General features: G+C 38.8%; 5 protein-coding genes across 10 annotated transcripts; 4 read left to right on the top strand and 1 right to left on the bottom strand.

Annotated features, from left to right (window-relative positions):
• Window positions 1-7,142: 7,142 nt before the first annotated feature.
• On the top strand, window positions 7,143-17,269 carry GEX2 (gamete expressed 2). 6 transcript variants are annotated; one of them, XR_015195596.1, is made up of 16 exons: window positions 7,145-7,434; window positions 7,513-7,851; window positions 7,949-8,275; window positions 8,646-8,852; window positions 8,930-9,015; window positions 9,103-9,238; window positions 9,658-9,957; window positions 10,209-10,333; window positions 10,916-11,133; window positions 11,264-11,491; window positions 12,186-12,418; window positions 12,985-13,223; window positions 14,194-14,283; window positions 15,206-15,366; window positions 16,089-16,186; window positions 16,925-17,269. XR_015195596.1 is itself a non-coding variant. In XM_086560685.1 (16 exons), exons 2-16 carry the CDS (start codon window positions 7,518-7,520, stop codon window positions 16,523-16,525), a joined length of 3,006 nt encoding a protein of 1,001 aa, XP_086416811.1. In that variant the 5' UTR covers window positions 7,161-7,434; window positions 7,513-7,517; the 3' UTR covers window positions 16,526-16,870. The 6 variants fall into 6 exon arrangements, 3 of the variants coding, with proteins under 3 accessions (XP_086416813.1, XP_086416811.1, XP_086416812.1); XR_015195595.1 differs by having other exon boundaries at window positions 7,151-7,434; window positions 14,127-14,290; XM_086560685.1 differs by lacking the exon at window positions 16,925-17,269 and adding an exon at window positions 16,369-16,870 and having other exon boundaries at window positions 7,161-7,434; window positions 14,127-14,283.
• Window positions 17,270-19,509: 2,240 nt separating this feature from the next.
• Window positions 19,510-25,849, top strand: LOC147498787 (Fumarylacetoacetate (FAA) hydrolase family). Its single transcript, XM_086560699.1, has 7 exons — window positions 19,510-19,721; window positions 19,808-19,973; window positions 21,410-21,462; window positions 21,943-22,005; window positions 22,966-23,016; window positions 23,176-23,293; window positions 25,392-25,849. Exons 1-7 carry the CDS (start codon window positions 19,620-19,622, stop codon window positions 25,505-25,507), a joined length of 669 nt encoding a protein of 222 aa, XP_086416825.1. The 5' UTR covers window positions 19,510-19,619; the 3' UTR covers window positions 25,508-25,849.
• Window positions 25,850-25,915: 66 nt separating this feature from the next.
• LOC147498785 (epoxide hydrolase 1-like) lies at window positions 25,916-42,178 on the bottom strand. The gene is made up of 4 exons (XM_086560689.1): window positions 41,566-42,178; window positions 41,277-41,459; window positions 26,548-26,783; window positions 25,916-26,376 (listed from the first exon to the last, which is right to left on the bottom strand). Exons 1-4 carry the CDS (start codon window positions 41,935-41,937, stop codon window positions 26,130-26,132), a joined length of 1,038 nt encoding a protein of 345 aa, XP_086416815.1. The 5' UTR covers window positions 41,938-42,178; the 3' UTR covers window positions 25,916-26,129.
• LOC147498786 (uncharacterized) lies at window positions 31,812-33,089 on the top strand. The gene is made up of 2 exons (XM_086560827.1): window positions 31,812-31,982; window positions 32,053-33,089. The coding sequence occupies exons 1-2, from the start codon at window positions 31,812-31,814 to the stop codon at window positions 32,482-32,484; spliced, it is 603 nt and encodes a 200-aa protein (XP_086416953.1). The 3' UTR covers window positions 32,485-33,089.
• A 4,925-nt stretch (window positions 42,179-47,103) lies between the features above and the next one.
• LOC147498784 (F-box/FBD/LRR-repeat protein At1g13570-like) lies at window positions 47,104-50,445 on the top strand. Its single transcript, XM_086560684.1, has 5 exons — window positions 47,104-47,180; window positions 47,307-48,211; window positions 48,294-48,455; window positions 48,557-48,939; window positions 50,053-50,445. Exons 2-4 carry the CDS (start codon window positions 47,318-47,320, stop codon window positions 48,866-48,868), a joined length of 1,368 nt encoding a protein of 455 aa, XP_086416810.1. The 5' UTR covers window positions 47,104-47,180; window positions 47,307-47,317; the 3' UTR covers window positions 48,869-48,939; window positions 50,053-50,445.
• Window positions 50,446-61,005: the final 10,560 nt, after the last annotated feature.

Below are 61,005 nucleotides of genomic sequence, written 5' to 3'. Positions count from 1 at the left end.
ATCAGGAACTACCACCCAGGGCATCCTCTGGTCTTTGGAGATCTTGTTGATGAAATCCACAGTAACAACATCAGTTGCAGTAAGTTGGTTCCAGGGGGAAGAGTCATCTAAGGAATAATAACAAAAGAACTCAGTTGAAAACGCTTATGAATGATTTGTAAAATTCATGAGAAAATATACTTACTAGTCGGGGCATGAGTATGTTTTATGGGAACCGGAATCCCCACTGGCTTGCCATCATCATCTTGAGGACAAACATCCCACTCATCACCCAACACTCGAATGTGGTGATCAACCCAACCATCATCACTTTGTTTCCCCTCGAAGAAGACGATAAAAGCATTCTTGTCTGTGGTCATGAGGTAGTAGTAAGATTGGTCCCGAATGTGACGAACCTCATAAAAATACCCAAACACCCATCGATTCAAGACGAATCCATGTTTCTTTGTCAGTATGGCAGAGTACATGACAATTTTGTAGAACATGGGCGCTGCTTGACCAATGGCAAAATTGAAGTGAATCAGACACTCCCTCAATAATGGGTGGAGAGTAAGAGTGAGACCAGCCCTAAGTTGACCAATTGTGACAAGTGCAACCTCCTTGTAGGCCAACTCATCTGATAATCTCCCCCACTCAAGCCTTATATTAGCAGGGATGTGAAATTTCTCTCTGATCAGTTCTAGGGAAGAGAGATAGATCCCCGAAGTTGATAAGTGACCAATTTGGATTCGTCATGATCAGAAAAGATAGAAAGTTTGAATTTTTAGTTTAAATCATAGCAAGAGAGCGAAAGGTTTAGTATGCAGAGAAGTCTAGCAAAAGAGATAATGAGGACTCTCTCACCAAATCTATTATATACAGAAAAAATTGATGGTTACGATTGATCCAATAGTTGTATCTTTTCGGATGGAACTGTCATCATTATCTTTTTCAGGAAACAACGTATTTACTCGAGTCGTCTTTTCAGAGACTGGATTAGGGGGCCCCTAAGCAGTTACGACAACTGTTCATGAAAAAGATTATCGCACCAAAAGCAGTGTCGCTTCAGACGCCCACATGCTAGATGGTACAAGAGGGGGCATGTCACACCCCGAATTTCGACAGAATTCGGAAAAACAATATTTGTTCCCGACTCTTCGATCTTCGAGGTGTGACGCACTCTCAACTCCCAAAAACCCATAAACAGTTTAAATATGCGGATAATTAAAAACCAATAAAAATTTTGACTTAAACAAAAGTCTTTTTCATTACAAAAATTTACAAATAAGATTAGGTTACAAATCTCTTTTCAATAACTCTTTAATTAAAATTACAAATGAAAATACAAAAACATTGTCTAGACTGAAAATCTATATCATCTCAAGGGAAAACAAAACCTATCTTGAAAAGTGACGCTAACGCCAACCACAAGCAGCAACCAACCTTCTTCAACACTAAACCTGTCAAGATTTATCAACTATGTTCATTTAATGAACACACCTAATAAGCAAACATGCAAATCGGGTCAGCATTATAAAAATACTGGTGTGAGTAGCTTTAAAATACAACATATACTTATACATATACATACACAATCCATAAGGCAGTTAGTTCCTTCTCCGAGGCGCCTTAACTTTCACTAACCACACAACAAACCATACGCATAATAAAAAGGCATTTAGTTCCTCCACGAGGCGCCTTAGGTTCGAACTAAACTATAACCAGCCAAGCATATTCCATACTTATCTCATTTCATGCTCAATTACAGAGTGAGTCGTCTCAGCACAAGTAATTAGTTTGACCCATACTTTTGCAAAACCATATACAATCATCTATCTAAAGATACATCATTAACTAACACATTACCATAATTATATTAATTAAAGCTTTCTTTGCGTGTCCCTAAAATTCACGTCGTATCTATGTCTTACCTAGTTTCCTTGGCTGCCACAATCGCTTCCCAACGCCGAACATGTACATCCACATGCCTCCCCTTACATAATGAACCACTCCGTGCGTAACTACCCTGAGCGGGATGCCGCACACCAGGTAACCCTCACACGAAAGCCATTATGTAAGTACTGCCACTATTCGGCATAAAATATCGCGTGTCTCGTTCTAATTTTGAGAACGGAATAATCAAGCCACTATTCGGCTACGATTGCCCAACACATGGGTCAATCAACATCTTATATATACACCATATACAAGGGCCAATCAAATTGCACACGCCCACACAGGGCAAATCACATGAGTTGTGGTAGCTAGGTTCTAGGATTTTCATTACGTAATTTATTCAGGTGTCATACATTTATGACTCATAATAATTCCACTATATCACGTGCAGGTCAAATACCTTATTGCACTAAGCCACAATATTTAGAAATATCTCAATTATATCTCGTAACCACTTTCATTCTTTCACGTGTCAATGTATTATTGCACTACGCCACACTCCCGTGGGAAATATCCACAAATACTCTACTAGCATCTCACAGATAAAATAATGGAGGGTTTATACATTTATTTCTCCACAACTATTGCATTTAATATATATATCCCAACATATTATATAATGCCACAATATCAACGTCAAATCTTAATTAGATAATCACAACCAAATTTATACAAGCTTCCACAGCATTTTAGCATTTGATTTGTCCATACAATTTACAACATAAAATGTAGCACAATTAAACAGTCCACAGTCCACAATCAAAGTCCATGAATCTAAGTCCTATAAAAATTCCCCGCTTGTTACGTGCCAATATTTATATGTTTTACACACTACTTACGTCAAATCTTAATTAGATAATGACAAACAAGGTTATACAATGTTCGACAATATTTTATTACTACATTTGTCCATATTCTTAAATATGTGAAAAACTGGAAAAACAACATTCCACAGTCAACGGTCAAAGTCAATGGTCAACGGTCAAAGTCAACACGTCATTGTCACAGTCAACACGTCATTGTCAAAGTCAAACTGTCGTTTCCATGTTCAACAGGTTCATGGTCATAGACATGGTTCATGGCTAAGGTCAAAGGTGCATGGGCTCATGACGAAGGTCATGGTTCGGACCCAACTAGAAATATCTAAAGGGAACATATCCACTTAAAACCAAAATGACCCAGCCCACAAAATAAAAGAAAGCCGGCCCATGTATACCAAAAATTAGAACTGGTCCCAAAAAGAAACTAAGGTTAGGCCCCAACACAACTAATTGGAAAATGCCCAAACAAAATTCAAACATTTCGGCCCAAGCCCAAGCCCAGGAGAGACCACCAGGTCGTCTTCTTCAGGCTTCTTCCTCCACCAGCCACCATCGATTCGGCCACCGCCAATACCGATCGCCACTCCTCCCAATCTACTCGAAAATGCTCAGGGGAAAAACCCCCACAACTTTAATAAAACAAAAATCCTCAAATCCTTCAATCCCGATTCTCCATCAAACTAGATCTAAAAATATTACCGCCGCCATTAACGCTCCTCTCCGAGCTTCAGCAGCACCACCTCACTACATGACCCAATCACCAACATCCCATCCCAACAACCCATTCAAGTCCATCCAAACAACTACAGACGACGACCACTTTCTCCTCCATTGAGGCGTCGACCATTAACGACTTCTTCAGAGCTTGAACAGCTCGTCCAATCACCAACAACCAACCTCCAGCACTCACTCAAACCCCTCCCCACGAATCTACAACCCATCATCAGTCCACAACCAAACAAAAACAACAATGACAGTTACATAAAATTTGGACAGGCGATTCCTTGGTGCCGCCATGAATACATTTACAGAGCTCCGATAGAGCTTCGACAGCACCATCCACCGCTTCTAAACCCGACATCAACCAACAAGATTTAATATATAAACAGTGTTCAATAATCTACAAACAGTTCCAACCCGTATACAGACCAACGGTTTGTTTTGGCTCGCCGCCATTAACGTCTGTCGAGCTTTAACAGTTCAAACAGTTTCACTACTAACCCAAAAACAATATACCAATATTTAACATACCAATATTTAACTAGTTTAAAGAAAATAACGAGACAGGACGAAGAAGAATGAACAATAAAATGATTTCTGTATACCGGTGAAGTAGAAAACTAACTACTCACCTTAATCCCAAGCTCCACGAATCCTCCTAGTCTGAATCATCGCATTCCAACGTTCTAGAAATCCAGCTTCTATCTCTGCCTCATTTTTTATTATTTTTTATTCTCTAAAAACCCTATTCTCTAGAACAATGTGATTATATACTTGGGTTTGAAACCCAAGCCCAATACAAACTCGGGCCCAGAAACCAGGCCCACATATCCCAAATCCAATCCAGCGAATTTTAAATAAATAATTAAATTAATAAATTAATAACTAAATACGTATTTTAAATACGGGCGTTACAGGGCATCTGTAAAGGGGATTTCCCGTCAGTAGTTAAATGACACATGGTCGGGAAATGACCTGGAACTATAAATACCCAGGATGAGACGAGAACCATCGGATTGGTTATGGAAAGAAGTAATCTTGTGTTTATAACGACCGTTGTATAATATGTGCTAGTCACGTTATGAACCGCCTTTGAACGTAACAGTTCTCCAAGTCATTAGGAACTGATACAAACAGTTCCTGAACAGAAGAAAACTGAAGAGGGCGGCTCTTGATGATAAGGAAGGAATCATAATGACATATCTTTAAGAGTTATTCGAAGTAGGGCGGTTCTTGATGATAAGGAAGGCTTGAGTTGTTGCGTGGATTGCCGCATTTACCCATGGTCATTCGAAGTAGCTAAACTTTTCCCGACAGGTCAAAACCCCAGGGATAGCTGTGGCTAAAGCCCTTTACCCACGGTTTTGGGTCGTGGCTAAAAGTAAGCTTTATTGTAGTGAGGTTTGGTGAAGAACATGTTGCATAGATCTAAGAGTTTATTTTTATATGGGTTGAAGATTCTTGCTAATATAATTATGCACTCTTGCTCTTTTGTCTTCCTCTCTCCCCCACAGTAGAGTCGGTTGACCCTTTCTCAACCAATTGGTAAGAAAATATATGAACTTTGTGAACGGATTCACAAAGACACAAATCATGATTCTTTGGCACTTTGATTTGTAGTCATCCAGGGGATTTCTAAACATATTCCCTTCTAGAAAAATGACCTTCCCATTCATAGGCTTCCTTATCTTAAAGTGCTTTTTATTATTTTGGTCGGTATGTTTTTGTTAGTCAAAAGCGCAAACTTTTTCTTGTTTGACGTAACTTTTAGGTTTTTCTTAGGGGGTGTTTGTTTTTCTTACTTATAAGTGCCAGACCACTTAATTATAAGCACTTGTAAGTGGTGGACCACTTGTTTTTACCCATTTGTTTTTTTCCACTTATAAGTAGCCAACGGTCAAAAAAACTTATAAGTAGGGCCGAAAGTTGTAAGCGATAAAATCCTACTTACGCCAACTTATAAGTTGGGATTAGACATAAAATTACATAACTACCCATAGATGCATATAAAATTACATAACTAACCAAATAGCAAATGAGTTAATGCAAATGAAAAGAAGTTAATGTCTTTCTAATAGCACTTCATGATTATCATAATAAATAGTATGTCTATTGTGGATTGTTTAATGCATGGTCTATATAAATTTATTTCTACTTCCATTAAATTGATTTTCTTATATGATCGTCATTAATTTCGACAAGAGAGAACATGTGTTATTAAAATATGGATAAAATTGTAATATCGCGACTTATAAGTGCTTGAAAAAACAAACACCCCTACTACTTATAAGTAGGCAAAAAAACAAACAGGTTTTAGAACCTATTTATAAATAGCACTTATAAGTGTTTGGCACTAAACACTTATAATTAGCAAACACTTAGAAATAGGAAAAACAAACACCCCCTTAGAGGTCCAAAGAATGCTCGTGAAACACTTCGGTAAGGCTCCTGGTGTGCCACACAGTCACACAAAGCCATATGTACGTTCCAAGGGAAGGAAATTTGAGAAAGTTAGAAGCAGAAGAAAGAGCAGACGTTTTAAGGTTTAATCCTTAGCTATGCTTCTTCTTTGAAAACGGAGATTCTCAGTCATCTTTACGAGGCAGACTTGATTCCAAGTTAGGATCCGTAGAACAATATTTGGTTCAACTTTTGTTGGACAAAGATGGCAAATATTAACTTTTAAAGTTTTGGGATGAATTGTTTCTAGTGGTTAGTAAAACTGGATTTATCCATGTGGTTGGTGTTACGACCTAAAATCTCTGGGTCTCATTCCCTCTCCCTTCTTTCTTCTCCTCTTTGTGGTCCTTCTCTTTTCCTTTATACTCCTCACACCACACCGTAGTCTCTTCTCAACCATCGATCCTATTTTCCCATCTTGCCGTCTCTAGCGCTCGCCTTGTTCCACCAAGCATCTCACTGCCTTCTATCATGGTCTCCTTTGGGCCAGGCCCATTAAGCTATCATTACACAGACCAGTGGGCATAGTGTAGGCTATAACAGTTTACCCCAGCCCTTATATTCCGAACCTATGGGGCTCATAGGCCTAAATAAGGCCATAACAGATGGTTCAAACTTTGATTTCAGGAGTATACTGCGGATTTACTCCTAAATACTGTCTGGTTTTAATGTGGGATATTGCGTGATGCAATATGAGAGGTACGTTGAGTGGGGAAAAGTTGGGGTTGTAGTTGGCCTCAGACCTCAGTGCCATCTTCACTATAAAAGACTTCGCAGTTTCATTTATGTCTTTGCTGCTGCTGCCAAACTAAAAAATTGACTGCATCTACCTCGATGACTTTGGACAGATTTACATAAAGCTATCTTGCCTAACAAAGACTTGACCCAGAAGGCCAGAACAAAAATAGACTGAGGCTTGTATAATACTCACTGACGTGGTGCACAGAAAACACGATTTCATCTACTTCAACCGTCAATAACCGCTCAAAATATGTCCCAATCTTACACGTGTCAACCCACGAACCCCTCCCGCCAAAGATTACAAAATCAAACCAAACAATACAGTTCCAAGTTCCAACTCCCCATTTCCATCCAACTTCAGAAACGAAAATGCACTTCTTCTTCGCCGTTCTCTCCGCCATCTTAACGTCCTCCGTGTCATCACAACCACACAACAACTTACCTCTCTTTGCATTTAGTTGGTTAAATGATGCCAACACAATTGTGGCAGGCACTCCAGCAACTATCAAAATTAAACTAGTTGGAAATTTCGACAATCAGACCAATCTTCATGAACATCCAATTAACTTGATCGTCAGAGTTAATGAAAAGATTGGGAACAGTAGTTACATAACTGGTCTTTGTTCCAATACCGAGGGTGATCCAGTAAAATGGGACATAACATTTTTGCCAATTTTAGTTGGCACTTTTAATGTACTTATTATAGATAATGAGTACAATATTCATGACTCATCTCTTCAGTTCCATGTTACACCAGGTATCTTCTTTTAGTTCAGTACATTTTTTGAATTTTTCAGTTGTCGAAATTTAACATTTTAGTGTTATTTGAATGAAGGGAAAATGTATCCATCTTTTTCGGTTGCGTGGTGGCGGGGTCTAGTAAATGAGTTTGATGCAGGGGAAAAGGTGACAGTTCTTATACTTCCTAGAGACGCATTTGGAAATAATGTCACGTCGAGAAGTGAAAAAGCAGGTACGTATGAGTTTGGGGTGTCTGCTTTAAATGAAACTGGTTCGGTTTTGAGTGTTGTGAATCTCACTCACTTGGGTTGGACTGGGAATGACTATGTTGGGATTGAGTTCATTGCTACGACATGTGGGAATCTTTCGTTAAAAATAGAGGGCGGAAATCAGACCCTTAATGGATCTCCTTTGCCTTTCAAGGTGAAAACAGGTGAGTTCTTTTACAGTAATTTCATTTGATATCAGAAAAGCTTCGATGTCTTCTTTTATTATTGATGTTATATGAAAATATTTCTGAACCTTAACAGGTCCACTGGATATAACCAAGTGCTTGGCGAAATGGAAGTATGAATCCAATGTTTTGCAGGTTTCCTCTAAGCTGGAAATGTTCATACACCAGCTAGATCAGTATGGAAACATCGTTCCAGGAATGTACCCATTTGATGTTCGTGTTGTTGAAAAGTTGACAAATTTGTCTATCCCTATAGCAGATTTGTACTATAAGGAAGTGGCCCCAGGGATTCAGATTTTTAAATTCAGAATACTCAAGTTGGGGGACTTTTGGCTTACATTTCTGAATAAGGAGCGGACTCAGACGATATCTGATATGTCTTATCATTTCACTGTCTTTGTAGGTATATGTTTATATAGTTACTTCAGCTATTACCTGAAAATTCTTTTTCTTTTTTTCCTAATATTTCATACGTTCTGTTGTTGTCTGAACTGTTATCTGCTCTCCTTTTGTTTTAATGCCTAAGCCATTTCCTCTCATCGCCGTAGTGCATCATGATGCATATTCTTTTTTCCTATCTTAGTATCCAATTTTTTTTGCTCACATCGCTCTACTGTAACTTTCTATAGCAAATCTTGCTTTAGGGAATCAAGAATAGCACGAATGATTGAAGTTAATATATACCTAAGTTTCTTTTATTAAGTAAAAAATATATCACGTTTTACATGTCCGAACTCTCTGTTTGTTTTAATTATTTGAATCTCTTGGAATAGGTTATTGTGATGGAGCGGAGAGTGTTATTAATGGCTCTGGCTTGTTTAGTTCTACGGTTGGTCAGATGTCTAAGTTTTCAGTGTTTTTGGAAGATAGACATGGTTTTCCATCTTTTGTTCCAGTACAAACACTCAGAGCACAAATTATGAGGACAGTTGATTCATATAATGTTTTGCCAAGAATTTCTCCTATTCGAATTGTTGAAGGTAAATGAGTAGTTGCTTTGTACCAACATTTATGTTCAAAAGTTATTCAAATTAGAACTTTTGGATTGCTGGAATAGGGCGTGATATTGCTGGAGAGCCAATGTATGGTGCAAGCAGTCCTATAGGAAGTGCTCCTGCACCATCTGTGGGACCAAACAACATTGTAAGGAAATATGTTTAATTACTTCAGGTGATTTAAATTTCTAAGATTATTTTTAAATGTCGTAATGACAGTTTGCTTTGAACTCAGTTGGAGGGAAGCTCGAAGGTTTTGGCTAGTGATTTTGATGTCACTTATACACCTGAAAAATCTGGGACTTATGAGATTCGAGTGTTTTGTGGAAACATTCCAATAAATGATGTCATTTTGATGGAAGTACAACCAGGTACTCCTGTTAATTTATATAATCAGCCTTGTCTTAGCCATTTTGACGTCAACATATGTACTATGCTTTATTCAGTTGTATAGTTTCTTCTAATTTCCATTATTCTGACTGAAGTATAGTTATTGTTCTACTAACTTGTAAAACACCCTTTTTGTGCTCTGTTGTATTCCTATATTTTTATGTACACATTCTTTTGTTCTAATAGTTTCTTATTATATGTTTTTTTTCAAGTATTTTGTTTGGAAGTTACTGTTTTGTGACTCATAGAAGCTTCAGAAGTAAATCTCTTGTTGGCATTTACTTCCTTCTTTTGCATTCGGATGATATTTGTTCAATTTCCAGAAAAACATCAGGCATTTAAAAGTACAGAGCCATTTTCCTACTTTCTTCATGATGATTGTCATTGTTAAATGCTGCAGGTGGGGTTGATGTGACTCTTTCAAAGGTAGTTCAATTTGCTACACAAGTGCCCAAGTTAGAAGAAAGTGAAATAGTTGTACAGCTAGTGGATCCATTTTCCAACCCCATTCTTTTCCAACAGGAAAAGTTGATTCTTCATTTCAGCTCTAGTTCTGGTTTCTTACTTTGGGTGTTTGATGTTGAGAATGGACTGTACATTGGCCGCTATACAGCTAGCGAGGTTGGTGTATATGAGTTGTACGTTGCGTTTGATGGCAAGCAATTGCTTCCTTGTCCATTTTGGGTCCATGTTTATGGAAGTAAGTTCCTATAGAACTTGCGTGATCATTTAGCATTTTTTATTTTCCTTTTTCAAGTGTAAGAGATACCCCCCACTTAATAATTAAAGGGCATACTTAAAATCACAACTAAATAGGTGTTCAAAAAGAGAGAAATTGAAATTTGAAATAATTCTTGGCCATTGACGTTGTTATTTTATTTACATGTTTCAGGTAAATTGCATTTATTTTCTGTCTTGATATTAACAACTAGGATTTTTGGTGTATTTTAGGCGAATACTTTCCGAAAACCAGCAATGACACAATAACTGTTTGGGAGGATGAATCAGTTTCTTTTGATGTCATTGGAAATGATCACTATGCTAATGGCAGTGCAAGAATTGTTGAAACATCAATGGTGAGTTTCCAATGTTGGCATAAATTTGATAGAAGTGGTGACATTGTTCAAATAACAATGCTGGTAGTGGTACCAGGTGCCTTAGGTGCATGAAGGCTATGCACCTTGCAACCACTTTAGAACCTTTGTTTCCCCTGTTCTGAGTGGAGGCTTCTTTAAACAAATTGAGGACTGCTGATTATTGTTTTTCGGTTCTTTTCTTTTATTTGAAACTAATTTGACTGCCTCTTTACCATACATATCAAGTGTTCTTTGGAATAGAAACAATCACCTTCCACCTGGCACCTCTAACAATGGAAGTCTCTGCAGTCCAAAAACCAGGATGCTCTCCAATTATTGTCAAGTGTTTTTGGCCATGCTTCTTTTATACTTATGATATGATATTTAGTAGCGAGGATTTTCTACATTTCTAGATTTTAGTATTAAAGTTCTAATAGACTTAAAGTTTTTTTTGTGTATTCATCACATACATAATCTTTACTAAATACTAATGCACAGTACATGTACCGATTATGGACCCTTAGGCAGATGATGCAATGCTTCAAATTTAGCACTTACAGCTGTTACTTGAAATTTTGGCAGCCAAGTCACGGGTCGCTTCTCCAGTATGGACGGCTATTTAGATACACTCCTTTCAAAGGATTTTTCGGGAATGATACTTTCTCTTACATAATTTCAGATATAAATAACAACAGTGCTTCTGGCACTGTCTTTATTGATGTCCTCATTACAGCACCCCAATTTGTTTCATTGCCTGTTCAATTGCAAGCAACTGAAGATGATCTGAGTCCTAAATTTGGGTAAGTCTTTGTGTCAATTTAGTACTCTTTAGACTTCGAGGTCCAGTTCGATTTAGTACTCTTTCAATTTATTTCAGAATCATACTTTTCTATATGTCCTTATATTTATACTAGTTTCGCTCTTTTGCAGTGGTTTCGCTGGTATTGAGATATACTATTCAGATCCTCAAGAGAATATCTCTATCAATCTGAGTGCAAAAAATGGCACCGTCTTTCTCTCTCCCATGCTAATGCAATTTTGGCAGCCTACTTGGCGTGAACTTTCCCTTGACAGAGGGAATGGAGAAGAGAAGAGTTTGATCTTAATAGGCTGTGTTGAAGTAATTAACCTTGTCCTTCAATCGATTCAATATCTTGGGTAGTATGCACTCAATCATATTTCTTGTCTTGAACTTTGTCAAATTAGCTGTCTTAGATGTTTTATGGAGTCTTGAACTGTTAATAATACATATCCTTTAAAAGTTGATTTTCAGCAACAAGACACTTTTAATGTAACCCTTGTGGATTGAGCCATCTCACAAAAGCTTTCTATTGTCTACTTCCATTTTTTTCTGTTGGCTACTTTATCTTCTTCTCATTACTGTTTAAGTTCGACTTTCCTTCAAAAATCTGGTTATGTGACTTTAGCTAATTACCCCAGGTCCTCCAGTCTTTCCTGACTCTTCGTCTCCAACAAACCTTGGTATTGACACAATGTTAATATGATAGGTGCTATAAAACTGGCTGAAGGACTTGGATGTTGAAACACAAGTGTGGGTAATAGATAAACCTTTCTTTATAGCGAAAGAAGTGGCATTTCTAAGTATCAGGAAGGCTGAATTTAGAGAACTTCATCAAATTATACTATTTTGATTGAGTTCTTTATAATTTGATTGAGTTATATTGAATCATTTACGAGTATAATTCAGGTTAGAAGTGACTGTGCAGGTTGTATATTAATCTTGATAATCCAGATAGCAAATAATTATGCTCACTGTGAAATATGTACTTTTTTTTAAAATAATTGTTTGTGCAATTACTTTATCTAATTAAAAATGTTACTTTCATTGCAGAAATGGAAATTTTTCTGGAGAAGATGAAATGAAAGTCTCTACAAGTAACAAAAATGGAGTTCGTGACACTGATATTCCAATATCTGTTGAACCTATAAATGACCCTCCATTTGTTAACGTCTCTGAATATATAATTTTGGGTAAAGCCGACAAGGATGGTTCTCGGATCTTTGACAGACAGAAGAGCAGATCTGAGTTCTTTATTGGGGATCCAGATTTTTCTAGCTATCAGGGTATGCTACCATTTGAATGTTTACATTTCTTTCCTTTTTTAATTTCTACGATCAGCAATCTGAAGATGTTATGCTACTACTCGAATGAAGTACATATCTCTAAAGTTTAATCTTAGTGTTCTGTAGCGTTTAAGGCTGTGGCTTGACTTTTTAAAGGTTTTTTATGTAGCTTTTAGGTTGGCGTCAACTCCCTTTTAACTACCTTATTTAGTTGGCCATTTCCCTGAATGTCTTAGAGGACAGAGGTCGCAGGTTCCTTTAAGAATGCCTTTCTCTTTTCAATCTCGCTATTCAGTTTAATATTGAACTTGTACATTGGTCTCCACCCACGTTGAAGCCAGGCATAATTGAGCCAGTTCTTCAAGTGAAACTCACACATACTAATTTCAAGAAGTGAATTCATGTCATATGTTTTTATGATCCACAGTATCAAGCTAAATGTAGTCAGTGAAATCTTAAGCATTGAGATTGTTTTTTAACAGAGAAGTAGAAGTTATGCAGTTGACAGTGATGCATTATCAGCCTCTTGTTGTCGAAATTGACTAATGTCATTGGTTCCATTGCAGGTAACAAGTCTTATTTTATGATCTCACTTTCTATGGAAGTTAGTGATGGAACTCTAGTAACCAGTTTACTAGACTATCAAATTAATACAACAGAAGTGAAGTTAGAGAATAGCTACCAGTGGCAGCCCCTTCAGACTTATGTCACTCTTTCACGACATTTTCTGGTCAAAGCAAAGGGAATTAGATTTCCTGGAACAATTAAGGACTGCAATGAAGCCATGGAGCAATTGTTATATCAAGTAAGTGAAACATCATTCTATTGAATAGGTTTGAGAGCTTTCCAGTATAATTTGAATCTATTTGCATAAATGCAATTAGCATCTAAAATTCTCAACCATTTTTTTAAGGGACAATTCTGCTACAACTAAACCTGGCTATGTTTAATTGCTAGCCCTTAAGAAAATGAAACCGTAGCATGCTTGCGTGGAAATTAAGGAGTTCCCTTGGCGATCAACAAATGTAGAGAACGGTTTCATACTGAAAAGTATGTAAATAGTTTGACTGTGGACAGATTCCATGAGCTCTCTACAAAACAAATTTTCTTTATGGTTTGAGAGGGAAGCTGAATCTGAATAGTAAACATAGTGTGTTTTTAAGGAAAATATAAACAAATGACTGGAAGTTGGACAAGGTTTCTTCTCCAGTGCTTTGAAGCTTTTCTTCGGGTATACGGTATACCACATGGAATATATGATAGGAAAAAAGAGGAGGGAGGTGAACTGTTGTTGTGTGGCTTGATGCACTATCCCTATTGTTTTATAATGAGGTTATGAGGGTATCCTCTCCGATTCTGAACCTATATTGAGGTTTTGCTGCACCATGAGTATTGTTTTCCAGAAATAGGTGAATCGATGTAAGGGGGAAGGTAATACTTCTCTTGCTCTTATGAAATGTAAAACCACTGGCCCGTGTGATTTGTTTGTACAGGAAGCTTTATTGTTATTTTATAAGCAGAAATTCAGTTATGGTTTCAATTAAATAGCCTGGACGTTGAAGTTGTTATATCATGCCCAAAATAGTTCATTCAATTACGCTTTCTGAGCATTATATTAAATAGTAAGCGAAGTTCCTGTTATATTTTGGAGAAACTGCATGTTTCTTATTTGTTCAGTTATAGCCTGTCTTCTCATAATTTTAAACAGGGTGGAGAACGTGGTGCTGTTCTAACACTGATTGTTAATGACATGGGAAATCATGGATGTTATCCAGATTGTTCAGAAAGCATGACAGCACCACTTCAAATGGAGGCTACTGTAAATTTAGTCAGGAGGAGCCCAATGAATCCACTCTTGGCTCGCAGTAAGTGGTATTCTTTCATATCAGAAACTTAAATAGTGTTTTGTTTTTCTATAAATATGAATTTCTTTCAGAAATTATTGTTTTCACTAGAATGCTGAATTAAATGGGAAGGGTAGAAATGTCCTAGAAATATCAGAACCACGGTGGGAAATGAGGAAATCTCACATTAAACTTTGGAGATGATAAAAGCATGTTACTAGTCTCTTCTGAGGTATTTACGTTTAAGTGTGTAGTCTGTACCGTCGGCTTTTGTGAAATTATCTGCCCGTAGTATGAGTACTTAGTGTTCTTATATTCTGGAAGATCACAACCTTTTCTTTGTGAAAATTTTGAATGCCATGATTGAAAAGTTTGAAACAAATCATCAGGTGGTGTTAATACTTCTATACTTGAAGAAACCTCAATCATGATGTAAAACTGAACTGTTGTTTTCAACTTTTAAGTGAGCTATGATTCTTATTACAATGAGTATCTCTGATCTATTCTATATCAGCATGTAATTGTTGATAAAATAAGGTACTTCTACATTACAGCAAAAACAAAAAGACATATAACAGTTCATTGTCCTCATAAAATAGCTTAATTTGTGTGCAAGGGGCTGCACTCCCTGCATGAGATATTCTATGCCATAATAAGCTGATTGGACATCCTAAAGTTCAGTGCATTTTATTCTTTCTGACAGTTGCAATATTAGTACAAGGAGTTCAGTGATCTCAGTAGAGATCAGGTTTTGGATAAGTCTCCTAGGAAAGACTCTTTCAATATGTCATATATATATATATATATATGTCCACCAAGTTTTGGTGGTTGCCCTTTCGTCATCTTGAGCAGGCACATTAATTTAGTCTTACACATATGTTATGTGGCTCAGATTAATGTTTTTATCGGTGATTAAAACTGAGGTTTACTTGTTTTTGAGCAGCGCTAGGTTCAGCGGTCGTTATTGAGTTCATTTTGATTTCTCTATTGGGAGCTCTAGTTCTTTTTTTTATCTGCAAATGTGCATTTGTTCTTGGAAATGAGAGGAGAAGTTTTACAAGGGATTCCAAGATCTCCAAAGTGGAAAAATCCAAGGATCCATCTGTAAGTGACTTTCTCCTTTTTGGGTTGATAACTATTCAATACAAATTTGGGGATTATCTTACACAATAAAAAGTCACCCTTATATATGCTTTTTTGGTTATGGCTATTGGCTAGTGGCATTGTAAAGGGAGTAAGGGACGATTTATTTTTGTCAAGGGTATCAACCATTCTGAGTAGAAAACCTTGGACCATAAAAAAGCATTTAATATTTTCAGTAAAGGTAATTCAGCATATCATTCTTTGAGTCTGCTTAGAGTTTGTGCTTAAATGATTTAACCTAACTGTTATGGCACCTTAATATTTTAAATCAAGTTCTTGAGTTAGACGTGGATAAGTTGATTTTAGTGCTATACATTGGACACTCGAGCATTTTCTAGAATTACAATGATGGAAAGTAAGGTGACTGTTATGTTATTTACTTGTGCACCGTTTGAATATATGTCAAAACACTTCTACCATAAATTCTCAAGAAATGGTATTAGGATGAACTTGTCAGCATGCATGTCTTGACTCTGTGACTGAGGAATGTGGAGGTAAGTATAATGTGTAGGTCCTGGAATGAAGATGGCATACTTGGACTGTTGGAGAATCAGTTCGCTCAGTTCCCGTATCACCCTGTGTCCATATATGATATCATAACCTAATACTTTCTGACCTTGTTCGTTATCTGCAGTTATTTAGAAATTTAGTTTCTTAAGGCATGTTTGTTTATGCAAATGCAGTCAAGTGATCAACCTTTGTCTGAGGATGTGACTCACTTCTCTGGCTGTTGCTCTAGCCCATTCCTGCTCAGGAGTCAGCTTTCCATCTTCCGTCAACGGTAAGAGCAATTAATTAATGGGAATGGCGAATTGCAAATTACAGTAAGAAAATAGAAAAAGTAGTTGACGTACATGAAAGTCAAAGGTCAATTTTTTTGAAGTGGTACTCTCTCAGCTCTCATTCTCTCTTGAAAATTATGATGTTGCTATTTATTATTCCACCCTATCTCAACTTGTCCAGTTGTCTTCAGAGATTATTGAAACATTTATGGATGAAATTTAGATCAATTTGTCTGCGCACATTTCTTCTCAAACACATTGAGACACGCAGGGAAACACTTCAACGTTTGATGGGTGTACTCTTAAGCAGAAATAAGTGCTTGGACATTATTTTGTGATACTGGACAGTGTGCTGAATGAATCACCATTTTTTTTTCTGGCTTCTCAAAATCATGTGACGGTTTGAAGGATTGGTTGTTTAGCTATTCCGAGAATCTTGTTAGGGGCACTTGTCTAATGCTCTTCCATATCATCCGGATGTGGTATGGTATGTTATAGGCAGGATGGCTTGGACAGCTACCTTCAGTTTTGCTCTTCATATCCTTTGTTGTTAATTGTACAAGTATATAATTTTACAACTATATGTAAAATGGATATACTTTCAGGTAATTCGATATCTAGATTGTAGTAATCATCGATTGAACTATGGTGACAGTACTACTATTCTTTCTGGACAAAGTCCGAAGCTTCTGATTTTTTTTTTTCAGTTTAATGGAAGATTCATGTGCATCTTTCAGGTCCTGCCGTCAGCCTGTAAATAGAGGACCAGGCAATGATGAGAGTCAGTCCTCACAATCTTCTAGTGATCATCAGAACATTATTGCTCGGCCTAATTTCATGTCTCTTTCAATTGAAAAGACGCAAAGTGAAAATGTGTGATCCAAATACAGACAATGCTGTTTGCAAAGAAGGTTGCACATAATCTGTAAATTATTTTTATAACGTGATATGTATATGAGTGTACCCAAGTCATCTACCAATTTTTTTTTCTTGAGTCCGAATTGTTGAAGTCTTGATATCTACTGGTCAAGCATTCACTATAGCAATCATCTTAAACTTCTAGATTCATTGGTTAGATTAAATGGTTATCTCATAGCTTGTCCTCCGTGGACAAACCAAGTTTCTATTGGAAAATAAAGGGGAACACCAATATTAGTTGAGCAGTTTTGGAAAGGACCGAGACGATGCGAAGTGATGTAACAAATGCGAATCAAAAGTTGAGCAGGCTATTCAAAATTTCAAATGGTGTGCATTGTCACTCTATGGATCCTGTCAATTTCATTAACAGGAAGGAAGCTCCTCCTTGGTACTGCTTGAACTTGGTAATGAGGATAGATGGAATAAAACAACGACAAATACAACAACAACAACATGATAGATTGAATTCATCCTTTTTCATACATGATATTCACAAAAAGAAACTTTCTATTTTCGACTATCATATTCACCACATGTAACAAACTGGGCTATCCTTCTCAATTCAAAACAAACAAAAGGATTTTTTGTTTTTCTTTGTTGATGCTGCACCAAGTAACTTCGGGCTGTGCCTACGTACCCTGGAGGACAAAACCCCGACAGCAAGGATCAAGCACAATGTAGTTCTTTCTTTTTTCTTATTTTTTCTTTTTTGGCTGATGCTTTGGGGCTGCCTACTTACCTTGGAGGACGAAACCCCGACAACAAGATCAAGCACAACGTACTTCTTTCTTTCTTTTTTCTTCTGTTTTTTTTGCTGCTGCACCCTTTGGGGCTGCCTACGTAGAGGACGAACCCTGACAGCAAGGATCAACCACAACTTAATTCTTTCTTTCTTTTTTCTTCTTTTTTTTTGGGCTGCTGCACCATTTGGGGCTGCCTACGTACCTTGGAGGACGAAACCGACAGCAAGGATCAAGCACAAGGTAGTTTTTTTTTTTTTTGCTGCACCTTTGGGGTTGCCTACGTACCTTGGAGGAGGAAACCGACAGCCAGGATCAAACACAACGTAGTTCTCTCTTTCCTTTTTCTTTTTTTTTTGCTGCTGCACCCTTTGGACAGCAAGGATCAAGCACAACGTTTTTTTTTTTTTTTTTTTTTGCAGCTGCACCTTTGGGACTGCCTACGTACCTTGGAGGATGAAACCGGACAGCAAGGATCAAGCACAACGTAGTTCTTTCCTTCTTCTTTTTTTTGCCTTTGGGGCTGCCTACGTACCTTGGAGGATGGACCTGACAGCAAGGATCAACCACAATGTAGTTCTTTCTTTCTTTTTTTTTTTGCTGCACCTTTGGGGCTGCATACTTACCTTGGAGGACGAAACCCAACAGCAAGGATCAAGCACATCGTAGTTTTTTCTTTCTTTTTTCTTCTTTTTTTTTTTACTGCTGCACCTTTTGGGTTGCCTACATACCTTGGAGAACGAAACATGACAGAAAGGATCAAGCACAACGTAGTTCTTTCCTTCTCTTTTTTTTTTGCTGCTGCTGCACCCTTTTTGCTCCCAACAGCAAGATCAAGCCACAACGTAGTTCTTTCTTTCTTTTTTCTTCGCTGCCTGCATTTGGGGCTACGTTACCTACGTACCTTGGAGGACAAAACCCCGACATACATGATACGATTTTCTGCTTCATAAGTCGTCAGCCTTGGACATAACATACAGCCTACTTGGTCTAGATTGAAACGCTTCTCGATCTTCTTCTTGTTGGTGTTTTATTTCGACGATCATCAGATCCCCTCAACGCTCTTATTGCCAACACCTTTTGCCCAGATAATTCCTTAGTACTTGTTTCACCCGAAGAGGATGAGTTGGTACTTGATTCTGCTGCGCCTGTTTCTTCTTTACTCTTCTTATGAAGCCTACACCGAAACGCACCCGCATGTGTCGATGGCGAGCACATGCAACTTCTCTTTTGAACTACTGATGATACTTCAACACTACAACTCGATCTATTTATGGTTGGAGAAGTCGAAGGTGATGGTGATGGTGATGACGACCTATAAGAAGGTCGCATTGGTGAAACTGAACGTGATCGTCGTTGAAAACTTCTACTAGGTAACGAAAAGGGTCCATTTGTAGCCATTATTGATTGTTAAAGAACTGTATGAAGGTTTATAGGGAGATGGGGAGAGTTTTTTTTTTTTAAAAGCAAATAAGGGTAATGTTTTGTGAACCTAAAGCTTGGCATCGGCGTTTGTTTTATAGGCAGTGGAGCAAAGCCTATTTCGAATTGTATTCGTAGTTAAGGTTCAGGAGGGAGATGGAGTTCTATTACATTTTCAATTCCGTAATTGCGTGACCATCAAGTATTAGTTTATGGGCCGAATGAGATGTGTACTCGTTATCTGGATTTCAATATCCAGAGTGCACACGTGTGGATTAGGTGGCAAGTCAACTACGACTTTTGTATATTCTGAGTTGGCCTACTTTCTCCGAAGAAATAGAGAGAGATAGAAATGGCAACAGCAAGTAAGTTTATAAGCATGGGAACTAAAATTGTTGCTGTTGGCAGAAACTACGCTGCCCATGCTAAAGAACTCGGAAACGCTGTACCCAAGGTAAAAAATCTTTCATCCTTATTAATTATTATTATTTATTGTTAAGATTAATATAAGTGTGATGGACTGATGGGTGTGTGATTTAGGAGCCGGTATTGTTTATGAAGCCAACGTCATCGTATCTACCAAGTGGAGGGAATATTGAGATTCCACATCCTTTAGAATCACTTGATCATGAAGTGGAGTTAGCTGTTGTGATTGGGCAGAAAGCTCGCGATGTTTCCGAAGCTACTGCAATGGATTACGTTGGAGGTAATATGTCTAATGTTAATTCTTAATGACTATATACTTATCATTTGTTATATGTCAGTCCTGTAATAGTTTATAAGTTTAGGCTGGATTTTGAAGTTAGATTTTGTTTGTTCTGGATTACAGTGTTTGTGTTTATATGGAATGCAATCTAGATATATGAATGTTTATTTGTTTTGAATATTGATTTAAATTAAAATAAGTGGTTAACTATTGGAAAATGGGACTTGTTTTCTTACACTGGAGAGTTTGTGTTGGGTTGCAATTGTCCTCCCTACTTTACTTATGTTGATGCCTCCATATGCTATAATTCTGTCATCTAAGGAATGCATTGTAACAATATTGAGAGTTTTGGCATTGAAAATACTGTGGGAGCATGGATTGCTCACTAACTAAAACGACGTAACACAACTTACGCAATAATTGCTCTTATTTTCTCATGATTAACCATAGTAAGTGACACTTTAAAGCCGGACCACTGACATTCATTTTTCATCAACATTTCAGCAGCACATACTACAAGCATAGCTTCCCCCTCCTTCATCATTTCGATTAGACATAGTTATATAACTGAACTCTATTGTACTAAAGAGGTATATGTGTCCTTAGTTTAAGTCAGGATACACAACTAGACAAGATAACTTTCCTCATTGTGCAATGGTGATCCACCCCACACTAACACGCTGTTGCTGTCCCCAGTAAGTTACCCGAGGTCTAAAACCCATGACAGATGTGGAGTTTTCCTCAAAAGGCCCCTACATTAGTATGTGTTAGATCATTACTACATATATCCAGGATAGTGCTACCCTCACCGCTCATGGGTTGAGTCTTGAGTGCCTTAGATAGGGAATTGCTTCTTCCCCTAGTATGTAGTAAGCAAGATTTTGGATAGGAGCTTTATTGCATGGGTGAAAGAGTGGAACTCTGGAAGTCTTGGAAGTGGGAACCTGTAAATGCTTTTCTCATTCTCTATGTGAGGACTTTAGGGAGGAAATGAATGCAAAGATCTTTAATTGTGATTTTACACACCATTCTACTGCGATCCTAACCTGCCATCATTTTTTTTTTTTTTTTTTTTTTTTTTTTTGTTTTTCGGTAAAGTTGAAATCTCATTAAAAGTGAAAAGAAAGTAGGCCAAAAAAGCCTACTATTACAATAAAACAAAATAAAAATAAAAACATAGCCACAATCTAACCCGCCATCAATTACTAATGCGTGATTTGAGAAAATCAGAACCCCCAAAATTTATGTACGCACTCTAGTTGCTCCTCAATCCTCAGTTAGCTTTTTCGTATCCCTCCCTCCTAAAACAAAGCTTTCTTATTATGTAGACATTCTTAACAGTCAATGCAACTTGAAATTTACTCAGCGAATTCTGTTGCATCAGTGTGCCATTCCCTAAAAGATGAAACTTTATTGGCTACTTACAAATGCTTCAGGTTATGCTCTTGCATTGGATATGACTGCAAGGGAAATCCAGTCTTCTGCTAAGGTAATGATCCTTTGACTCTCGTCCTTAATAACAATTTTGCATTTGATAATAATTCTTTGAGGGGGTGAATGAGTACTGAAATTAAAGAAATTGTAGCGAACTTTAAGGAGTAGTGAAAATATCAGTTTTTGCAAATCATGAGGTACCCAAACCAAAGTTAAATATGATGTTTTTAAAACACAAATGAGTGTATTTCACAACATTATAAAATCCATGGAATTATTTAGTGTAAAATGCTGTACCAGGAATGTTACATCCTGTACTAGTGGGCATCTGGCATGATTTTTTGTCTTCACAAGCATGGTCTTTGTAATGATGGGCATTAGATGAAGTTAATTATTATTTCTTAAAAGAGATGATTCCTCATCTACCTGTAACTATATTGTCCATCATAATTGTATGTTGATTTGGTCAGTTTGTCTGAACTCAAACTGTAAATGTTTTTAATTTTACCAATATCTTTCTTTGCATTTTCATTAGTCTGCAGGTCTTCCATGGACGGTGGCTAAAGGGCAGGACACCTTCACTCCAATTAGTTCATTTGTAAGGAACATATTTTATCATTTTGCTGTTTTTACTAAGTCTGAGATATGGATGATGGTATCATCAATTAGCTCGTCTCAATAAATCATGTTTTGAGTTATTTCCAATTTGATTAAGCAATCTGTTAATTAAAAATCTGTGTTTCCAAGACAAGTTGGGAATTGGATTGCTTGATTAGCAAGAGAATCCCAGTTCCATCTATGAACATGCTAAGGCCATTATTTGTAATTGGTAGTCTATGTTATAAGTTTATGGAAACACTTCTGTTTTGGTGATTTTCTTTTTTGTGAGCGAGGTATGGTGGTTTTGTTATTGTGACTTGGTAATTAAAGTTTGTTTGTTACTGTTTAATAAAAAAATCTCCAAGCTATCCACTATATGGTTTATTGTTTATTTACTTGGTGTTCATTGGAAGTTACACCCGCATTCAATTCACATCAAATTGGTGGAAATGCGGTTTGAGGATTCTAAGTCCTCAATGTTCCTATTTTTTTTCTTCTAAGTTAGTAATTTGTATTCAAATGAAAAGGTGTTACAAGAGGTTTTCTTAATTAGGAGTACATTTCCTAACTAACCAGATTCAAATCTATAGTAAGTTACATCAAGGGATTCCCACATTTGAGAATTTGAAGACGAAAAGTAGAAGAAAAGAAAAAGAAGTAAGAAGACATGGTGAAACAAACGTTTGCTGTCCCTGCTATTGATAATCAAGTTTTTCTGAATTTGTAATCAAAGTCTGTCTATTAGTCTATGGAAACAATTCTCCATCTATTGAACTGTGGGCTTATTTTATATTTTTAATTGTCTCCCCTCCTTCAATTCACATAAAAGAGTTTTACATATCTGCTCGCACTTCCCTACTCGAGGAATGTGTGCCAACTCAACATTTGGGACATTGCTTTCATGTTTAGTACAGATCTAGACTTATATCAATTCTCTTATACATTTAATTCTCTGCAGCTATCCAAGTCACTGGTGCCGGACCCTGACAACTTGGAAATATGGCTAAAGGTTGTAATTTATTTCTAGCTGATCCTTTCTTGTTGCTCCCCTATATATACTTGATTGTTTGTATACTCCTTACTAGGATCTTGACAACCAATGGTGTTAGTGCGACAAATCACCAGCTAGCTAGACTGCTAGAGTAACGTCCGTTTTTTGTCTGTTTAGATTGATGGGGAATACAAACAGAAGGGATTTACCAGGGATATGATTTTTAAGCTTCCCTTTCTCATCAGCCACATAAGTTCTATCATGACTCTTTTCGAAGGAGATGTCATACTAACAGGTATTACAGAATTATTCTAAATTAATATTCATTTGTATCATTTCTGAAAATATCTTTGTCAAAATTACAGCAGCTCTGGATTTATGATTCTCAATACTATTTTGCTATGAAGCACGGACACTCCTCTAGGGGCAACGTATCCGTGTCGGACACATATCGGACACCGACACTCCCCGACACGTGTCCGATACTTGATTTGGAGTGTCGGATTTATTAATTAATTTTTAGAATTTCCGACACTCCGTGGACACACGGGGGACACTTCTACATTTTATTCTTATTTTTTAAAAAGTGATTAAAATACTTAAAGAAGACACGACCCCTTTTATTTCACTCTTGAAATAAGAAAAATGAGGCACAATGCACAATTCCGCTTGATGATTGCCAAGTCCTTTTTATATATATTTGTTACAAATCTTCTGTAATTGTTATTTTTTTCGTTGGCATTAGCTTATATTATTGGACATGTATGTTGTTGTTTAATCTTTTAGATTTGGACATGTTCAAAACTAGTGTTCATATTTTGATTAAAATTTGGTGAAGAATGTTAAATTTCAATTATATTATATATATATATATATAGGGGATGGTTATATGAACTCCACTAAAACGAACTCCAAATGAAATCCACCACTTAACCCAATGAATTAGAACCTGATTTTTGGTGGAGATGTTCTCCACACAATAGAGATCATCCTCACAAAAAATCAGCTCATTTGAAAATGTACAACCTCATAAAAAATTATTTTGTAAGTTATGAAATTATCTAACGGTTCAGATTTTTTTAATTTCGATATAACTTTTGATAAAGTTAAACATATTCAATTGAGCTGATTTTTTGTGGGGGTATTCTCCATCATGAGATGTGTACTTTTACAAAAAATTAGTTCTCAATTCATTTTGTAATTTCATTTTTAGGAGTAGAGTAACTTTGGAGTCACTATAAGGTAGAGTTCATATATATATATATATATATATATATATATATACAACTTCACCTACAAAATGATTTAAAACCTAATCTTTTGTACATATGATCTACTAACCATAAGAACATCTCTACAAAAATTCAACTCGTTTGACAATTTTTAACATTGGCAAAAGATGATTGCAAAAACTAGACATTTCTGGACCATTAGATATTTTTCAAAAATGGACAACAATTTTTATCTAAGTTAGAGGATATCAAACGAGTTGAATTTTTGTAGAGATGTTCTTTATGGTTAGTAGATCATATGTACAAAAGATTAGGTTTTAAATCATTTTGTAGGTGAAGTTGTAGTTGTTTTAGATTTGGTCCTTATTTAAGGTCCTTTTAGGAGTCGGGCTGATATACATAATTTTTTTTAACGTGTCTATGACATATCTGTGTCCTACTTTTTTGAATTATGTCGTGTCTGCGTGTCCGTGTCATGTTGTATCTGTGTCGCGTATCAATGTCCGTGCTTCTTCATAGCTATTTTGAGTATTTTATGATGAAATGATCTTGGCCGAAATGGTTTGCATTTTCCTAGTTAGTAGACTTGTCCAAGCTTAATTAGCTTCAAAGTTCTCGCATTGTAGATTTTGTTTTGATTTTATTTGTTAATTACTAAGTACTAACTAAGTGGTCATTATGCATAAATCAAATTGCGATAGACAGATTCTCATGATTTATGCTGTCAAAGGCAACACCTAGGCATGCTTTTTTCTTGGTGAACCGCCTCCCCTTATGAAGGACCGCCTTGCATGCCCTACCTTATGTTATTTTATGTTGTTCCCCATAAAAGTATAATGCCCACTTAAGAAATGAGAAAAAATAACGAAATCTAGATATGTTTGTAAGCTTTAATGACATTACTAAATGATACATTTATTTTTCCCCTGAGTTTATAGAACATAGAATCGCTGAAAACATATTAGCATGGAGCCTAGCTAGGCATCGCTTAGGCACCACCTAGGAATTTGTAGACAGTCCACCTCCTCGCCTCGCATGACGCCTTTGATAGAATAGCTCGTGATCATTCTGCTAGTTCCTTCAATAAATAATATCAGATTGGCAGATAATTGACAAAGCAGAACCTTGATGTTAACTGTCTTACTGCTTGTCTTTATCTAGGCACTCCCCAAGGTGTTGGCCCTGTAAAAGCGGGGCAAAATATAACTGCTGGCATAACAGGTCTTATTGATGTCAACTTTGGTGTTCAGAAACGTCAGAGACCTGGCAGATGTTGAGATGGCCTTCATCCCGACAATGACAGTTTTGGCAGTAAGTATCTATCTATTCCCTGTGTCACTCCAAGCCTCCAATGTCAATGACATCTTGTACCATTTTTTTACTGTTGCTCTTCTTCAGTTGATTAGAATGTCATTGAAAAATGAAAAGACCATATCTGTTAATGATGGTCACCCATCAAATAAGATGAAGAGCTCCCCTCAGATTATTATATTTTTCTAGTGTATAATGTAAGTGGCAAATTTGTCTGAATCATAATTGAATGGGTACTAGTTTTATCGCCATTGTAATTCAACAAAATTTTGAAAGCTTTATAAAGAATCCTCATGGCATTTTATGGAGTTTGGTTATTTTGACTCTCATTACAATGCCTATACCTTCATAAGATGCTATCTGATATTGAACAGTTGCATGAACACTAACTTGTATTAAGCACAATAAGAGTTACACGGAGAAGCTTCATTTTGCGAAATAAGCTGCTGATGAAGTATAATTCTGGGAGGAAAAATTTGTAAATAATTTCTGATGAAGTCCTAAAAGAAAACTATCCAGCCTTCTTGCTCGATGAAGTGTCATAATTTCATATCTTACAACTACCTCAAGAAAGCATAATAAAGCAATTTAGAAGTTTTTGATGAACTTGTAAATGTGTGTACTGATTTCTTCTGCCCTTTCCTCGTTGATGAAGTGTCCAACTCCTTCCATCACGACTATTTCCTCAAGGAAGGGAACGTAACTTTTGAACCCACCTCCATGTATAAAATCCTTTGTTCCTGGGCTATTATATGTCAGATCCAGGTCTCCCACAATAAACTTGACAGGTACATTCACTTTTGCCCCTGTCCATGGTGCAGTGAGCTCCCAGTTTCTGCCGAATAATAAGAGAGAGAGAGAAAAGGACAAACATCAGTGTCGTCGGTGAACCAACTGGTTCTTACAAACGACAGACAATGATATAGAAAATAAATTAGAATTTTCCGGTATATGCTACTTCATGGTACTTTTAACATATTATGGTTCAGGTGTTCAGCTAACATACAGGTTTAAAGCTCTGTAGTAATTTAATGCACCAGTGAATCCTGTTTGATTGTATTTGTTTGCATAATAGTTGACATCCTCCTCTGATAGCCAAGAGGGCAAGGTGTATGGTCCATCGGTTGTGAACCCTTTGTCTCTAGGTATAAAGATTGGACCTGGACTGTGGTACGTAAGAAATTTATGCAGCACATTTGATGTACCAGCATGAGAGAACTGAGCTTCTATTTCTCCAGGCTCCTGGAACACAACTGGGAAACATTCAGTTAGATATGAAAATTATAATTGATCCTTGTAACAGATTTCAGAAGGCAATATTCACAAAAACAGTGGTGATGCAATGGTAGGCTGTGAGCAGTCAGATACAAATACACTATATACTTATATAGAAACTATTACAAATCTGCTCTGAAAATGCAAACATGTACTACACATTGCATTTTATTCCTTGGCGTTTTTGTCATCTTCATCTTCTTAGCTTGTTGTATGCGTTATTGGTTGAGATCAAGGCTACGCATTATGGATCTGTTCTTAAAATTTGTTGAAATGTCCTTTGCACAGAACCATTAAAGTCCAGACATACCTGGACTTTGAAATAGTTGAGGAACTTTAGGACTGATTTTCCACATCAGCATCTTACGTTCACGGTTCCATAAAAGAAAATATATATTGTTCAATATTAGTTTGGACGAGTATGTGGAAACTGAGCAATAAGCATGTCCAGCGGAGATTAGGAGTTATGTTCTATACGGAAAAAACAGCCTTCTAGAAATTTTGCCGTTTTATGCCCTGTAGTAAGACAACTGTAAAGGCATGATTTAGCTTTCCTTTACAAATACGGTTGGATGGGAACTGGAAAGGGCTATTATTGGGACCGAAGTTTGATGTAGGAGTTTAACGCCCACGATCTTGCTCTCGATTCGAGGGAGAGAAGAATCAGTGGGCGAGTTCATAGGAGGGTATTTATAGATGTTGAGAGTGAATCCTCGCCCACCACGTGTAAAGTGTATCACAAATGAGGGGTCTCGATTAAGGAGGTGTGCGAGTACTGTTTTTACAGGTCTGCTGTGATGATGTGGATTATTAGTTTGGGTGAGTAGCTTGCGGCAGTGGTCAGTAGCTGGTGGCAGTGATTTGTACATGTGCATCTCTGTTCATGATTGTTTCTAGAAGATAAACTGAGTCACGTTATAGCCTGGTTCACGTGCTGGCGCGAACTGTTCTAGAACGTTCTCTTATCTTGGGGACGCGATCTGATTCTACAGGTCGGTGAGGTATTTCCATCATGTTGAGTACGCGCCTGATATTCTTGAAGGAGGATATCACTCCCTTACACAGCCCCCTCTCAGTAGGGCGTGCTGGTCATGGAAGCGGCTTGCTAAGAGAAAATGGTAGCGCGTGCAGAGCATGTTTAGAGTTGGAAATACCTGACGAGCTAAGGAGAACGACCTATGCTATCCTGTGAGTTGGTGGGCACGGATGTTTGACATGTGTTCGTCACGTGAGAGGATCTGAGCAGTTGCAAAGACAACGTGCCGCCCCGTTTTTTCGGGATTTGAAAAGACAGGACAACTTGTTGGAAGTCGTGTGCGGTTAGGGCTAGGGTGTAATCATGGTGCCTTGGAAACTGGAGGGGCGGTTGTTCAAAGATTACGCTTGCGATTTTTGAAACATCATTTTGCTGCTTCGCCTTGTAGAAAATAAGTCAGTACCGCAACAAACTTCAGGTTAGTTTTCTGCCATTGTTGAACTCCTACTTCTTGCTTCATGCTTAATCTTTGCTCTAGAGTTGTTAGGACGTTTGCTTATTTATTAGCGGCTAGAATCGTTAGGGTGAGAGAGAGATGTCTGACTCAGATGATACGCGATCTGATAAGGTTCGCGAAGTTTTTCTTGGTTGGGTTGATGAGGAGGAATAGAAAGATGAGTCGGTGTGTGGGGTGAGTGAGGCTAGTGATGAAGATGAAGCAGTTGAGGAGGCTGGAAGTGGGGAAGATGAGGCTCGATCTGCATCTGTGGGTGCTGAAGTGAGCACTTCAGGTCTCTGTGAGGGGTCGGCGTCCAGCGGGCTGCCGCCTAGGGTTGTGGACAAACACGCTTTGAGGGCGTTCCCCTATTTAAGGAAAAAATATGGGATAACCATAAGCGGTCTGGAGATCCATGAGCCCGAACAGCACACTCTGGTTTTTAGCAATAGGTATACCCCACCGAACTATGGGGTTATCGTTTGTGAGGGGTAGCTGAGGGTGCATATGACGATCCCGTTCTCTAAGCTGGTTTGTGAGTTCTTGAACCGCTGTGGCAAAGCGCCTGTTCAGTTTGTGGGTGACACGTGGCGGTTGTTCAAGGTGTTTGACCTGCTGAACACCAGTGGTGAATACCGTATAGAGGTCGCTGATATTATTGAGCATTACTCTCTAAAGCGATCTCGGTTGCTTAACTTTAGCTTGCAAACCTGAGCTAAGCTGTCGAGCGTTCTGGATGGTGTGACTAACGAGTCTTGGGATAAAAGACCGTTTCGCGCCAGGGAAACTGTCGCGGCGGCGGGTTCGATGTGGTGGAAACTAAAATATGTGATTTTACTGGTGGGTACCGGTACACTCTTTGAGAATATTGACCTTACGTTAACTGAGCTGTATTGATATTGCTGTTTTATTGTCTTTGCAGATATCCCCATAGAAAAGGAGACGAGCCGAAAGGTGATTGAGAAGTTCGCTAGGTTGACTCGAGCTGAGAAGCAGGCGAAGCTTTCAGAAGTCGCACATTTCTTTAAAGAACGGGGTGGACCTGCGATTAGGGAGAAGAGGGAGGTGCAAAAAAGGGCGCGGGGTAAGGTGAGCGGGAGAACGTCGAAGAAGTCTGTGATGGAAAAACGTCGGAGTGATCTGGTGACTAGGGAAGATAAGAACCGCGCTCGTCCTGGGGTGAAGCGACCCGCCGGAGGTGCTGGTGCGTCTGGGTCGGGAGTTGGGCAGGGTCAAGAGGACTCGCCCTTCGATTTGGAGGACTCTCTGTTTGAAATCCCTAAACCTCGCTTGTCGACGAGGAAGGGTAACGACCCAGAGTCTCGACCTTCCAAGGTTGCGAGGGTAGCTGAGACCACGCTGGGGGGTGGTGAAGGGCGAACTGGGGGAAGGGTGGCTCATAGCTCGAGAGAGACCGATGCCCGACTTCAGCGTCCTGGGTGAGGACGCCCCGGAGGTCGGTCCGACTAGGGTTGTTGGGGATGCTTCTGGCAAGATGAAGGGGAAGGTTAGTATGAGAGAGACTGGTAAGGGGCACTCCAGTGCTAGGAAAGACGAGCTAGAGCACAACCTGATGTATATAGATGAAGTGACCGGGAAGAAGCGCTATGTGAGGAGGTCTGACTGCAGCTACAAGTCCGCACCCATAGCTTCTTGTTTGCTGGAGAGTATGTCGCTGAATGGTGATAGGAAAGACCTGGATGCGATGGAGCTGGAGTTGAATCTGAGGGTGATGGATAAGGCGATGTGCCTATTGAGTAACTTTTGCGTTCAAACTTGGCTGTGTTATTGTGCTATATGCTGTTGTTTGATGCTAACGTGATATGCTGTGCGAGTTGTCGCAGTTGATCGCTGGGTATCAGAAGCTGAAGACGACCGCTCAGTTCGCTAAACTAGAGAAGACGGAGGTCAAGTCGCTGAGGGACGAAGCTTTCGAATTTGCGAGCTGTGCAACAGTCTGAGAAGAAAGAACTGGACGCTTTGAAGCCCCAACTCACTGCCTTGACGCTGGAGAAGACATCTGCAGTGAATGAGTCGATCGGGCTGAAGCATGAGGTGGAGGCGTTGAAGGGCCAGCTAGTCGCAGCGAAAGCCTATGCTGAACGATATAAGACTTCCACATTGTAAGCGAAAGAGGCCTATCTCACCATCCGTGCTGAGGTGGAGGAACTGGAGAAGAAATTTGACGACCTGCAGGAGGAGCGGGAGCGAAGAGCTTCGGGAGAACGCGGGGGCGGGCCACTCGAAGATGCTAGCACTGTTCCTGCAGTCGTGCTTCCCCTTATTACTGGTGTGGTGAGTGATCAGCTTCAGGGTTCTGGCGAGCTAAATGTGGCCGCTACCGAGGCAGTTGTGGCATCTACTGGTGATCCGAGCTCTGCCCCAGTGTTGAATGTCATTCTTGCAGAAAACTTTGATGATGTCATTTGAAAAAGTTGTTGGTGTTTGTGGTTGTAATTGGCCTTTGGCCGTAAACAATAGAGCTAGTTTCCTGGGTTGACCTGGGCAGCTCGTTTTTCTTCTTTTCCAGTGATCATAATAACTAGTCGCTAATCTTTGGATTTCCGAGTATTCTCGCATTTCGGTTAGTCTCATGAACCGAGGCTTCCCCCGATATCGTCGGCCGCTCCTTTTGTGAATGTGAAACATGTTGTTTTGCTTTATATAAGTAGTATTGTGTATGATATGAATGTTTGCACTCTGTAAGTATGGGTATGTTGTTGCGACTTGTCGTACGGAGGGTACGGTGTCGATGACCTGTGACTTTGCTGGTCTGTCGTGCTTACTATCTGATTTAAATGGTGTAACTCGCACATGTCTTGAGGATGCAAGGGGCGTTCTTTACTTTGGAGCTGCCTAAGCTACAACGCGTGCGTGGCATGTGTAAGAATATGGGTGGGCGGGAGTCATGACATGATGGCTGCCAAGGTGGCGTGCCGTTTTGGCGTCTTGATGCCATCATGACCTGTCTTGGGAAGATACGTTACTTTACCATAAGTAGGAGTGTTCTTGGAAGAGCAAATGCATTTGCTCTTCCCTTGCTCTTCTTCTTGCTGCCACAGCTCTTCTCTCGCCTGTGTTGTGCGTTTACTTCGTCGGTTTACTTAGGTACGTTTGGCTTCTCTGTTTAACTGTCTCCCTCTATTGTTTTGTTGAAAGGGAACCTGAGGCTTGTTTATTTAACCTGCCTTCTGCGTAGGTTTCTTTATGGCCAGGTGCCGCAAATATGTCAGGGGAGGGGAGTTTGAGAGAGAGCTCCCCTCTGATAATGGAGGAAATGGAGTTCCATCCGCACGTTTATGGAGATCGTGGCAAAAGAAAAGATGTAGCGTCAGGGGCGAAGAGCAACGAGTGACCCAGGAGTTCAGGTCGCGCGACGGGTGGCATTGTCTTCAGGTCGCCTCGACAAGCTAACGACACTGGTCGGGCTGCTGAGGAAGCTAGCGACCTGGGGCAGGGCCATCACGTCGCTGGTGATAGTTCGCTTCCTCGCATCGGGGATGTGGGGAGCGAATTCTACTATATGGGGAGAACGGGGAAGAAGCGTGCGGTGAAACTCTCTGACTGCAACTTCCACTCGGCGCCCATAGCGATCTCATCGGGCGGGATCGTGGCTTTGGACGACGACAAAGCTGAGGTTGAGGATGAAGATATGGATACACTACTGGGCACCATGGACATGGCTACTTGTTTGGTGAGTGTTTACTTGCTAGGCTTGTCACTCTGTTTCGTAAGGGATCGTAACCTTGAACTTGTCCTTGTAGTTTCTGGCGGGGTACGACAAACTGAAGAGCTTATCGCAAAGACGCCGATATCGATATCAACTCCCGAAGTCGAAATGGGATGTCGGGCGAGCTACGTGGGGAGTTGACAAGACGAAGTTGGACGTGATGACAGATAAGTACCGTGCGGCTGCGGATGAGAACGCTAAGCTTGTTGCAGCAATGACTGATCTGCAAGGGAAGTTAGCGGAAGTCACCGAGTACCCCAAGCAATGTCAGGGGGTCGCGCGCAAAGCTCAAGATGCGTATACCACGGCCTGTGCTCAGTATGCCGAACTGGATGAGAAATATTTCCAGTTAAAGAAGGCACAAGGGGACCAGGGTACGGGTATGCGCGTTGTGTTGAGATCGGCAAGGCACCCTTCGTCGACTAGTGCTGCCCCAGAAGATAAACATGTTATGGTTGCTCCTTGATGGTGATTTCTCATCTTGTTTTTGAAAAAAGTTGAAGTTGGATAATTGCTTTGTGTGTTCTCCTCTCTTTGAGAGTTTTAAACAATAGAGCTGTGTTTTCAGGCTTGCCTGAACAGCTCGCCTTAGTTGATACTAAGAACTGGTTTCCACGGAAATGGCAGTTCGTTAATTTTGCTCCCATTGTTCAAAGAACCGATCTGGATTTTCTGGGTAGACCCAGTAGATCGGTGGATTGGAACTGGTTTCCTGGCCTTGGCCGGGCAGTTCGATTGGTGCCGACTGTATATGTAATGCCATGTTTTGCTTGCTTGCTTGTAATTATTATTTTGTATATGGCGCTTGTGGTACACCTCTGAGATTTAGTTTAAGAAAATGTTATGCTTGTGAATTATTTCTCAGGAGAGCAACCTCCCTGAGCTAATCTTAGAGGTATAAGTCCCCAACTAATGAGAATTAGGGAGGCCATGAGTCGGTAAGTTCCTGAGAGCGTTCTGCTTGCGAATAGCGTATTTAGCCTCTGAAGGCATACTGCTCACTGAGAGCGTTCTCACGAAGTTGATCCTAGGAGTATAGGTCCTCAACTTAGCAAGATTTGGAGAGGCTATGAGCCTGTAAGCTCCTCGAGGCGCTCGCCGCGCAAGAGTATTATTAAGTCGTTGGAGGCGTATGGCTCACTGAGAGCATTTGTAGCCCCTGAGGGCGTTCTGCTCACTGAGAGCGTTCTCTCGGAGTTGATCCTAGAAGTATAGATCCTCAACTGAGCGAAGTTTAGAGAGGATATGAGCCTGTAAGCTCCTGAGAGCGTTCTACTCGCGAAGAGCGTATTAAGCCGCTGGAGGCGTATGGCTCGCTGAGAGCGTTTGTAGCCCCTGAGGGCGTTATGCTCATTGAGAGCGTTCTCTCGGAGTTGATCCTAAAAGTATAGGTCCTCAACTGAGCGAAGTTTGGAGTCATCCTGCGTCTTTTTCAGAACTAGATCACCAGGCTGGAAGGATCTAGGATGTACTCGTTTCTTGTAGGACCTCTTTAGAATCTGTTGATATGATGCCACTCTGATAGCTGCCAGGTCGCGGCGCTCCTCCAACAAATCAACCTCTCGAGCTAGGACCGAGTCATTATGTCCTGACTCAACAAGCTCGGATCTAGTTGTTGTGATTGTCAGTTCGGTGGGAATAATAGCTTCGGTGCCATAACATAAGGAGAATGGTGATTCGCCTGTGCTGGAGCAAGCTGTGGTGCGATGAGCCCACAGAATGTTCTCTAGCTGGTTTGGCCATTGGCTCTTGTTCTTTTCAATTTTTTTCTTTAAGTTTTCTAATATGGCCTTATTGCTGGCCTCTGCTTGACCATTGCTTTGAGCGTACTGTGGAGTGGAGAATGCGTGAACTATCTTCCACTTGGCCAAAAATTCTTTGATCGTTTTGCCTTTGAACTGGGAACCATTGTCCATCACCAAGGTGTGTGGCAGACCAAATCTGGTGACAATGTGGTCCAAATGAAATTTCTAACATGTGACTCCTTGACATGTGCCAAAGGAACTGCTTCGATCCACTTAATGAAGTAATCGGTTGCAGCTAAAACGAAGCGGAACCCAGTGCTCTTCTGTGGGATGAATGGTCCCATGATGTTCATGCCCCACATGTGGAATGGCCAGGGACTTGCAATGCTGATCAATTCGCGAGCGGGTTGGATGATGTTGTGGCCAAAGGTTTGGCATTTGATGCATTTGAGCACATATATTTTGGTGTCGATCTGCATGCGAGGCCAAAAGTATCCTTGAGAGATCGCTTTATGGGCCAAAGAACGACCTCCAGCATGATTGCCACATTCTCATTCATGAATCTCAGCAAAAATCAATTGACCTTGAGTTGGACTTATGGATCTCAAGTGAGGTCCTCCAGCAGATTTTCGAAACAACTTGTTATTCATAACACAATAGCGATGTGCTTGATATGGTATCTGTCTGGCTTTGCTTTGTTCTCTGCCGGAGTGTGCCTTTTTGAATGTACTCTATGATGGGCTGCATCCATGTTTGGCTCATCTGATCCTCAGAGAGTGGGCATAGGTCGCTGACTTCTAAGACGTGCTCTACTTGGTAGGCAGGTCGATCAACTACTTCAATGAGAAGTTGTCTCGGGGCGCAGCTCGGTGTTTGAGTAGCCAAGTAGGCTAAACTGTTTGCGTGGCGGTTCTCATCGCGCAAAATGTGGTGCATGGAGGCCCTTTTGAAAGATAGAAGTAACTGATTAACAACTTTAAGGTATTTAGAAAGGTTACCTTCGTGGGTAGTGTACTCTTTAGCAATCTGGCGAACGACCAGTTGTGAGTCACTAAAGACTTGAATTTCTTGTACACCCAGCTGTAGCGCCATTCTAAGCCCCATAATTACTGCCTCGTACTCCGCTTAATTGTTGGAGGTCGCAAAGTCGATGCGAACTAATTTCTCCATTACTTCTCTGGCGGGCGATACTAATACGATGCCAACACCACTTCCGCCGGGGTTGTTGGAACCATCTACAAAGAGGGACCAAACAGTCTTGTCGCTGTGCTTGGGGGGTAGGATGTCTGTCTCTGGCTCCCAATGTAGATCGTCCACGGGGAAGTCAGCAAGGAAATCAGCCACGACTTGTCCCTTCTGAGGTCGCGTGGGACGAACTTCGATGTGATGTTCGCCGAGCTCTTCGCCCAAACCGCCAGAAGTTGTCTTGTTTTCCTTGTGAAGTATCTTCTTCAATGGGAGGTCGGTAAGTACTTTGATTGGGTGTGCCGGAAATATGGTGCGAATTTCCTTTGAAGAGTATAATAGTGCTAAAACCGCTTTTCGATGTAAAAGTAGTTCTTTTAAATTTGGAGTTAGTGTCTTACTCGTAAAGTATATTGGTTTTTCTGAGTTGTTGTCTTCCTTGAATAGAACCGAACTAATAGCGAAGTCTGATATTGCTAGATACAGCCCCAGCATTTCACCGTCTGTTGGTTTGGCTAAGACGGGAGGTGTTGTGAGATACTCTTTGAGAGTGGAGAAGGCCTGGTGACATTGATCGTTCCACGAGAACTGCTCACCTTTTTTGAGGAGTTGTAGGAACGGTCGTCACTTGTCTGATTCCCTGGATATGAATCGGTTGAGTGCAGTAACCATGCCTGATAGCTTCTGTATTTGCTTCTTTGTCTGCGGGTCGGGCATATCCAAGAAACGCGCGAATTTGATCTGGGTTAGCTTCGATCCCACGCTGTGAGACCTGATAGCCCAAAAATTTGCCGGAGGACGCTCCGAAAAGGCATTTTTCTGGGTTTAGCTTCATGCGAGTTCGGCGTAACCTGGAGCACGCTTGCTTAAGGTGAGTGAGGTGGTCACCTGCTTTTTTGCTCTTGACGACCATGTCATCAATATATACTTCCATGGTGTCTCCTAACATGTCTTGGAACATGTCAGTTACCATTCGTTGATACATCGCTCCAGCATTCTTGAGGCCGAATGGGAGAACGTTGTAGCAATAAATCCCCTGTTCGGTAATGAAGGATGTTTTCTCTTGATCTTTCTCAGCAAGTGGTATTTGGTTGTACCCACTATAAGCATCCATGAAGGAGAGGAGCTCATGGCCGCAAGTCTAGTCCACAAGTCGGTCAATCCTTGGTAACGGGAAACTGTCTTTGGGTGTTTCTTGGTTGACATTGGTGAAGTCAACGCAGAGGCGGACCGTGCCATTCTTTTTTGGAACCGCCACTATGTTAGCGATCCAATCTGGGTAGTCGACCTTTCGGATGAACCCGACTTGCTTGAGTTTATCGACCTCATCGTTGATTGCTTTTTGGAACCGTAGTGATAGTCTCCTAGGTCGCTGTCAAACTGGTTTGGCACTAGGGTTGATGTTCAACTTATGGCAGGCAACGCTAGAATCTATACCTGGCACGTCAATATACGACCAAGCGAAAACATCTTTATTCATGGACAAAAAGTTTACAAGCTGGGCTTTGAGTGTGGGGTTGAGGTTAGCCCCTACATAGACGAACTTAGGGTCGTCTTCCATTCCTAGATTCACTCGTTGCCTCTCTTCAGCTGGTCCCATAGCTTGTGTTGGGAGAGCGTCCTCTGGGGGGTTGAGCTCTGTGGATGCGTTGTTAGTCTGATGAGTGATTGGAGTTCTTTGCAAAGAGTTGGAGCATTTTTCGTGGTTATGACCACGAAGTGCAGGATGACTTCGTGGTTATGACAACGTAAGGCGGATTATACGCGGAAAGTTGTTTTGGCGGTAGGGGATCTGGTGGGGCGACCTCTGTGGTCTGAACAGGTGGAGCATTGGTTACGGGAGCGATCTCTGGTGTCTTGACGAGTGAGTGAGTGGCTGCCTTGGCAACTTTCAGAGTCTATTCAGATGGATAGGCCTTCTTGTTGGAGCCTCAAACGCTCTGAGTTGGTGCGTTGCCTCTGACTTCGGCGACCAAGTCTTTAGCCATAGTGTAGCTGGTGGGCTCATCTCTTATGCTGATTGGGGCATCAGCGGTCTTGTTTGCTAAGAGGATTTGATTACAGTGATAGGCTTCGAGCTGGTGCTACGAAGCTCCATCATGCCCCTGGGGCCTGGAAAACGGAGGACTTGATGCAGTGTAGACGGTACGGCCTACATTTGATGAATCCAACGCCGTCCTAGGATGGCGTTGTAGGACAACTTAACGTCCAAGACGCTGAAACGCGTGTTGAAGCTGACTTTATCCTCTCTTGATCCCACTGAAACTGGGAGTATAATGTCACCAATTGGGTCGGCTCTGGAGCTATTGAACCCATAAAGAGGAGCGATAGGATCTATGAAGACTGACTTGGGTAGGTTCATCTCCTGAATTGTGTGGTAGAACAAAATGTCGCATGAGCTGCCAGGGTCTATCGGACGCCGCTTAATCGGTCGATTCTCGATCCCGACGTGGGCGACAAAAAGCGATCGTCGTTGGGAGGAGGCAGATCTTGGTGAAGTCAGCCTCTATGAAAGTGATATCCCCTGAATGGTGACCCGAATGTCGCGGGGCGTGTGCTGCTTGTGAAGAAAAATGATAGACTTCTTGAAAAGCACCGACACGCCTTCGTTTCTCTCTGGAAGAAGTAACAGAATCATCTGGGAAAGTGATCATATGGATGGTTCTGCCGTTGTCACGATCTGACGAGTGTGGGCAGCGATCATGAAGAGAACGGTCGACGGGGCGTCCTCTGCTGCGGGAGCGAGCTTGGATGTTTTGGCGTTCCCTGCGGGGTGGAGATCTGCTACGCACTCGGCGGGCCATAAGCTTGTGGCGAAAGTCGCCGTCAGCAATGTTGGTGTACTGTTTTATCTGTCCGGCTTCAATGAGATCTTGGAGATAATGTTTCAGCCCCCAGCAAGTGTCGGTCTCGTGACATTTTGCTTTGTGGAATGCGCAGTAGGGCATGTCAGGTCGGTCTGCGGGTTGCCATACGCTAGGCTGGAAGTATGAGGCTCGCTTGATCTTTTCCAGTATGTAGCTGGGAGAGCGTGTCAGGACAGCGAACTCTCTGTTGTTATCCAAGTGGTTGCCTGATTTGGGTGCTTGCGACTTGGACCGTTTTTTGGCAGGTGGAGTGTCGTCAGAGATTGCCGCGACTTCTTGGTCATCTGATAGACCGTGGTAACGCAAACCTTCTTGTTGCTTAATATATTTGTCGACCCGAGCATACAGCTCTGACAGGGTTTCTCGACGCGATCTCATCAGCGACCTGGAGAGGTCTGTGTTACGCACCCGACAGGAGTTGGAGAATGCCAGTGTGGCAAAAGACTCTTTGAGGCCACTCTCCATGCATAACAGTTCGGCTTTGAACCGACCTAGGAACTGGCGAATGGTTTCATTCTCTCCAAATGATAACTGGAAGAGTGAATCCAGATCTACTTTTTATGTCTGTTGTGCACGTATTGGCTGGCAAACAGATCAGTGAGGTGCTTGAAAGTTTTGATCGAATCCGACTCGAGTGAAAAGAACCAATCAAGTGGGCCATCTTTGAGGCTGGCGGGAAAGAGCCGACAGTGAAGATGGTCAAACTCCGGGGAGCTGTAAAGGGCCAGGCTTTGAATGTAGCGGGCTACATGTTGGCCGGGGCATGTGCTGCCATCATACATTGGGAAACGTGGCTGGACAAAATCTTGAGGAGAGGGTTTACTGAGTACCTCTGTGGTGAACGGGGAGGCGCGGTATGTCTTGAGCATTTTCTGGACGATCTGGGACGCGTCTTTGCGTACTGCGCTCTGGTCGATCCGTTGCGACCATTGTCACCAAGTACGGTATGGGTTTAAAACGGTGTATTTGAAAAAAACTTAGTTCGTGTTTTAAACAGAACGTCTCGGGAAAAAAACGGAAAAAAAAAACGTGGGGCATAAAAAACGGGTTTAAAACGGTAAAACGGGTTTAAAACGTATAATACGTAAAAGAAACGGTAAAAACCGATGATAAAGAATATAATAGATAAATAATTTGATTTTTTTATAAGAGTGAAAAAAAGAATTGACACATAAAATAAAAATAAAAATAATACAAATGAAAGAAAATTCAAATACATGAAAGTATCAAATTATCATTACTCATCCAAATACTAGAAGTTTTAGATTCAGTACAAAAACACGACTCTAAATAAGATACTACTAATTACCAACCATAATGGCATAATCAAGTTCTACAAATAAGTTAATAACTTTAAAATTTATAATTAATTATTAATAGTCCAAAACAAAATAAAACTGTCTCAATAAGTCAATCTAACGCCCACTCTTCAAAAAGGAAAACTCCAAAACCTTTTTCTTCTTCGTGTTTTCTTTTAGATTAAAAAAAAAAAAAAGTTTTTAAACGGAGATTTTTAAAATCGGGGAGATTTTTAAAATCTCGGGTTTTAAACGTTTTTTAAGTTTAAAACGCGTTTAAAACGTTTAAAATGTTTTTTTTTTTGAAAAACCGGGTTTTAAATTGGAACTAGACGCCTTGCCAATATCTCGGGTTTTAAATCCGTTTTTTTCAAAAAAACGCCGAACTTGGTGACAATGATTTAAAGTCGTGTTTTGGTACTGAATCTAAAACTTATAGTATTTGGATGAGTAATGATAATTTGATACTTTCATGTATTTGAATTTTCTTTCATTTGTATTATTTTTATTTTTATTTTATGTGTCAATTCTTTTTTTCACTCTTATAAAAAAATCAAATTATTTATCTATTATATTCTTTATCATCGGTTTTTACCGTTTCTTTTACGTATTGTACGTATTATACGTTTTAAACCCGTTTTACCGTTTTACCGTTTTAAACCTGTTTTTTATGCCCCACGTTTTTTTACGTTTTTTTTCCTTTTTTTTCCCGACACGTTCCGTTTAAAACACGAACTAAGTTTTTTTTAAATACACCGTTTTAAACCCGTACCATACTTGGTGACAATGCTTTAAATAAGATACTACTAATTACCAACCATAATGGCATAATCAAGTTCTACAAATAAGTTAATAACTTTAAAATTTATAATTAATTATTAATAGTCCAAAACAAAATAAAACTGTCTCAATAAGTCAATCTAACGCCCACTCTTTAAAAAGGTAAACTTCAAAACCTCTTTTTCTTCTTCGTGTTTTCTTTTAGAAAAAAAAAAAAAAAAAAAAATTTAAACGGGTGATTTTCAAAATCTCGGGTTTTAAACGTTTTTTAAGTTTAAAACGCGTTTAAAACATTTAAAACGGGGGTTTTTTTTTTAAAACCCGGGTTTTAAACTGGAACCAGAAGCCTTGCCAATATCTCGGGTTTTAAACGCGTTTTTTTCAAAAAAACGCCGAACTTGGTGACAATGGTTAAGCCTAACTGGTTTGCGAGGCCTTGAACTTGAGCTTCAAGGCTTGCCATGCTTCGTGGGCTTGAGATATTTGGTTTTTGGTGTTTGGTTCTTTTGGTTTGTGTGAAGATGATGTCTCAAGTAATCGAGACCACAGACGGCGCCAATGTAAAGGCGTGATTCAGCTTTCCTTTACAAATTCGGTTGGATGGGAATTGGAAATGGCTATTATTGGGACCGAGTTCGGCTTAGGAGCGAACTGCCTACGTATCTTGCTCTTGATTCGGGAGGGAGAGAAGAATCAAGTCTGGAGTAGTTCATAGGAGGGGTATTTATAGATGTTGAGAGTGAATCCTCGCCCACCACGTGTAAAGTGTATCACAAATGAGGGGTCTCGATTAAGGAGGCGTGCTAGTACTGTCTTTATAGGTCTGCTGTGATGATGTGGATTATTAGTCTGGGCGAGTAGCTTGCGGCAGTGGTCAGTAGCTGGTGGCAGTGATTTGTACATGTGCATCTCTGTTCATGATTGCTTCTAGAAGATAAGCTGAGTCACGTTATAGCCTGGTTCGCGTGCTGGCGCGAACTGTTCTGGAACGTTCTCTTATCTTGGGGACGCGATCTGATTCTACAGGCCGGTGAGGTATTTCCATTATGTTGAGTACGCGCCTGATATTCTTGAAGGAGGATATCACTCCCTTACAACAACAGTAAGCATCATCTTATAATCTTCACCATCATGCTCAAACCTAATTGCCTAATGAGATAGTCGTACTTGTAAATTTTTCTTCTTCAAGATTGGTTTCGTTACAGATCATTTACATGACTCTCTTTTGTCTTCGTGGTTGTCTTATCTTATCGAGTCCTTTTTACGCCTCTAATGAAACTCAATTTATACATTTCTGAATGTTTTACTCAAATATACAGTCCGTAATACAACTATACAACAGATAACTTGCTTAAGAAGAAGAGAGAAAGAGATGGATAGAACCTGGAATCTGATGATATAGTAATCATTGCCATAGATAGTTTGCAAGCTCTCTATGGGCCTCCTTGAGGGGTTTCGTGGCTGAAAAGCCACACTCAGATTCACCAACGCCTTCACACGATCAGGACGGAACAAGCTCAAATACCACGCCATTATGGCACCCCAATCATGTCCCACAACAAAGACCTGCAAAGAAGTGCACGAAAGAACAGTACTACCGCCATTCACCAGCGTCATAAACAGTAATTATTTATTTATATGATTCTTGTTTATTTTTTGGGTGATAAATTACCTGATCGACACCAAGGGTGTCAATGAGAGCGATGAGGTCGCCAACTATGTGAAGACAAGTGGAATTATGGACTGAAGTATTAGCTTTAGTGTCACCAAAACCGCGCAGATCTGGAGCCACAGCTCGATAGCCCCTTGCAGCAAGTGAGACAATTTGATGCCTCCATGTGTACCAAAGCTCTGGGAATCCATGTATTAGCAACACCACTGGACCTTGACCTTCTTCAGCCACATGCATATTTATCCCATTAACAGCTACCATTCTATGTTCTATACCTTCAGATCCCTTTAACTGGAAACAGGCATAGACAAGAACAATAACAACGAGCCCATGTTTTATCCCCTCCATTATAGCTTTTGTGTCGTAGGTCATGTTAGTTCATATCATTTTATGCCCTATCCGGCCTTACAATGTTTACTAGCGTTGATGGGTGTGTGTATTTTCAAGTCACATATGTGGGCATATATAGGATGGATATGAACTTGTTTGATAGAGCTTGAATTGCTTGCTGTGATAACTGTGTTAGCTAAGTTGCTCTGAGTTAATCTTCGGATGCGTAAGTATTTAATAAAGCTTCTCATTTGTAAAAGCACAAAAGAAAGAGTCCGGTTCCTCTATAACCGGGTACAGAGATCAATCTCTGTACCACACACACACGTCTCGTATCTCGACGCACACACACACACATCTCGGAGTATTCACACAGGTATCGAGGCACACACACATCTCGATTTCGAATCGACGGTAAGATAACACAGTTACAGAGATCTGATCTCTGTAACCGGTTGTAGAGATCTCGAACCCCAAAAGAAATCAGAGAATAAAGTTACGTTTGTCCAAATGACTAATGAGAATGACTTCTTTATGCTCTCATTTGTAAAAAGCACAAAAGAAATCAGAGAATAAAGTTACGTTTGTCGAAATGACTAATGGGAATGACTTCTTTAGGCTCTCATTTGTAAAAGCACAAAAGAAATCAGAGAATTAAGTTACGTTTGTCGAAATGACTAATGAGAATGACTTCTTTAGGCTCTGTGCCATGTGAAATTCGGTAGTCACTTTAGAGGGATTGTCTCCTGTTTTTCATTGTTTTTTTTTCAACTCTCCTAAGAATAAAAATCCTCCAAAATAAAAATAAAACACACAAATCGGCCAAAGAAAACCCATATCAGTAACTTCAAAAAGAAAAATCAAACTTCAATTCAACATAATTTCATGAAATAATCAAAACGGTGGTCGATCGATCGGAATGGAGACGGTGAAAAAGAAGAAGTGATAGACCATTTATGTTTTTTTTGTTGCTTGCTCCTCCTGTTTTTTATCTTTAATTTTAATTTGGAAAGGTGAAGGAAAGAATTTGTGAGAGAAGAAAATGAGTGGGTGAAGAAGAAGGTTCGATCTTCTGAGTGTATAACTCTAATGAATAATAAAAGGATGTTTTCTCTCTCTTATATTTCTCTCACCTAAACCCAAAGATCCACTATACATGTTTTTTCTAGTTTCACAATTTATCCCGTTTATACCCTACTCATTAGTTGTGACCCCAATTCATAAAATGAACCGGACCAAACACTAAGACCTAGTATATAGGGACTTGTTCTTTCTACAGGTTGGGCAATTCATGCTGCCAAACAGGGCCTGATTGATATAAGAGGTAAGGAATGGCACAAAACAGGCTTAACTCTAAAGAAATGATTTTTTTTTTTTTTTTTTTTTTTTTTTTTTGATCAATTATTCTGATACCCAAGGGTAAGAGTGCAAGACCCACATCTGTTTTCCATTTGTCCAAATGTTCATTTTATTATTATTATTATTATTATTATTATTATTTTTTATTTTATTATTATTTTTTTTAAAAAAAATGGCTAAAAACATTTTATTTACCAACTTGTCACTCTCAGTACATATACATTGTAAGTAATAATTTAGTGTATTACAAGAAAATGTTATGTACGTACAATCTATATTCAACCTTGAGGACAAGGTTGTTTTCAGGAGGGGTGGAATTGTTACATACGCACATAACAGAAGACGGCATCATCAACCAAAAAGAGCACAAAGCCGAGATAAAGAAGTGAGCATCAAGTTGTTCACAACGATGTGTCTATGTGGGTTCATCTACATTGCTGATTGTTGGCTAGATGGGAAACATGATCTGCAAAGTCATCCGCTGCAAAATTTGCTTCTCTACAGTTCCATTGCAATTCGTACTCACCAATCATCAGAAGTAGATGTTTATACATCGAACGATCGTGGCAATTAGAGTTGGGATCTCACTTTCATGTGATGTTAGAAGATTATGGAGGAAAACACAATATGTTTCTACAATGAATTTGGACATACCCCATCAATGACATTGCTTGAAGGCCTAATTGACACATAAAATTCAGCACACAAGGTTGTGGTGTTGTGTAGTGGTAAGACTAAACCAAGAATGAATCTCCCAACACCTATTTTAGAATAGCATAACTCTTGGGTGTCTAGAGAGTTAATATGCTCGAAATATGTTTTCTAGCATACAACTATTTAAAAACACAATATTTTTTTTAACAGTAAGTTGGCAACATAGTTTGCTCTCTATAGCTGGTGAATTTGCTAAAAATTGACGATCGGGTTTGAACAAAGAGTAGGTTTCAACAACTGGTGAGAGGAAAGTTGCAACAACTATTGGCTCAACATACTAAGTGAGCTAGATGAGAGTTAATTAAATTATCATTGGTTACTGGTACTCTAATAAAGATTCAGTTTCACTATCAATTTTCTCCAAATTTCTTGAAATTCAGGTTATCTAATACACATCTAGCCACCACCTGAGGGATGAGAAGAAAAAAAAAAGTGTTAATGGTAGTTGTACTGTAACAATTGTGGAACATCACTTATCTCACAAAACCTAAATAAGTTTGCCCCTCTACAATTATGTAGGCTCACTAACATGTTTTATATGTTAATTAGTGAATCTCTAGGTGGTGCATACATACATCAAGTGTCATGTTTGAGACTATATTTGAGGAAAGCATTCATAAACACTGACTAACTCTAAGTAGGTATTGCCTTTATACACATATATTATATATGCCCAAATGGTTGTGATGGTGTCATGGAACTAAAGAAGTTTGCAAACTTTGAAGGGAAATATCTTAATCTATTAAAGTGTATGTCTAGTGTGTGGAAAATGTGAGTGGTTGGGTGCTGTAATGGTAAATGTTAAGAGTGGTTAAAACTACTGTAATCAATTGATGTCAGAGTGGATGTCAATATATGGTGAAATTTTATTTTCTATGAATATGTAATGTGTTATGAATGAACTTTTAAATATGAATGAACTTTTTTTTTTCTATAAATATTTGTTAGTTTAATTAAATATATAATAAAAAAAGAAATTGGTTAACACAGTTTATTGATGATTAAAAGGAAATAGACATTTATGAAATTAAATTAATTACATTAATTGACTCAATTTCGATCACCCTTAATGCTACATAGATGTTGATGAGGTCGCTTTTAAGTCTCTCATTCATAGTCTTTGATTGAATTAGTAGAGTCCCCTCAATGTAGCCTTCTCGAGTAGGTGAGGAATATAATGTACCTTCTCATTTGATAATTCTTATTCTTCGCTCCGATTATCATATTGTGCAATATGATACATGCTCTGATAATAATACTCATTATTGTCTCCACATGCCATAATTTACAATCTTTTGCTAAAATCTCAAATTTAGATTGCAAAACCCCAAAAGCTTTTTCAATATTTTTCCCTGCAACTTTCTGTATCGTTGCGAACCACTTCGTCTTTGGAGTATTATGTATTGAAATGGTTTGTTTAAGTGTCACATAGTCAGGATAGATATCATCAACTAAATAATAACCCATGCATATTGTAGCTATGATTATTTACCTCAAAATAAACAAGTGGGGAAGTACCATTGATCATGTGCTCAAACACCAGTGAGTTGTCCAACACATTGATGTCATTGTGTGACCCTAGCAAACCAAAGAAAGAATGTCATATTCACTGGTCTTTGGTTGCAACAACTTCAAGAATAACATATATATGGTTTTCCAAAATGACCACTGTGAGTACCTTGTCATCTAGTTGGACAATTATCACTTCCCCAATGCATGCAATCAATGATTCCCAACATACCAGGTCATCCATGTTTTACAGATTGTGCAAGCAAGCATTTTGTATGTGTTTGCAATGTTTGGCCTTCACAAGTAAACTAGACCATACGATTTGATTATTACATCACAGAAATACCTCAACGCCTAGTTGCCAAATTGCTCGGAAATGTATAATTGATCGCCAACTTGATCAACTATTGTACTATAACCAAGAATGGACAAAGCTGTAACCACCTTGATAAAATGATCTATCTTAAGTTTACCACCATTGTTAACTTTAGGCTGAACGTACTCAAACTGAGTCTGAAGATCATTGAAGATGTGAAGGAATATATAAATGGTTTTTTCATATGAAAGCGTCATTTGAAATCCTCTTTCGGAAAAATAGAACGATTGACGAAGTAGTTGGACTTTAAGATTTCCAAAGTCGAAACATAGTTTATATGTTTCAGTTTTCGACCATTTTTTGAACCACTATGTGGTGCCTTCGGAGCATGTGTTTGTGCTTGTGCAAGTACAACCAAATTGTGCTTGGAATGACGTTAACAAATTTCTCATCAAGACTATCTACCAAGTCTTCTGTCGGAGAAGAAGAAGAAGACGATGAAGATTGAATGGGGAAAATGTCATACACTTCATGATCCATTTTTTTCGTTGGTACACGCACCAGTATGAGTGCCGCTTGATATTAGTTCTGGTTAAAGTCAAAAATTTTTTTTGTGCGACATTAGAAGTGTTGCGCCGCATCCACATCCGAAACAACAAATTTGCTTCTACGGATGCGGCTAGACACTTGATGCCTCAGTGTTTGCCTCCACCTAGGGATGGTTTATTATGAAATTCCGAATGGTAGAGGCAAATTGACACTTGATGCTCTTAGCAATGACACAAACTTACTTGTTGTCTTCCATATGTACATTTAGCAGTAATGCTAGACCGACCCACTTATTTGACCTACTATTTAAACCTACTGATGTATCAAAAGTCTTAATCATTGATTTACATAGAGATACGTGTCCATGTATATTGCAATGCAAACCAACATTATCCAAATAGTGAGTTGTAATAGTAGGTCTAAAAAATAGGTCCGTTATCCAAATAGTGAGTTGCAATAGTAAGTCTAAAAAGTAGGTCCGTGTAGTGCTACTATACATATAGTGCTCTTTCATTCATAAGGTGTGTCAGCAGGAAGACTGTGTGAGGGTTAATACTTACAGTATTCCACATTTCTACGCATCTAAAGACTGAAGACCCCTAAGTTTGTATCCACTGTTCCCAGCCCAACTCAAAGTTTGGGCCGCAACCTCTCAAATTATATGTGGTTATAATCTGGGCTTAGAGTTGGGCTTCTCTGGCTTAACCCGACCCGGATCTACAAAAGGGCGCGACCCCATGAGAAGAAGTAGGCAATAAAACCTCAGTATTATTTCATAGAGAGAGAGAGAGAGTCTGGAATCTCAATTGCAACGGCAGCTTCTGCTCCTCTCTCACTGGTAAGCTCATTCCTTGATAAAATATTTACTTAATGATTTTTTCTTGCATGTTTTCTTTGTGTCAATTAATCCTGAATTACTTGTTTTGTACATTGCGCCATTTCTAAGTGTGGAATTATTCTTCAGGAAGATTGGACATGCTTCCTTATCAAGAAGAAAAGAAAAGAAGAAGTGACATGATTAGTTATTTTCCCCAAGAAATTCGGGACCATATAGTGTCGTTCCTTCCATTGGAAGATGCAATCAGAACAAGTATTCTCTCAAAACAATGGAGAAAAGTATGTTCTACACTTTCCAATTTGGATTTCAACCAACGTCATTTTTTCCAACTAGAGAATCGCAACTTGCAAGATTTCAAAGCTTTCATTTATCAAACAATTAACCTCCACGATGAATCAGATATAGAACTGTTCAAACTCTATGTTGATCAGGCTGATGATGAATTTGTATGTCATATAAGTGAATGGGTATCTTTCGCTTTTGCCCATCATGTCCGCCAACTACAACTTTGGGTTTTAGATGATGAATGCCAGAAGTTTCCTTTTTGTCTATTTAGTAGCGATAGCTTAACATCGTTGATATTGGTTAATATTAACTTGAAACTGCCGAAAAATGTCAAATTCCCGAATCTTAGATATTCGAGGTTCTTTATGGTTGAATTTTTCGATGACGATACTGCAGACCAATTCTTTTCAAACTGTCCCGTGCTTGAAACTTTCCGTTTCCAAACTTGTTCCATGCGCCACCATAATATTTTTACCATTTCTGCTCCTAACCTAAAGTTTCTGATGCTGGAACCTATGTATTCTCCCCCTGAAATTAAGATTACATCCACAAATCTTCAACAAATCATTTTTAACGGTACTCCACCACCGGCTGTTAATTTGTACGCAGCGAGTTGTTCTTTGTACAGAGCCACCTTTCGTTTTGCTTCTCTGCCTGCTACTGAAGTTATTGATCACAGCACTAGGAAGATTCTTTTGGAACTGCGTACTGTGAAAGAACTAATTTTAGGACCCTTCTTTATTGAGGTATCATTCGTTGCTTCTTTCTTATTCAGCAACATTTGGTAAATTTTGATTTCTGACTATAACTATTTGGCCTTGGTCTCAGTTTCTTACCAGGGGACCAGATTTATCAGCTCAGTTGCCTGTGTCATGCAGTAGTGTAGAACACTTGCATCTAGAGATGTACCCTACTAGAAATCAAGTTCACGTGATAACCTTGTTACTGAGGAGTTATCCCAATTTGCAAACTCTTCGTCTATCTGTTGAGGTACGTATATACTTGCAAATATATAGCCTAGTCAGCTGAATTTCTAAAGCCTATTTGGAAAACAAATTGCTCGGTAACTGATATATCTCTATGTTGATTAGAGAGAACAGTTAAATGCCAGTATGTTCGATCTGGAAGAACATTGTGAGATACAGGAGTTGCGTGACGATGGCATCTTGAAGGAACTCAAAATAGTCGAATTTGAGTACTTTGAAGGAAGTGAGAGTGAATTGAACCTTGTTAGATATTTGCTTGAGAATGCCAATGTCCTGGAGGATTTGAATATCATCTTTTCAAAACAAGACCAGATAGAAGCAACACATAGGATTGATATTACTGAGAAGATGCAAACACTCACCAGAGCTTCTCCTTATGTAGCAGTATCGATCACCAAAAGCAATATGGATTTGTAGATTCCAGTTCCACAGTTCGGTGATTCCCTGGCACCAGCTTACTCTCTTGAACTATAGTCATGAAACTTAAGGTAACTGGGTTTATTAATATAGTTAAATATTCCTAGTTTTGAATAGAACCTTTTCTTTTTGACTTAGATATATTCAGAACTTTATTATGTTTGATATTCTCTGCACTTAACACAAAGACTTCCTTAGATTTGATAATTTCATTATTGAGACTCTCCTCCTGTGTCGGCAAGGGTTGAAAAGTATGTCTTCGCAAGATAGACTTCTAAGACCCTAGTTTATTGCATTTTGAAATTATCATTTGCAGGGGCAAAAGAGTTGGAGAACATACATTTCGGACGAAGTAGCCTAGGCCTACTATGTTTCCTAGGGTATAGGGAAACCAGTCCTTCCATAATTCACTCTTGAGTTGATCAGTGCTTGTGTTCTGGGCATCATGTACACATCTAGATGAAAAGCAATAGTTTCACTTAAAGCAACCTAGCCTGTACACTTGTATGTTGCTCACTAAGAAAGCAATGTGTGTGATTCCATTTCAATAGTTTGGGTTTTCATCATAAAAAGACGGATAATTACAACCCCCACCTCCTTTTTTTATGTTAAAGGTAATTGTATTAAGAGTTAAATGAAAAGGTTACAAGGTACAAAGAATTGTCAAAGATGAGTTAGTTATGTTATGAGCATACCAACTTTCACAATCCCTTCACGCATATTGAATGAAGCTTAATTTTATACTATTTTACTAGTTCAGATACTTTTCTAAGAGTCGTAGTTCAGACTAGTCCTTACTCTACTTCAGCCTAATATTGTTAATTATATCGCTTACTTAATAAGTAAGTTCGATTATATGAGCTCGTCAGCAAGAGTTCTTGATAGTCTGATGTAAGGTGCCTACATCTGTGTACCACACACATTGCAACAGATTTGTGCCAAATGCATATCTAATAAGGACATGTAGATGCAAATATGCAATAGCAAAAAGCAAAGAAAGCATGTTTCCTTCTTAGGTATTCATATAGAACTTTCACTAGGGTGGATCAGGCAATATGATTGTCAGAATTCTGACATGTAGAGCCAAATTGAAGAAAAAATTAATTCTAAAAATATCTGATTTTAGTAATAAATTACTACTTGGAGAAGAGATAATAATTGTTGTTGTACCATTTCATCTGCAGAGTGAGTGCACCCTACATTCTTTTGAGAACGGCTGCTACTTGATTTATCAAAGCACAGGTTGCCTTCAGCTGGGATGTTGATAATGTGGTTTCAATTGCTGAAGAAAATCTCACAACTCTTTGCAGGAAGGTTGTTATAATCTTGTGGATTCTTCAATCAAGGTGTGAACAAGTACTTGAACGTATGTATATGAGCATGTTTCAGTTTTATGGACCTATGAAAGTCATATAAACACTTCAAGCATGTCTGACATATGTAGTAAACTAGTAATGATTCTTATTTACCTTCACTTGAATATGTAATGTCAAAATGTGTCCAACAGAAAGATTCATTTATGAAAGATTCAGGAATCTAATAAATAAATATCCACTATATGGAGAAATTTCATCCAATGTAGAGAAATTTTACTCCTCAGCCATAGGCAGGAATTCGATACTTCTGAAGTGCATATGTTTTTTCATGTGTCGTAGATTAAATAGACTTACTGTAGCAGGAGAAGTAACCATACTATTAGATGAGGTACACCGAGAAATAGAGGCAAAGCTGCAAATGCTTTTTGTTGTTAATAGCCTCGAATCCCTTGATATTATTTTTTGTATTAAGTTTCCAAGAATACGTAAAATCCACAAACCTTACAATTTGTCCCCTAGTTTGGTTAGAGCAGCTTTGTTTTGTTGCTCGGATGAAAAGCCTTGGATTGATGACATGAGTAAAATTTAACGTCTTCAGAACTGATCTGGAAGACTACATAACAAATCAAAATTTCTAGTTGAAATCTTCTTTGTTAAGTTCATCTGCCTGTTCCTCGTTGACAAAGTGAACCGCTCCTTCTAGTATAAGTATTAAGTAGTGCCCCAACAAAGTGGGGTTTTTTTTTTATCCCTTCATGGCTTCATCTATAAGTTGCATCATGCCAGGCACATTGTACTTAATTTCCTAGTGGTGTTCTCGCTTTTGCCCCAGTTCATGGTGCAGTTAGCTTGTTTCTGCCAAATTTGATCCAAAAACCTATCAAGAATGCTAAGAAAGAGTTACTCTTTCCAAGTTTAGAAGACTTGTAACGTGTAATATTATAACTGAGGTGCGGTACGGTGAATCAAACCTTTCTGTCTGTATTTGCTATAATTGAAGCGGCAGTCGACGACTAGATAGAAATTCCTTTAGTACTGTTGCAGTACCAATGCGTGTGAACACAGTTTCCACCTTTTGCAGGCTCCTGCAACAAGATGATTGAGCAATACAGGTAGAGAGGAATTTTATTAGGTTGATACTGTGCTTTAGTTACAAAATCCAACTGTCTTTTCGTGCCCTCCTTTGTATGCACATTTTTTCTAAGTGGGACAATGTGTGTAATAAACCTTCAGAGATTGTAACGTCATTGTGTATTATAGAAGATTAAAACCTTTAGATCTCTGAGTACAGGTATACCACGCCACCAGTAGTAGGCATAATTTAATGTACAAGAAATTAACAACGAACCTGGTTACATAGTAATCATCACCAAGCAGAGTTCTCAAGTTTTGGGATTGGAAGGCCACAGTAAGATTCACCAAAGCTTCACGCTGGCCAAAACAAGCAGAGATGCCAATTCAAGCCATCTCACTCCCCCAATCATGTCCGACAACAAGTACCTACACGGTAACACGGCTGCACCCTCTTCTGACAATGTAATCTTAAAAATTATATTATGAAACTAGTATTGAACAGTGATCCCCAGGTTTTTCATTTCCCTTGTCTTGGTTGAGTACATTGATGAGTGAAATGAGGTCACCAAATACAGAAACACTAGTGTATTTACTAACAGAAAGGGATGCATGGGTATCACCATAGCAACGAAGATATGGGAGGATAGCCATGGGCAGCAAGTGAAACCATTATACGTGACAGAATTGCAACCTCATGAACTGAAAATAAAGCTTCATCAGACACACATGAAGATATGTTATCAGTCTTTGAAGATGAACTCAAAACATTAAAAACATTAAAACATGTGCAACGAAGATATGGGAGGATAGCCATGGGCAGCAAGTGAAACCATTATACGTGACAGAATTGCAATCTCATGAACTGAAAATAAAGGTTCATCAGACACACATGAAGATATGTTATATATCAGTCTTTGAAGATGAACTCAAAACATTAAAACATGTGCAGCTCAGTTCTTGCTCTATCACACCTTGATTCAGGATTCCATTTATAAGTTTGAAACCTTCCTTGTCAATAAGTTCCCTCGACGTATGATTCGATACAGGTACCAGTTTGTTACTAGCCTAGAGACTGCTTTCAGTGCTTTGTTTCCTTTGATCAAATCGTCCTTTTAAGAAGACTACTGAAGATGAAACGGTCCAACGAAAGTTACTATCTCTTCTTAGTGGCGAAATTTATTAGCAGAAACAATTTCTCTCATGTGTCAGGAGCTCAGGATTCTGACGATTACGTTCCCAGGTATGAAAAGCAGGAAGGCTCATTTCTATAGGAATGGTTTTCTATGCTATTGAATTATTGATTAGCATATATATATTCGCATTGTATGTGCAATCTACTATCTATATACTAAAGCATAGAGTTTTAAAGGAGAATTTTCTCTCTCCTATGTGGCACTATAATATGAGAGTTAACATTTTCTCTATCCTATATGACACTCTAATATAAAAAGATAGTATTTTCTAATAGTCTACAATCCCACGCATATGAAAACTCTTTGAAGAGTTTGAGTGTATTTCTAATTTTTATATTTGGAGAGTTTAAGTGTATTTCCAATTCTTATATATTTAATCAAATAAAAAAAATTGTTAAAAAATAGGTGATTTGTAGAAGGTAATTTCATATTACGAATCAAACACTTTTAGTGTTCCAATTCTTATTTATTTGATCAAATAAAAAAAATTGCTAAAAAATAGGTGATTTGTAGAAACTAATTCCGTGTTATAAATCATACAATTTTAGTGTCTATGATAAAGCACCAATTTATTTCGAATATATCCTTAACACGACCTTAAAACATAGTTAAAAACATATAATATAATGAAAAAGTATTTTAAAAGAACATCACAAAATATATAATAGAAAATGATATATATATATAACGGCAAAGTAATAATGACAAATATTTTAAAATATATATAATACTGAATGAAACTAACGTCAAAAAACAATTAATGGGGAACCGAAAATTGGATGCAAATATATCGAACTAACCTCAAATAATATTTAACGGGAAATCGGAAATTGGATGCAAATGTAAGCATTAAACTAATCTTAAAAAGTAATTAATAGAAAATCGGAATATGGATACAACTACATTAAACTACCTCAAAGAATAATTAACGGAAAATCAAAACTTGGATGCAAATACATCAAACTAACATCAAAAAATAATTGTCGAAAAATCGAAAACTGGATGTAAATGCATTGAGCTAACCCTCAAAGATTAAATTAACGGAAAATCGGAAACTGGATGCAACTGCATTGAACTAACCTAAAAAAAAAATTAATTATAAATTGGAAACATAATGCAAATGCGTGGAACTAATATTAGAAAATAATTAACAGGAAATCAAAAACCAGATGCAACTACACTGAACTAATCTAAAAATATACATTGGATGCAAAACCTCAAGAAGTAATTAATGGGAAATCGAAAACTGGTTGCAAATTCATTGAACTAACCTTCAAACAATAATTTGAATTTCTTGAATTTGGATTAATACAATAATTAACTTGATGCAAATGCATTGAACTGACCTCGAAGAACAATTAACAGGAAATTGGAAATTGGATGCAAATGTATTGAACTAACCGAAAGGAATAATTAACGAGAAATCAGAAATTTGATGCAATTGCATTGAACTGATCTCAAAAAATAAATAACGGGAATTGAAAATTGGATGCAACTGCATTGAACTAACATCAAAATATAAATAACGGAAAATCAGAAACTGGATGCAAATGCATTTAACTAACCTCAAAATATAGTTGGATTATATGTTGTGAGAATGTCTCGATAGGTATAGTTTTGCATTTAAAATGGTTTTATCTTATCTCTTTCCGTATGATTGGGATCTCCTTGCTATTCAAGTAGCTTCAATATATATGAACTTCACCTTATTAGGTAATCTCACAAAACTTCAATCAAACTTCTATTATTAAACAACAAAATGAAGTTGAAGGGTTTTATCAAAGACGAGTTCTTTTTTTTTTAATGGAGATGAGGTTTTCACGTTATAAGAAATTTGGTTGAGTAATCAATATAATATTAATATATAATAGTTATGCATATTTGCAAATATTTTTCAGAATAATCAATATAACAACACCCGTTCGTAGATAATCTTTGAAGATTCCACATAGTGAGTCGTGCATAATTTAAAGAATAATTAACGGAAAATCGGGAACTGGATAATCTTCGATGATCCCACATAGTAAATTAAGCATAATTTATTTTTTATGCCATGTTTGTAAGGACAATACATATGGATTAGTAGACGTTGAAATTACACACCACATTGGATAATTAAAAGGAAATCGGAAACTGGATTCAAATACATAATTGAGCTCAAAAAGTAATTAACAGGAAATCGGAAATTTTATGCAAATGCAATAAACTAAACTTAAAAAGTAATTAACTATAAATCAGAAACTGGATGCAATTGCATTAAATTAATGTCAGAGAATAACTAACGGGAAATTAGAAATTGGATGCAAATCCTTGAAAAATATTTAACGGGAAATCGGAAATGGTATGCAAATACATCAAACAAACCTCAAATAGTAATTAATGGGAAACCGGAAATTGGATACAAATGCATTGAACTTAACTCAAAAAATAATTAACAGAAAATTAAAAACTGAATGCAACTGCATGTAACTAACCTCATAGAATAATTAGTGAGAAATCGGAAACTAAATGCAAATGCATTGAAATAACCTCAAAGAATAGTTAACGGGCAATCAGAAACCGGATATAATTGTATCAAACTAACCTCAAAGCATAAATAATCAGAAACTAGATGCAGATGTATTGAACTAACCTTAAAAAGTTATTAATGGGAAATCAGAAACTGGATCCAAATGCAATGAACTAATCTCAAAGACTAATTAACGAAACATTGAAAAATGGATGAAACTGCACTAAACTAACCTAAATGAATAATTAACGAGAAATTATAAACTTGATGTAACTGCATTGAACTAACCTCAAAAAATAATTAACGGAAAATCGGAAACTTGATGCAAATGCATTAAACTAACCTCAAAGAACAATTAACATAAAATCGGAAATTGGATGCAACTGCATTGAACTAACCTCAAAGAATAATTAACGGAAAATAAAAAACTGGATGCAACTATATTAAACTAAAATAAGAGATTAACTAACGGGAAATTAGAAATTGGATGTAAATGCATTGAAATAACCTCAAAAAATAGTTAACTAGAAATCGGAAGTCATATGTAACTGCATGACACTGACCTCAAAGCATAAATGCCCACTTTTTTAGCCTTTTCACATGAGTAATTAGGAATCCAAAATGAAAGTGAGTTTATAAAAACAGACTCTTATATGTATGCAAACTGTATAGAAATTGTAAACTATCGAACTAACCTAGAAAAACAATTAACGGGAAATCAGAAACTGGATGCAGATGTATTGAACTAACCTCAAAGAGTAATTAATGGGAGATTGGAACCTGGATGCAAATGCAATGAAGTAATCTCAAAGCCTAATTAACGAAGCATCGAAAACTAGATGCAACTGTACTGAATTAACCTTAATGAATAACTAACGAGAAATCATAAAGTGGATGCAATTGCACTGAACTAACCTCAAATAATAATTAACGGAAAATCGAAAACTTATGCAACTGCATTGAACTAACCTCAAAGAATAATTAATGATAAATTGAAAATGGGATGCAACGTACTATATTAAACTAACCTCAAAGAATAATTAATGAAAAATCAGAAACTTGATGCAAATGCATTGAACTAATAACCCTAAAACATATTTGTATTATATGTAGGGGGAATAAATGTCTCGACAAATATAGTTTTGCATTTTAAATAGTGTTTATTATAATTTTTTTATTGTGATTGGGAATGCCTTGCTATTCAAGTAGCTTCAATATTATCTTCGCCACACTGGGCATTCTCACAAAACTTCAATCAAACTTATATTATTAAACCTAACAATAAAAAGAAGTTGATGAGTTTTTATCAAGGTTTAGTGCTTCCTTTTAATAGAGAGTGGTGCAAGAAATTTAAATGAGTAATTAATATAATTTTCATATCTCATAGCTATGCATAGTTACTAATATTTTTTAAAATAATTTAATATAATGGCACCCGTTCGTAGGACACGTTCATGTGATAAATATTTTTAAGTGGGAGTAGTGTATTCTTTGAGGATATGGAATTAGTGATTTGTACACACTAGTATGTAAGCCGAACGGTGATGATTTACCGCTAAATCACCATAAATCTAATAAAACTATTATACAAGCTAGATCGAGTTTAAAATAATTCTATTTGAAAATTACGGATTAATATCCTAAACCACAAAGTAAAAATGCTATCTCAATTTGATCATTTAGTTTCCAAGTACTTATGCACCATAATCGCTGGTCATTAACGTATTTCAGTTTATTTTCAATAAAAATATATTCTGATTCGAAAATTTGTGTGAGACATTTTATGAAGCCTTTTCAGCACACAAAATATTTAATAGATCCCGGGCGTATGCCTGGGTCCAAAATCTAGTTGAGAACTGAAGTTGGGCAAGTTACTGTAGAGGTGACAATTTTACCCGAAACCCAAAACCCGGCCCTTTAAAAATGGCCCCGGAAAAGCCCAGCCTGACATGAACACTTGGGCGGCCCGAATTTACATATTAAGGGCTGGGGCTTGTATACCAAACCCGAATCCCGTCCCCAAGCCCGGCCCGATAATAAGCCCTATTTATTTTAAGAACTAAATGTGTTCTATAATTATATTCAATTCATTTTTTTAGTTATTGTTTGCAATACGAGGTTTAACTTCACTTACACCTTCTTTGTAGTAGCTAATTACCTTGTAACACTAGCTACAAGCTAAACATAATTTGTTTTTCCTTTGTACTACACTTTGTTTATAAGATAGAAAACCAACTATTAGTGAAATAGAGGAAATAAAGTTAGAAAACATATATATTGGGGTTAAAAATTATAGATATATGCTAGAAAATAATAAATTTTGGTGTAAAAAGACAAATCAATAACAAATGTACGTTTTTTTCGTCAACCATTTCCTTTAATACTTGTATGCAAAAAACCCGGCCCAAAGCCTAATACGTGATGTGGCTAAGGGCTGGACTTGGACTTAGCATTTTAAGTAAAAGCCCGACCCTACCTGATATTAGATTAGGGCTAGCCGACCCGGTCTGAAAGGATTAGGGCCAGACTGGACCAGCCCGACCCAATTGCCACCTCTAGTTATTGATAGATAGTAAGGGTGTAAAAAAGGCCCTTAAGCCCTTGGCCCCGCCCAACCCATGGGCCGAAAAAGCCTTCAAATTTAAGCCCTCATGCAATTTGAGGGCCGGGTCGGCTAGCCCTCACGTTTTGAGGGGAGGGTAAAGTCCTAGATGTGAAAGCATGAGGGTGACCCTCAAAGGCCCTCACAAGGCCCGCATTAAGGCCCTAATGTATAACTTTTCTATGTAATTTTATTTATATTTCGTTAAAAAATACGTAATTGTATAAATAGCAAAATGAAAAGTATGTTTAACATAAGTTAGTGCTTTGTATAGGCTCCTCCAACGTTACATGAAAAGTCTAGTTCAAAATAACAAATTGTTCTATTGTCGGGATATGAACCGGTCGGGTTACTTCTCTATGTATAAGCAAGAATAAAATATAAATCAGAGTGATGTGATATGATCATTGGTATATGGTAATAAAGTTTTTAATCAACTTCAACTAATCAGACACAAGTTATTCTACAACCTACAACACCACATCATAGGTCTCATAAAACTCAACTCTAGGGAGTAAAGTATGTGACAAAAATGCAAGGGTACCCAAAATACAATCTCAAAAACAGAAAATCAAGCTTCATTAGATACATGAAGATATATTAACAGTGCGGCAAGATAAGCAATTTCATAAGAAACACTATATGCGTAACAGAGACGCAGTGGCCTGACCAAATCAATCTCCACGATATCGGTACACCGAGGAGTAATAGATGTAGGAGAGAAGGATGGGCATCGCCAGAAGCGAAGAACAAAGAAACTCAACCAGGAACCAAACATCCAGAGCATAGATATCCACAAGTTTCATAGAGACAAGAGATAAAAAAAATGAAACTTTAGCTTGAATCCACAACTATCGCCACAAACACGTGCAAAATGCAACAAACCGAAGTTGAAAATTGGTGGGTATCAAATCCAAAATATGGGTATAAAACCCAATCAGCGCTTTTCTCGAACGTACGGGTTTCACCGCTTTTTCCAAGCGGAGGGAGATCAAACTAACTAAAGAGCTATTATCTGCCTGTTCTGATGCGGAATCTTGTGCTCTATGTTGTTTTGACCTTTGGGTCGTCTTTGGAGTTGAGGGTGTCGGTATCATGTTGCGGTGGAAGGCTTGGAAGTCCGATTTGGATTCAGGTGGAAGTGCAGAACGTAGCTGCTTTTTTACAGAGATTGGGTGGATCTGAAAGTTGGTGTTCATCAGCGTTACTTGGATGGGCAGATTGATTTATGCTTCATTTTTGTTTTCATCCTTGTAAACGGAGCGTTTTAGTTCACCTTTACATACAAGGTAAGAAGGAGAATGGGATTGAAGGTGGGAAAGACCGAGTTCGTTGATGAGCGAACTGCCTACGTATCTTACTCTCGATTATGGGGGGAGAGAAGAATCAGGTCTGGCGTAGTTCATATGGGAGGTATTTATAGGAGATGAAAGTGAATCTTAACCCAACATGTGTAAAGATCAGTACAAATGTAGGGTGGAGATTGTGGAGGCGTGTGAGAACTGTGCTAGTAGGTCTGTCGTAATGATGGGGATTAGTAGTAGGGGTTAGTAGCTTGCTGCAGTGGTCAGTAGCTGGCGGCAGTGATTTGTGTACGTGTAGCTTTAGTCATGATTGCTTATAGAAGGTAAGCCGAGTCATGATATAGAACGATCTGCGTAGTGATATGAACTATTCTAGAGCGATCTCGTAGCTTGTGGATGCGATCTGGTGACGTAAGTCGGAAAAGCAAGTCAGAGGTCGGTGTGGTATTTCCACCATGCTGAGCACGTGCTTGATATTCCCGAAGGAGAATATTACTCCCCACACGCCCCTCTCAAGATGGGGTCGATGCGGTTCATTGTTTGAACTGGCGAGAATTTCTGATAGTGGCGTGTTGAGCATGCATGAAGAGACGAACTGATGCAAATGAGAATACCCAAGGAACTTTATAGATCGATTCGTACTATCCGGTGAACTGGTATGCGGTAATAGTTAGCATGTGTATGGCACATGAGCAAATCTGAGCAGTTGCAGAGAAAATGTGCTGCCCCACTTTTTTGGGATTTGAAAAGACAAGATAACTTGTTGGAAGACGTGTGCAGCTAGGGCTAGGGTGTAATCATAACGCTTTGGAAACTGGAGGGGAGTTATACAAAATAACGCTTTCTATCTGAATCGCCATCTTTTTATTTTTTGCTTCTCTTTGCAACAAAACTCACTACACTAAGAGTCTTTAGGTTAGTTTTCTGCCATTGTTGATCAAGTGTGAAAGCGTCCAAGCGCCCGCACCCACGGCGTCCACGTCCAAGGTACCCACGCCCATGCACAAGCGTCCACGTCCAACCATCCAAGCACCCAAGCCCAAGCGCCGATGCCCACGCCCAAGCGTCCAAGCGCCCGCGCCCAAGCGTCCAAGCGCCCAAGGTACCCACGCCCATGCACAAGGATCTTCTACTCTCTGCTTCGTTCTTACTTTTTGTTATTAAGTTGGTAGGTCGTTTGCTTTGTTGCCTGTTGTTAGAGTTGTGAGTGACAAGAGAAAGATGTCTGACTCAGACGATATGCGATCTAATGAGATTCGCGAAGTTTCTCTTGGTTGGGATGACGCGGAGGAAGAGAAGGAAGAGTCAGTTTGTGGGGTGAGCGAGGGTAAAGATGAAGATGATGATGTTGATGAGGCGAAAGGTGAAGACGATGATGCTCGATCTGCATCTGTGGTTGCTGTAACTAGCACTTCAGGTTGCGATGAGAGGTCGTTGTCTAGTGGGCTATCACCTAGGGCTGTAGACAGACACGCTTTGAGGGCGTTCCCCTACCTGAGAAAGACTTAAGGGATAACCGTAAGCAGTCTGAAGATCCACGAGCCCGAACAGGACGCACGGGTCTTTAGCGATAGGTACAATCCACCAAACTACGGGGTTATAATCTGTGAGGGGTAGCTGAGGGCGCATATGACGATACCGTTCTCTAAACTGGTCTGTGCGTTCTTGAACTTTTGTGGAAAAGTGCCCTGTTAGTTTGTGGGTAACATGTGGCAGTTGTTTAAGGTGTTTGACCTATTGAACGCCAGCGGTGAGTACCGGATAGGGGTCGCTGATATTATTGAGCACTTCTCAGTAAAGCGATCTCTGGCGCTTAACTTTAGTTTGCAAACACGAGCTAGAAAGTCGAGCGTTATGGACGGTGTGAGTAGGAGTGTAAAAAAAAACTGTTGACCCATCATCCGGTAGGGTACCCATTCTTCATCCGCCACCCAAACCTGCACCGACCCGAAAACAGACCCGCCCCACCCCTCCACCGTTTTTACGTGGTCGGGTTATAGGTGTAGGTTCTATGCTCAAACCCGACCTGTCAAGCTGCCCGACCCGCACTGTGTCCAAATCCATTGACCTAACCACGTTGACCCGCACAATTTTAAGACTCTAACTCTAATATTTTTGTATTTTGTTTATATTTTCTTT

The sequence above is a fragment of the Coptis chinensis genome, chromosome 5 (assembly GCF_015680905.1).
Source record: "Coptis chinensis isolate HL-2020 chromosome 5, ASM1568090v1, whole genome shotgun sequence".
Taxonomy (NCBI): domain Eukaryota; kingdom Viridiplantae; phylum Streptophyta; class Magnoliopsida; order Ranunculales; family Ranunculaceae; genus Coptis; species Coptis chinensis.
This window is presented reverse-complemented; position numbering and strand designations above follow the sequence as displayed.

Coding starts and splice junctions, on each gene's coding strand:
- GEX2 (XM_086560685.1), top strand. CDS start 7,518: ATGTATCCATCTTTTTCGGTTGCGTGGTGGCGGGGTCTAGTAAATGAG. Junction 7,852..7,948: donor GCCTTTCAAGGTGAAAACAG/GTGAGTTCTTTT, acceptor GAACCTTAACAG/GTCCACTGGATATAACCAAG. Junction 14,284..15,205: donor GAATCCACTCTTGGCTCGCA/GTAAGTGGTATT, acceptor GTTTTTGAGCAG/CGCTAGGTTCAGCGGTCGTT.
- LOC147498784 (XM_086560684.1), top strand. CDS start 47,318: ATGCTTCCTTATCAAGAAGAAAAGAAAAGAAGAAGTGACATGATTAGT. Junction 48,212..48,293: donor TAGGACCCTTCTTTATTGAG/GTATCATTCGTT, acceptor CCTTGGTCTCAG/TTTCTTACCAGGGGACCAGA. Junction 48,456..48,556: donor CTCTTCGTCTATCTGTTGAG/GTACGTATATAC, acceptor TATGTTGATTAG/AGAGAACAGTTAAATGCCAG.
- LOC147498787 (XM_086560699.1), top strand. CDS start 19,620: ATGGCAACAGCAAGTAAGTTTATAAGCATGGGAACTAAAATTGTTGCT. Junction 19,974..21,409: donor TGCAATGGATTACGTTGGAG/GTAATATGTCTA, acceptor CAAATGCTTCAG/GTTATGCTCTTGCATTGGAT. Junction 22,006..22,965: donor TCACTCCAATTAGTTCATTT/GTAAGGAACATA, acceptor AATTCTCTGCAG/CTATCCAAGTCACTGGTGCC.
- LOC147498786 (XM_086560827.1), top strand. CDS start 31,812: ATGGGGAGAACGGGGAAGAAGCGTGCGGTGAAACTCTCTGACTGCAAC. Junction 31,983..32,052: donor TGGACATGGCTACTTGTTTG/GTGAGTGTTTAC, acceptor TTGTCCTTGTAG/TTTCTGGCGGGGTACGACAA.
- LOC147498785 (XM_086560689.1), bottom strand. CDS start 41,937: ATGACCTACGACACAAAAGCTATAATGGAGGGGATAAAACATGGGCTC. Junction 41,460..41,565: donor ACACCCTTGGTGTCGATCAG/GTAATTTATCAC, acceptor ACTTCTTTGCAG/GTCTTTGTTGTGGGACATGA. Junction 26,784..41,276: donor ACTATATCATCAGATTCCAG/GTTCTATCCATC, acceptor GTTGTGTTCCAG/GAGCCTGGAGAAATAGAAGC.